Source organism: Triturus cristatus, chromosome 2_2 (assembly GCF_964204655.1).
Source record: "Triturus cristatus chromosome 2_2, aTriCri1.1, whole genome shotgun sequence".
Taxonomy (NCBI): domain Eukaryota; kingdom Metazoa; phylum Chordata; class Amphibia; order Caudata; family Salamandridae; genus Triturus; species Triturus cristatus.
Window position 1 is genome coordinate 1,254,039,918 of NC_140582.1, and position 72,089 is coordinate 1,254,112,006.

Genomic DNA, 72,089 nt, shown 5'->3' on the forward strand with positions numbered 1-72,089 from the left:
ACGGCCTCGCCTGCTAAAAGGTTTCTTATCTTTATGGGGCCATGTGTTTGGCCCCATAAAGATAAGAAACCTTTTACTTCAGAAGGAAAGCAGGTGAGGCCGTCCAAGTGGGACGGCAGAAAAAGCCGAACGAAAACGTCACAACCAGCTCTTTTCCAATGGCTGGCCACCGTTTAGCATAAACGGTGACGTAAGCCAATGGAAAAGAGGGGCGGGGCTTAATGTCCTTTACACAAAATACCCCAAAATCATTAAATCTCACCAGCGAGACTGCGCATGTGCGCAGCCTAAGCCAGGCGAGACCTAAAAAAGGACAACATTTTAAAACACCTATAGATTAAAAAACGAAAGATACTAAATTGGATTAGGAACAACCATGCTACAGATGAAGAGGGAAAACACGGGGTCAATGAGAAACAAGCATTGCCTGTGGTGAGTAAATGGATATCTAATTCACACCATCACGCTCCTCCCACTATATACAAAACTTTGCACACCATCAGCCTTTCACACCTCAACAATGCATTAACTTCCACATACCTTCCAGACACCTCCGCTTAGCCAGACTCTTACTCACACACATCCCCCGAATTCGCAAAACCATACTTGGCATCTGGCCTACTTCGCTCCCAAACCCTGAAACGATCTACCCTTGCACGTCAGAACCACCTTCCTCAAACCCTGGAGTGACCTACCATGGCATGTCGGAGCCACCTTCCTCAAACCCTGGAACCACCTATCCTTGGACATCAGAGACACCTTCTTAGTTCTTGAATTTCGTAAGAAACAAATGACATGGCTCTTCACACAGCCTTGGCCCACACCGCTCCTAATTTTTAGCGCCAGGACACACTCCCAGGTGAATTGTACACTCTACAAATACCCATAACATAACAAGGCGATTATCAGCTGTACATGCATCACAAGGGCACAGTTTAGGTTCCTTCTCCATCCAGAAGCCCAAGTAAGGCTAACTCAAATGCGCACTTTATTTTTCAAACCGATACTGTTCTGGTGCAGTTGCAAAGAAAATTCAAGAACTTTCAAAAACAGAAATTTAAGTGCGCATCATCTTTAATATTGTAAAAAAAACGGAGAACTACTGACAGATAACTGTCAGTGGAATTATCATCAGAGAAAGTTACACAGACAATGCTCTAAGTGAACATGGGAGATTCTCCGAGGGACATGCCAGCACACCAGTCCTCAGACACTACTTTATCATTATTAAAGAGTGCGTGCTCCTTTAGCCACGTCTCAAGACACCTTTAAATGCTTAATGCAGCTGCAGTCCTGGCCACAGGGCTGCAGCTGCTAAACATTCAGTTCCATACAAGATGAAAGTCTCTTCTCACAGGCTAAGGAAAATATTCAAGTCACAAAATGCTGAAATAAAAACAAGATTTCCAAGACTGTAGCACATTCTCGGGCTCTAGATCCCAGGTCTTGTGTACAGTTTTTCGCACCGCTATGAGGGCAGCGTGCCGAGGCCTATTCTGGTCTTCACTGGTGACATGCAGATGTCTTTTGGCTTCAGTTCCTGAGTGGAGCATACCACCTCTTGCCTGAACCACAACTAGTCAGTACCTGTGAAAGTTAGGATGACAACTGGGATTAGCTCCTTTGAACGACACATTGGCAATTCATTAAGATACCAGATGGCCCACATCTTGCTGAGGAAAACTTTTTCTACACAGGTGACCAACAGGTGGTAGAGAGCCCTTGGCTCCTGTTGGGTGAGCAGTGCCCAGTGAACACATATCTAGGGCACCACAGTGCGCTTTGCCACTCTGCCCTCTTTATCTATGGCAAAGTTATAAGTCTTGGGACTGTCCAAAGCTTCTTCAATCTTCTGGTCCAGGTTTTCTGGTGTGATAAAATGCTTCGCTGCCTCCTGCCGGACAGAAAGAGGGGAAATAAGAAGGGACTTGGTTAGCACTTGTTTTTATGGGAAAAGGGGCTGTCCTGCTTGAATTCAGACACACGTTATAGATCTCAAACAACTCAATGGTGTCTTCAAATGTGCTATTTATTCAGTGCTCAGTTGGCGAGAGCCAATATGATCATGGTTTGGTACAAGTATAGTTTAAGATCAACACAATACACAGCTTTACTAATTGGCAAAGATCAGAGTGGCCCCGCAAGCAGCTATCGGTGCTTCCTCTACCGGTTGCCAATCACTTCAATCCAGGCCTACAAAGCCCCCTGCTATTCAAGAAAGAAATCCCACAGCACCCCCGACGGAACCAGAACTAGACAAGAAACATGAAAAACAAAACAGGCATGGGCACAAAGAAAGAGGGTATCAGACCAGTAGACAGGAGGGCACAGCAGGGAGAACAGACAGACAAGGGGATGAGAAACTCAATGGGGAGAACATGAACTGATAGAGAAAGCAACAGAACAGAGCAAGAAGGGTTAAGCAGAGAGCACAAACACAGAGAAAGCGGGGATTTAGTGGGGCAACCAGGACAGAGCACAGGGAGTTTGAGTTTAGAAAGCCGCCCAAGGACAAAGGAAGGACTTGAGAAGGAGGAGGGCCGATCCAGCTGGAAGTGACAGGTGGGATGGGAAGACATGGACCGTGGACCAGACAGAACTGAAGCTGAGCAAAGAACGGGAATAACATTCAGAAGACTGGGGAAGAACAAAATCAGTTGAAACAAGTATTAGCAAAGCCAGCAGGTTTCACCTTTTCTATGCAGCATGTGTTGCATTCTCACATTTACTGATTGCCATATGTGTTATCATTTGTTGTACATTCTAGTTCCATTTGGAACGAACCTGTAGAACTTGAGCTTAGACTGAGCCAGTTGCACTGGGTCTGCCTGAGCATCTGTTGTTCCTGTTGCTGTGCTGCGTTATATATACAATAAATCCTTTAATCTCACTTGGATGAACAGTTCTTTACAATGGCGACGAGCGGAGGAACACTATTCTCAACACAAAGAAGCAGCACAGAAGATTAATGTTCCTGAACCCAATTTGAATGATTTATGGAATTTGAATGAGAAGAAGATATTTGAACTTTAAGGAAGAAGGAAGAACGAAACTGAAATACGGTCTGTAACCATCTCTTTACTAAATCAAGGACTTCATTCAGCTGGACATTTAAAAGAAAAACGAGACGAAGGCAAACCAATACAAACGAAGGTATTTGTGACCAGATCGCAAAGCAGTTTGAGGGAATTCATTAAAAAAAAAAGCGGATCCTGTATGCCGAAATTAAAGCGCGATTCATCGCAACAGCAGGTAATTAGGATCGTTGAGTACCTGCGAGATTCGAATTGGTAACGCATCCGGCATCTTTTGAAGTGGGCGCATGGTCTTCCCGAGCAGACTCTGCACGAGGAATAGACATTGTTCCTTCACGTTGGAAATTCGCAGTGCATTCTGGGAAGCGCATTGAATGCTGGGAACGTGCGTGCTTGACGTGGACAACGTGGTGGCCATTTTGTTGTGATTAGTTACAGCCTTGGCAACCAATACGCTGCTAAAAACGGAATATCAGCAGGAAGCTTGATTAAAATGCATCGGTTTGCTTAATACATCGTCGTTTTCATTACTAGCCGATTTTCACTTGATGTTAACTCAACATTAAGAAGAATGGACCTTGAGTAAGTTGGAAAACTTTGAATTTGAATATTGAATGGAATTTCGAATATTTTAAAGGGAAGAAACTCTGTAACTGTATGCTCTGGGCCTCTTTATTTACGTTACCCTTATTCCAGTACAGTTAAAAAAAAAAGAACAATTTCAACTATCTCAAGACGACGAAATATTTGTTCTTATTCCTGTTATTGTTTTGTTTTTGCATTGTTATTTCTTTCTGTCAATAACAATATTTATATTCAGGTTTAACCTTAAAGAGGAAAATAAGAAGAAGGCCAGGTATTAAGTTACTGGACAAGAGGCTATACAGAAGAGCCACCTGACATTTTTACAGGATACATATATATAGCTTCAAAAAAAAAAAAAAAAAAAAAATAAAGCAGTTTGAACCACCAGCAAAGTTCTTGCAAACGAAAGGTGATCCACCACTTCCATGGGCTAGACGGAAGGAAGAATTCATTAATTACATGAAAGCCATCGACGGGGAGAGGATGGGAGCAGAAAGGAAAAAAAGCATTTTGTTACACTATTAAGGCTCAGAGGGACAAATGGTTTTTAGAGCTTTACCACAAATAACGATTGCGGAAAATGGAGAAGCAACGAATGTTTACAATGAAGCCTTGCTTAGGATAGAGAAGAGGTTTAAACCTAGAAGTAATATAGCATTGAATAGGTTTAAGTTCTATACTCGGGTACAAGAAGGTGAGTCGTTTGAGGATTTTCTAACAGCATTACGCAACTTGAGTTTACATTGCAATTTTGGTAACATCTCAGATGAAATGATAAAAGATCAGATCATAGTTCATGTGAGATGTAAAGAAACACAAAAACAACTATGGGTGATCCCAAGTTATCTGAAGCTATTTCGACAGCAAAAGCTTTTGAACAAAACAGAAAAATGGATGCATGTGGTAAAGAATAATAGTAGCAAGTTTGATAAAGCGGAAGAGATTGCTGCTGTCAAACGTCAAGATGAAGTTAAAAATGAACCTCATAATTTTAATTCACTTTTGGCCCAAAACTCTAGTTTCAATAACTCTAAAAGATTTGATAGAATGGGGAAGAATGTGGCTTGCTACAGATGTGGAAACAGAAACCACATGGCTTCATTTGCTGGTTGTCCACCCGTAAAAAAAGAATGTAAGAATTGTGGAAGGATTGGTCACTTCGCAAACATGTGCAGGGATCAGAGGAGGTATCCCACTCCATATCGCCCCAGAGTTTTTTGTACATTACAAGGGCCTGCACAGGATGTAAGTGATGGAGGTAATGGAGACATGCCACAAAATTCAGGTTTTGTGGTGTCTGTGTTGGGTGGCATTGCTAGCCTTGAGGAGAATGAGGACATTCCCATAAAAAAATCCTCCCATGTGTGGGGTTCAGATTTCTGATGTGGATTTAGATCTCATGGCTGATTCCGGATCACCAAGGACTATTATATCCAAACAATATTTTGAAGAAAGACTGACTACGGTGTTCGATGTTAATAAGATTTATCCACCAGACATAAATCCTGTGAGTTATGATGGTTCACGTATTGACATGATGGGTTACTTTAAAACATCATTGTGTTTCAAAAACAGAAGGGCTGACATACATCTATATATTGCGGTCAAGGGCATAAACGTCTTAGGTTGGAGGGATCAATGGAAGCTTGGAATAATGTTGCATCCAAGACTTAAGGAACCGGTTGTATTGGATGAATCTATTAACAATAATTGCATCTCAGTTACAGGGTGTGAGGACATGGAAAGATTCATAAAAGACTCCTACAAAGAAGTTTTTTCTGACTCTTTGGGGAAACTTAAAGAATATTCTCATCAGATAAAACTCAAAAGTAATGCTACACCGGTTAGACAAAGAATTAGACCAGTACCAATAAATGTAAGAGATGAGTTAAGAGAAGTTAACAGAACTTGTCTCAGAAGGCATAATTGTACCAATTAACTAATCTGAATGGGTTTCACCCATTGTTTTGGTCCGCAAACCAGATAAAAAATTGAGGTTGTGCGTGGACTTGAGAGCATTGAATTCGGAAATTATTGTGGATTGTCACCCGTTACCAAATATAAATGAAGTGGTCTCATTGTTAGAGGGTGCAAAAGTATTCTCTACTTTCGACTTGAGGTCGGCTTATCAACAAGTTCCTCTTACAGAGGATTCAAAAATGTTAACAGCATTTATAAATCCACAGGGTTTATATCAATACAATAGGATGCCCTTTGGTTTGGCCTCTGCGGCATCGGTATTTCAGAGAATCATGTTTAACATTTTCAAGGACATTGATGATTTCATAAAGTGCTTTCAAGATGATATTTTATTTTTTTCTGCCAATAATGAAGAGCACTTAAAACATCTGGCGGAAGTCTGTCTTAGATTAAAAAGAAATGGTTTAACTCTTAAAGCTCACAAATGTAACATGTTTAAAAAGAGTGTGGAATATTTAGGTCATACCCTTACTGGGGATGGGGTAATTCCTAAGAAATCTAATATTGACGGAATTCTAAATGCTCCCTCTCCCAAGACCAAGGAACAATTACTATCTTTCGCTGGAATGTGAGAGTATTATTCTAAGTTTGTATCTAATTTTGCTACTAAAATGGAGCCTTTAAGGAAGTTATTGCGTCAAAAAGCCATTTTTGAATGGTCAGAAGAGCAACACCATGCTTTTAATGTGATTAAGCAGGATATTATAAATGCTCCTATTTTAAGACCTTTTTGCATAAACAAACATTGTGTTATTACTGTTGATGCTAGTTTATATGGAATTGGGGGTGTCCTCTTGCAAAAATCTGGAAATGTAGAATGGAATGTATGCTTTGCATCTAGAACCCTAAATGAAACTGAAAGGCGTTATGCTGTTATAGAAAAGGAATTACTGGCATGTGTCTGGGCAATTGAGCATTACAGAAACTACATTTGGGGTGGGAAGTTTACTTTGAGGACAGATCACAAACCCTTAGTTAATATACTTTCACCAGGAGGAGGGTGGAATTCCACTGCTAGGATTGCAGGGTTAACCTCTAGATTGCAAGAATATTGTTCCAAGACAGAATTTGTACCAGGAAAAAAAAAATGTTACTGCTGATTTTATGTCACGTCATCCCTGTGACTCATACCCTGAAAGAAAAGATAATGAATTAGATATTGTTACAACTATTCAGGATGTTGTAGTAGGTGCATTTTCGGATATCTCAGAGGAGTCATGGAAATCCAGTGAGGAAAATGATTCTTTATGGGAATTAGTGAAGAAATATATTGTGGAAGGCTGGCCTAAGAGAAGCCCCTCTTTAATGTTGCAGATGATTTAGAATTAGAAGGGGATTTTGTTTACAAAACAGGAAAATGTGTTCCACCTTTTGGCGTACGAGAGAAAATCCTTAAGTTGGCTCCAGGAATGTCTGGTATGAAACGCTTAATCAGATCATATTTTTGGTGGCCAGGAATGGATCGCATGGCAGATCGGGTGGTTAGAGAATGTGATGTTTGCATTTCAAATCAGAAAATGCTGAAGATCAATGTTCCCCCTCTTAAAAATACAGATTGGCCAGAGGAATCCTGGAAGAAACTGGCCTTTGATATTTCTGGCCCATTTTTAAATCTTCCATTGGATTCACGGTATGCTTTGGTCTTATTAGATTACCACTCAAAATGGCCGGAGGTCAAGTTTGTCCCAATGGCCACCACTGCTAGAGTATTGGATTTCTTTAAAGAAATTTTTGCAAGGGAAGGATGTCCTTCAATCATTGTGACTGATAATGGTGTTCAATTGACTTCAAGAGATATGGAGGAATATCTTAAATGCCACCATATCATACATGTCACCACATCGTTGTATGCACCACATGAAAATGGTCAGGTTGAACGTTTCAATCGTGTTTTAAAGGGTTACATTTCGGAGGTTGTTAAACAAACACAGGATTGGAAAAATGCATTAAGGGAGAGATTATGGATGTATAGAATTACTCCACATTCTCTTACTGAAGTCAGTCCATTTCGCCTTTTGAAGGGCAGAGATCCAGCTTCTTATATTTGTCCATGGTGGCTTAAAGAGAAATGTAACAATAACATAAAGAGTGTTCATGATATAAGGGATACCAGCATTAGGGTGAAGGAAAAACAAAAAAAGTACAAAGAATGGTATGACAGGAAATGGAATACTAAGGAACACAATTTTAAGGTAGGGGAATGGGTGAGAATAAAAAAAACCTGCTTTCCTAGGGAAATGCATGAGTAAGTTTTCCAAACCCATTAAGATCACCAGAGTATTCAAGAATTCCCTTATAACTCAGGATGGTAAGGTTTGGAATGTCAGACGGGTTTCTAGGTGTCCAGGAAATTTTAGGTCCATGTCCAAATCTATTTATATCCATAGTCATCCCTTGTCTTCTAATTTACATGTTCCCACTAGGTCCCAGCAGGTACCTTCCACTGGTCTGGATACCACAGGTTCACACAATGACTCTGTTGCTCTTAGAGTTAAGGACTCCACTCGCTCAAGACGTTTACCCATGAAGTTGTAAGACTTCATTTTGTTTATTTTTCTTATTTTATTTTCTGTATATAAGGGAGGTATGTTGCATTCTCACATTTACTGATTGCCATATGTGTTTGTTGTACATTCTAGTTCCATTTGGAACCAACCTGTAGAACTTAAGCTTAGACTGAGCGAGTTGCACTGGGTCTGCCTGAGCATCTGTTGTTCCTGTTGCTGTGCTGCGTTATATATACACAATAAATCCTTTAAACTCACTTGGATGAACAGTTCTTTACAAGTATTAGCAAAGCCAGCAGGTTTCACCTTTTCTATGTAGCATGGATAAAGTTTTTTTTTAAAAAGCCTTTGACGCAGCCACCTGTTTCATTTTGTAAGTGCACACACCACACATGTGTACACCTTTAAAATGAGGCAGGTGATTATTTTATTTACCTATCTCAGTCAGATCGTTAACTAAAAATAATTTAAAAAGTGCAAAAGCCCTAATTTATTTAGTTTTATTTTCAAGCAGTCTAGCTGGGAAGCAGAAGGAACGCAGTGGAGCATGGAGAAAGTAAAATGCAGGAGGGTGGGGGAGAGAGTAGCGAAGCAACACAGAGGGTGGGGGGTGTCGAAAGCAACACAGGATGAGATGCAAAAGCAACAAAGGAGGGGTACAGGGGATGTAAAAGCAACTGGAGGAAGGCAGGAGCAAAGCAACATGGAGGCTTGGATGGAGCATTGTACGCAGGCGAGTGCAAGAGAGAAGGAGCAGGGAGAAACAGTCGGGCAACAGAGAGCAACACGGAGTGCAGGGAGAGAGATGGATGAGGAAAATGGCTGAAGCACATACATTCCTAAGGAACAATTCACACAAAAGAAAAAAGTATCGCCTGAAAAGCATGCAGTGAAGAAATGATCCCTGCCAAAGAGCAGATTGACAAACTGGAGCATAAATAAGTAGTAGGGCCAAAAGAGTGACAAAGAAAGTCAACCAATAGTGATCAATGGGCGGGCTCCAAGCGCCTCTTTGTTCTCGGTAAGCCGCAAAATGCTTTGAACGGAAAGAGCATGCGCGGTTTAATATCACTACCTAAAAAGAAAAACTGCATCTCATCCAGTAAGCCAGAAACGTCTATAAGGTTAAAGAAGTCAAACCTAATCTTCTACTAATCATGTATGAAGAAATTAAATGGGTCAATTAATTAGAACAGTACTTACATCTATCCTTCACTTCAAGAGCATCAAACCAAAATCCTAGTTTGATGTTAAATTTCTAATGAAATATTACGTGGCTTGCCAAACATGACGACAATCCAAAACATTTGAGCAAAAGTTCAAACATATTTGCATCACAGGCATCAAGGGAAAATGTGACTCAGATTTCAAATGAGTTAAATGCGCAATTAAAGACCCTTCAAAGCACTCCGTCTGTAACATATGGAACATGGCTATTATTTTACTCACATATGCCATCTTTCAAATGTAAATCTGGTGTCAAACACTATTTAAATGACATATACGGTTGCGAAGGTGGTCCGTAAAGTATTTCAGAATATACTCTGCAAACAAAATATTGTAAAAAACAGAAGAAAAAAACTCCTCTAATACGTAAATCTGAAACGTTTTAGGGAGTTCACGATAGTTTTATGACCAAGTGCACTTTCAAACAATTAAAATGCATTATGTTCTCTTGCAGTCTAAGTCCAATGACAAACTGAGCACCAACAATTACATTATTGGAGAAAAAAAAAGATCACAAACTGAAAACATAAAAGATATCTTCAGAAAAGCAAAGAAGGAGCCTGCAGATTGTTTAAAGCAAAGACTGAGTGTGTTAGCAGACATTCACAACAGGCACACGGCGCGCAAATGAAAACTTGCATTTGCAGACTCATGTAAAACAGTTATAACGACGAAAAAAAATTGTTTTAACTACAGAAGGAAAAAAAAGTATAGTTAACGAGACAATAAGAAATAAAATGTAGAGTGCTGCGTTTTAATGAGATACTATAACTAATGAATAGAAAGGAGCCAAGATACACCTCCTTCCCCTCCATTGCACAACTGTGGGGCTATCACACCAGACACATGGTGTTGCAAGGACATGAATAAAGGCAGCCAGGTGAAGAGGGCGAATGAGGCCTGGTCCCACAGATGGTTTCATCACTGGGTCCCCTCTTGTACACAGTGTCCGCAAGGTACTCTGTGTGGGCTACAACTCTCCCGCAGGAGAGGAGCACGAGGTGTTCTATACTCCAATGTGAGTGTGCTCCATTTGGGAGAGACGCACGGAGTGAGTCGACACCCGTTCGCAAAGACCATTGAAGGGTATTGGCAGGTATTGAACTGCTTAATGAAAGAAGACCCAATGATGCTGGTCATTCATGAGACCTACAAAATTTTAAGTGTGGTTTTTTGTCACATATTTTAAGCAGAGCGACAAGACAATGGTCCTGATGAATGCCATGAATTCGTATCAACAGGCAGAAACATGTAGACCCGACCTAGTCAGATAAGAAATTTTGTATTCTTATCGTCACGCTACTTATTTTAATCCATCCATTAGGGAGAGCCATTAAATAATTTTTCTCCATATAGAGATGGTTTTAGATTCACATTAGATATTATTTTTGCACTCTGCCCCTTATTCACACACTCACATTGGAATATAGAACACCTTGTGCTCCTCTCCTGCGGGAGAGTTGTAGCCCACACAGAGTACCTTGCGGACAATGTGTACAAGAGGGGACCCAGTGATGAAGCATGTCACCACCTTGGTGAGTGAGGGTTCTCGTCTTTAAACTCAATACTGTTCTCAGGTACAATCTGTAATTTTTGGATTTTTTTCTTCAGTTTTTCTCCATTGCGGTATTTTTTGTGATATTTTGATAATAGGAGTAACTCCGCGTGTGGTTGATAATTCTCCATTGTGGCCTTATTGTGAGATTACCCACAGAAGGTTTCACAGCAGATGGAAGCTCTAGGTCCGTGGCTTGCAAAGAGTCCGTCATTAGCTCAATATCCGACTGCAACTTCCCCTACCCTGCCAGCCTCTAGGCTACAAGATACCCTTAGGGCTGTTATGTCTTTAACTCTTTTTTCGGGAGTTGCTGAATACTTAAATGCCTCTGTGCTTTTTGTTTTACTACTAAGCTTCACAAACACACAATTCATTACTGACTGCACCTGGTCGCCCCACTACTGAAAACATGCAAACAAAGGTTGCTGGGGTGTATTTTTGGCCAGCTGCCGTTCCGCTGCCCTCTAAAGGCTTCATATGGAACCTGTATGGACCCACTGTCACTCAAAGTTACAAAACAAAGTATGATCAAGATATTTCGCCAGTTTGTAGAACGCACAATCAGTCTTGTGCCATGCGTCAATGAAGAGTGCAGTGCTCTCAGTGTCACCACCAGCCTTGAATATATTCATACCACTTCTGGTCAAAGACACTGAAAGCAAAATGCACTAGAACAATCTTTTTAGATACTAAGCTGGCCGCAAATATATACAGTATGTATTGTTTACAATTTCTTCCCCAAGTTTTTTTTAAATGTTTTAAACAACTGATTTGTTGTGCACATACCACACATTTATCTACTCTGACAAGGAGAGGATGTGGCGTTACGGGTAGACCTGCCAACACTGGAACTGGAGAACTAAGTTGCAATCTCAGCGTCAGCTCGGCATCTTCTGATCCGAGCAAATCACGTAATCTCTTCGTGAATTAAAAAAAAAAAAGCAGTACAGATGAAACCTAAAAAGGTTGCAGTAATCAGACCATTAGTCCAGGACACCTCGCCATGGAGAATTATTGCCTTGTAGTAGATTACTCCGCGTGTGCTGCCCCTCACCTGAAGCTGCAGTATCTCTTGCTCCCTCTCCTTCAGGAACTCATCCAGGGAGGCCTCCAGGTCAATCGCCTCCTGCCATTTTTGCTGCTCCTCTTCTTCCTGCTCTCGCAAGTAGCGTACTTCCCTGCGAAAAGAATTTTAAGCAAGTGATAGTCTCCGCATCCTGTCTGGGCTCCGATAGTTAAAAACACACCTGACAGATTTGAGCTAGCAGAAACCTGGCTCCAACGTCTCGATTTGTCCTAACAAGAATATCAACAGCTTCCACTTTTATCGGGGCTCAGGGTCTGGCTTGACACTTCTGATGTCTCGGGTTCTGAATGTGTCCTTCACAGAAAGACTCATCAACCTGGAAGAGAGCTAAAGTTTGGAAAGCTTGTCTGGAAAAAGGCAGAGGAGGTTGGAATTAAAGGGGAGCTGGGGGTTGGGGGGGGGGGGGGGGGGGGGGAGAGGAGAGGAGGTGTCGGGTGTGTGTGGTGTGTATGGTGCACATGGGGGGGGTGTGGGTGGGTGTGTTAATATGACCTTTAGCGGTTGTCACTGGGTAGATATAGTTAGGTCTGCTTTTCCAAAGAGTGTGTTTATTGGGTTGCTAATCACTTTGACCTTGTTTGATGAATCTTCACAAAACAGTCCCCCAAAAACGTTCATCCAGCTCAGCTCCTTTGTGGAAAGTTTCGGGGTGATCCGTCATGAGGAGGAGGAAGGAGGGAGTTTCAGAGAAAAGGGGGCTCCCAAACTCAAAATCCCCAATGCCTTTTCCATAGAGTTCTTTAGATAAGGCTACAGCAGGGGTGTGGAATTATTTTAAAGATTCACTTGTCCAGGGAACAAAGTGCTACGGAAATCTACTTGTCCTGTTAAGACATCCATTTGTCCCACCTACTCGCTTTATATACGGCACATGCACTTTATACGATGGCTTTCATTCATTCATATACTTGTCCAGGGAACAAAGTGCTACGGAAACCTACTTGTCCTGTTAAGACATCCATTTGTCCCACCTACTCGCTTTATATGCGGCACATGCCCTTTATACGATGGCTTTCATACATTCATATCATTTTTAAAAAAAATAAAGATGCATCACAGTACCCTAAGAACTCTGAAAAGAACCTGTATAACTTCTGGCTTCTATTCCAGCAGTCACACACACAAATTCTGCTGACAGAGGTAGGCAAGTCAGCAAATTAATGAAAACAGTCAAGTCAATGGTCTGGCATGAACCAGCCAGAACACTAGCACAGACATCAATATTTGGCATTAGATCACTGAACTGTGGGTCATCTATTAAAAGTGATATTTTCTAAACCTGAATTTAGAAACATTCATGAACTGCTGCCCCCATGTCCTGCGAAAGATGCCATTGGTCAAGCAAGAGACCAGTCTGTTTTTAAGTGGGGTCTGTACAGCATGCAAGGTTCTTTCAGACACGACTATCAGTGAAACAGAGGCACAGTGACGCAAAGCAGTGGTCAAGAATACCATAATTTGGTTAAGTGGGGAAGCTGGAATTCAACTCATTTCCTGATTACACCGTGCAGAATTCAGCCACCGAATTGACATCTCCCCCTTTCCCCTTTTAAAGCTTAAAGAACAGCGCTAGGTTTCTTTCTTTTTAAGAGCCAAGACAGCCTTCGGTTTTAAATAAGTGCACGCTTTATGTTAATTTGGTGGCCGATTGTGAAAAAGCTGTTGAGTGGGTGCGCTCATTCTTTCGAAGCACGTTCACGCCACTCCACGCCGTCTACTGATCAGCTCGATTAAAAGTCCTGCGAGCACTCCCTGTACCCCTGCAGTGCGAGTGCAAGCAGAAGCCACATGAATGCTCTGCTCATGGTCAGCTTCAGTGGCCCCCCTTATGGTTTATGGGGTCAACGCCTGTCCTGTCAGTGCTGAAGGATGGAGGAAAAGGCCGTTTCTCACCGCACAATCACTAGAGGCAATTCCACCGGCACTGGCCCCCTCCCTACAAAGGGATGTATAGCGGGTGCATAGAATCCTGCAGGCACAGCCACCTGCTAGCACTCTGCACTTCACGATGGGCTGACCAGACTCCGAAAACCAAAATCCGGGACTGACATTTTAAAAAGATAGAAACTGGACTTCAGTTTTGCAGGATACATAATTACTCAATTGACAGCACAAATCAACAGGGAGAAAACACATGGCAATGTGCACTACAGAGAATTCAAAAGCAACTTTTCTACACTGTCATCTGAGTTCAATTGTTTTCTTCGCATGGCTAGTCGAGCTTTACTGAAAATGAGAAGGATTTTGAAAATGTTCAGGGCAACGGCATCTCCTCCTCAAACCAAATCATCCACATTTTTAAAAACTGTAAATGTTTGCCCAATGCAGAGACACTTACCCTCAAAAGTTCATTAAAGCTTGGTAAATCAATCAGGATTACCAGGGCGGGTACAAATAATCACTGAGAGACCCCCGTGTTCTACTGGGGTAAGGTCAGGCTGATTTGCAGAATGAAGTGGCACTGGCAGGCAGCAGCCAGCCCGTCTGGTGGCACAATGCGGTCTATGAGGATGAACATTCAGACACTACTGCACCGCCCTGGTCTCAGGAGGCCCGTCTCATTACCGCACGGCCAAAGGAAAGAGCAGCTCCCGTGAGAGACTCCCTTCTGGCCCCACTCTTCAGCCTCTTACCAGACAGTGGGACAACGGCCCCAATGTTGCTGGTTTTCCTCTTATCCCACATGGGTCAGCCACTAACGGCACAGTCCATACATGAAATGTTTTATCTGGGGTCAGGCTCAAGATAGACCCCCTACCCCCCACCAATCCAAGACAAGAGCCCAGTCAGTAACACCCAACTCAAAAACTGCTGAACGGATTTGCACCAAATCACAAAAAGCACAATCTGCAGCCCACGATCCAACTTCCGGCTCAATTTGTGTAATTCCGTTTAGCAGCTTTTGCTGTAGCAGGGTGGGTGAGCTCCTATCGCCCGACGGAACTGAGGAAAGGGACAATTTCAACACAAATGTTGTATAATTCTGTTTAATACTCGGACATCATTAAGAAACTTTTCAAACTGTATACCCTTTCCTGTTATATTACAATGCAAACGCCATTCCCCTTTCAAAATAATGTCCGCACACAGATTATTTAGTTGTTCTACCATAGATACATTGAAAAATAATTGATTTACTAAAAAAAAAAAAAAAAAAAAAAAAAAGAAACTCACTGGGAAAAAAAATAAAGGCTTAAGTAACGTTGTAGTTAGATGAATATGTGAGAGACAACATTAACATTTTGAACTTTAAAAAAAAACACACACAAGTTCACCAGTTAAAGTTAAATGGTGTCATTTGAGATGTTAGGAGTGATGTCATGTGTGAAGTCACAAGCAGTGCATGACGGTGGCGCAAGTTATAGTTAGCATTCAATGTGTGCTAGTTTGTTTTCTAGTTTACAAAGTTGCGGTAACTATCATACGACTAGTCTACCTAATTTTGTGCAGCCTGTGTTCACCTCATGGGTGTAAGTGTTTGCAAAACCCATGTACTCCTAATGTACCAGAGGTGTGCAGAGGTCTCGAACAGGTTATAAATCTTTGGATTCAAAAGTAACTGTGTGCAGGTGACGGTTCACGACTTGTGTTCATTATGATCCACGCAAGATTTTGGTACTGCAGAAAAATTATCACCAGGAGTAAGATTCTTCATAGTAGATACTACCTTTTGTAAGCCGCATTGAGGTATCAGACAGAATTGTGTCGGCATGACAATTTCTACCTACCTGTGTGCACCAGGTGTGAACCTAGATACATGTGCTTGAGAAGAGGGTCTGCTGATCTGAAGGTCATTTCTTAAACTCGGTTCGGTGAGTTGCAGGTGTGTGACGCATCTGTGGTCGCTTGTTGATGTGAACTCTGCCAGCTGTAAAGTGTGCGGTACATGGCCAATGCTCACATAATGCACGCTCTCCACACCAGAGGGATTTGTGTCTGCGATGGGACTAATGATGGCGGATATTTTCCTGAACTATTTTGTACTTACTGCGAGTCCTCTGATGCCCTATTAATTTATGCACCAATATGCGGGAAAACAAAGCTTGGATGATGTCATAAGTGAGGTCAAAAGCAGAGCACGGCGGGGCGCAAGTTTCAGTTATCGCTGCTAACTATACCTGGGGACTTTGTTTGTTTTAGTTCAAAACGTTAATGTCTCACTGACCTATTCACCTAACTATAATGTTACTTTAAAAACTTAGTTTTTTCAAATATATACAACCACGCACACCCACACTTCTTAAATTCATCAGTTTAAAAAGAACCGCAGAGTCAGATTAAAGGCAGTACAAAATATATTAACTCAAGTAATGTACACAAACTCCAAGTGACGCCTAAATATTAATGTAATAAAAACATTTACGGTCAAAGCTAATAATAAATCCAACCAAATGATTGAACTCCATTTCAGATTCCCAACCTCGAGAGGATGCTTGTGTGTCCAGTAAACATCCCAAGTTCACATCCGACTGACTGTGCACAGGTTTTCCTAATCAGAGGGTCTGCAATCGAAACCACTCCAAGCTCTGTGCATTCCAACCACTCATTTACTATAGAAGATGTTAAAGAACCTGTGGTCACAGCAAAACCCTCCCAACAACTGCACTTGGGGCAAAGATAAGGCAAACACCTACATACCTGAGGCGACCACGCACAGTCCAATTGCCATGTGATTGCTGTGGGTGAGACTAGTATAGTGAGACTCACCAGCAGTAAAGGTCCCAAGTTTGAAATCATTTTTAACTATATTGTATTCTATTGATGATTTACTGAATAAATAAATCCGTACACCAGTATAATAAGCAAGTATCAAGGACTACCTTAGACATAATCGCACAAGAGCTGATCTTGGGAATGGACAAACACCTCCTTCTCTATACGCGGATCAAAAGCACAACAGTGAAATATCTAGGTGAACTTTTAGAAGTTCCCACCAGCCAGCGGACGGTGCAAACAGGTGCAGCTGTGCTCGAAGACATTACAATGCAGACCTGTTTCAAAAACCTCAGTCAGATAAACAAGACAGCTACATGATGATGACATTCTAAAACAGAGTACATGAACCCTGCATTGCACAAAACATGCTGGGGTAGCAAAAATTCAGTGTTTAACGTAGTACGCTCATGGGGTGGGGTTTGGGGTCTCGTGGTGCAGCAGCAAATGAAGCCTTACCTCAGTTTGAGTAGACGTGCATTCTCTGCATCATTCCACGCCATGAGCATCTGGTGTTCTTCCGTCTCATGCTTGCGTCTCTCAACGCCCAGGTGACCCTCCTTCTCCTCGTACTGCTTTCGCAGGACCTCTTCCTTAAACTCAGCCCTGCAGGGGGGAAAGATGTCTGTTAGAGCTGGATGTTGCCACTCATTGGACTGCTCTCTCCACGCTTGGATGTGTTGCCGTATTTCCTATATTCCAATAGTATTTTCAAGTGGCACTATCCCTTACTTGATACAGGTACTAGAGGTTGAGGGAGAGATATCACAAACAGTCAGCTATGACATCAAGTCACAGGCTACTGTGTTTGATTCTGGCCTCTAGACATGCTTGACTGCAAGAGGCGCAGTAGGAAATCTGGCGAGTAGGATGCAAGGCCTGCGCAAGTAATAGGTCCACAATTACACCGTCACTGGGAACCAAGCACCCCACTGTAGCGCTCGACTCTCAGGGTAGCAGAGCAGTCCAATGCCTGCTCACTGATGGTGCTGCGGTTTAGTAATCAATCTTCGCTGGTAAGCAAAAACTAAATTGAAATGTCCAGTCAGTGCTTTTTGCTAAAAAAATTGCATTTATTACACACAAACTACAAAATGCTACACAGTAATTTAATAATATTCAGATATGGTAGGTGGAAATTATGGCATACTGACATCACATTTGATACCTACTGGGTCACAAACACCAAAACCACATTCTCCCCCTCCCGTATCAGGCAGAACATTTCAATAAAAGGGGATGCCATTTTTAATGCCACAGGCCTATTGATTTTGTTAGGCAGTCACCACAACATCATCAAGCTTACGGGCTTTGTAAAGGGTCACCACAACTACGTATCCATAGCCACATACTCCTACAGCCCCGTAACACTGTCACTTTGGTGGTGCCCCTTCCATCCTTGGCGCCACCTCAGAAGTGAGAAACTTTGGGCCACAGAGCCCTGCAGTGCACTATAGGGCAATCACTCACAGAGCGCTATGTGAAGCTTCATAGCCCGCTTCTTTTTCTTCTTTATTGGGGGGGGCCTGGCCCACCCGGGACACCCTAATGTTTTGTTGAGGTAGCGCAGGACGTCCACTCTCGTGCTATCCAATCGGCTCCCTGCCCGGCTGGCACTGTTTGCCAGAGCAGGAGCCGGCAACTGCATTCGCTCTGCCTGCTCCGTAAGAGGAGGGTGCGTAACTCGCAGCAGCCACCCCCAGTCTCCTCAGAAATGAGCTTAGGGAGCGTGGTCAAACGCCACCACTGAAGGGGTTCAGTGGCATTCCTCCCTCTTTTCACGTCATGCCTGGGATGGGGTTCCAGGCATCAGTTTTTGATTGTGTCGGCCACCAGGGAGACAGAGGTACCCGGGGGCATTCCAGATAGGGTGCTGGCGATGTGCAAGTGCAGGGTCTAACGCTCTACCTTGTGCAATAGTTTATGAGTGCAAGTAGAAAGTTCTAGAAAACAGGCACCCCTGGCCAATCCTAGGATGCTACCTCAACCCTCCACCCCTTTCCCGACCCCCCCTTCAACACAGCATTCTGGGACAATGCACCATGGCACCGTCAAGTGGTCTGAGCACAGCTCCTCGGAGGGCCTCAACTCCACCTCTAGCTGACATCAAAGCCCACCAAACCCACAGAGAGGAAGCCTTCCTGTGTTGCATCCACCTGCCTGGACTTCCTCCTTTGTTCAGCGGTCCGGGGCTGTCCCGAACCGGGAGCCGGGTAACAGCTCATTACCAGATGCAGATTTTCCTCCCCATCCCTTCGTCCTCAGGAGCTGAATGAAGCACTAATTGCTGCTTTTGTGTGTGGGTGGGAGGGGGGCTTTGTTGCCACTGGTGGGAAGCACAGTAATTTACTTAGCCAAGCAGGGTGGCAAAAGGCGTAGAATCCGATTCTAAACTAAGCCAGAGAAATATGGCAATCCTGGGCAATCCATAAGGTGTACATTTATGTACTTGGGACCTTTATATTCAAACTGGATGTATATTTTAGATCCTAGTTTGACACCTCACTGGACTGTGTAGGTATTCACAGAGTGAAACTGTAATTTAAGGCAGATTTCCCCCATGTGTATAATACAGTGACACTCCAGATAATCCTGTAAGCCCTACTGACCAATCTAGGAGTGCCCACTACTATTAAAAGGAATACTCTAGGTTAACATCCAACCCTGCAGAGTTCCTTCTGCTCCAGGCTTCGTGTGTTGCGCGGTTATCGGGCTGTGCATGACAGTAGTTTGACTTGCACAGCCCACACACAAGCGCACGTGTTCACATGTAACAAGGCCTTGCTGCGTCACAGCGGCTGTATCTTTAAAGGCAGACACTGGTGGTAAACATGCGTGGTCCAATTACCATGTGATTACCGTAGAGGAGCAAGATCACTCATGTGATCAAAAAGCAAAAATACAGCTAGATAAAATGGATGAAATCCATTTCACTGCAGGCATGCAACGACCCAACGACCCTCTTTGTAAAATCCGTGCAGCTCGATAAATAGGATTCTACACTTCACCGAGCGTGTGACTGGAATATGTGTGATCTCCATGGAGTAATGATGAATGGTTTCACCTATGAAGACATAGCGTCATTAGGTGGTGGTTTCTTCAAGCACAGTTATGGCTACTCCACCTCACAAGTGTATGTCTGCAGCTACACTTGTGGCTTCAATCGAAGACCTGATCTGCATCACCGTGGTCACAATAGTCCCAGACAGCCAATGCCAAACAGGAGGACTACAAACTGCAGCAAGATTCAGGATACAATATGCACCCATAACCCTGATCTACAATAGACTCAATTAGTCTAGTGAACTAGTACGTCCCAGTTACCAACTGTTCACTACAGCTCACACATCCACCACTACAGCGGAAGGGGAACCTTTCGACGACATTTCATATCCAGTAACCGTAACTAGATCTTTATGAATTTGAGCCCGCATTGGCAGAAACCTAGTAGCCAATGCTTGGGCTGTGAAACACCTAAAATCCCCAAAGCACTGATGGATGGCCACAGAGTACAGCTCTACAGAACCGCCAAGCAAGGGAAGTCTACAGAGTAGGGTGCAAAGGCCCGATTGGACACAGCAACCTTGGCAAACACTATGTTCAAGAGCGTCACAGACCACTACAGAACCCTAATGTACTTTCAAAGAACCCCAAAAACACGGAACACCTGAGGGCATGCAATAGTTAGTGTTATTCTGGAAAACAAGACGTGAACTCAGTTTGGCAGCAGTATACCAATACAATCGCTGCTGCGCTTAAGAGTGCTCCTAACAGCACCTAAATATTGAAGCCACTGCCGCTCTCCACCCGGAGGATGTTTCATCAGGCACCAGAAACATTTCTAGAAACCACTGGATATCATTTGATTCCCATTAAAAAGTATAATTTTCTCTTTTTAAAATGTATACTCTATTTTAATCTTAAACATATACCATTAATACTTATATTCATGCAGAATTATTGTAAAATTAAAAAGAGCACAAATATCTATTCCAGAGAAAGATTTTTTATAATATCAATAAACCTTTATAAGTATTTTCTCCCTTTTCTGTTCCACAGAACATATTTACCAGTAAGTAAAGCAGCTTTTGTTGATTTTTGTTGTTGTAGTTTTATATTGCAAAACTCTACCCAAGGGTTTGGAGCACTTTAGATGAGCACCAGTTACATTACACGAGGTTGGATTTCATATTTTTTATTTTTAGGCATAGGTAGATAATGTGATTTTCCCAGAATCACAGAATGTTGAGCAGACAATGGTGCCGAAACCTGGTTCCCCAGGTAAACAGTTGGCAGCTCCCACCAGTAGACCACTTATCCGCCCAAAAACATTAGCTGGGGACTGAGAGGAAACTGAAGGGAAGACCCTTATGGTTGGTACCTTTTCTTCAGGTCAGACCTTAATAGGTTACGTTTTTTGAAACCCAGGTCCACTGAAGGCCCAGCAGCGCCTGCACTCTCTGCAATTTGAAATAAGATTGAAGCACAAAACTGCTCCCCAAGAGGCAGGTACTGAGTCCGATCAGCACAACCAGAGTCAGCTCACTCCAGGCAGGTAGAGCCCCTGGCTGAAAGGGTTTCATGATACGGAGAAAGAAATGGTTCCCTCCTTGTTAAGGTAGCAGCATGAACCACAACTGGAAGCACTACTTCCTGGTTACTACAGAACAGCTATTAGCCCTCATGCAGAGTAGCAAACCTGAAGGAAACGTAAACCTCCAGCCGGAGATGCACAATTAGAGTCAATGGCACAACATATTACACTATATTTGATAATAAGGAGATCATTTTTTACGTTCTCATATTTATAACGTGCTTGTTCACCCGAGGGTATTATGGCGCTGTCAAACCCTGAGAGGTAAAAGGACATTTTAGCCAGAGAGCCATCCCTGGAGTTGCTACACAAATGCTTTCCTAGAGAGCCAGGCTCTCAAGACTAGTCTGAAAGATTTCAGTTCAGGAAGAGAGCAGATAATTGCTATGCAAAGAGAGGGAGTTCCAGGCAAATGGGGCGGGTATTAAGAACCTGAGCCCTCAAACCCTTGATCCATAAAATCTCTGTGTCATCAAAAGACCGGCGTTACAACAAACAAATGATGGACGGAATGCTGACAATGCAGACATTCTCCCCCAGTCAAGAGATCTGGGTTAAATCCATCGTTCTTTTGCCCACTACGCCACCCCAGTTCAGACATGGCCATATGCAAATCAGTCTTGACCCTGTGCCTCATGGGGAACAGTCCAGCCCGAACTGCCAAGCCATGTCTTCCCTGGACCGGAATCAAGCATCCTAGGACCGGTTTCTGGCTATCAGCCGTCATCAGCCAGGATAGCTTGACTCCAGTGGCGTAGTGAGCACGGGACCCACGTCTGGGAATACCCATCCCACTTAGGGCGAAAAGCGTTACAACAATGGATTTAACCCAGATCTCTTGACTGGGGGAGAATGTCTGCATTGTCAGCATTCCGTCCATCATTTGTTTGTTGTAACGCTTTTCGCCCTAAGTGGGATGGGTATGCCCAGACGTGGGTCCCGTGATCACTACGCCACTGGAGTCAAGCTATCCTGGCTGATGGCGGCTGATAGCCAGAAACCGGTCCTAGGATGCTTGATTCCGGTCCAGGGAAGACATGGCTTGGCAGTTCGGGCTGGACTGTTCCCATGAGGCACAGGGTCAAGACTGATTTGCATATGGCCATGTCTGAACTGGGGTGGTGTAGTGGGCAAAAGAACGATGGATTTAACCCAGATCTCTTGACTGGGGGAGAATGTCTGCATTGTCAGCATTCCGTCCATCATTTGTTGTATCAAAAGACTAGCTGCAGAGAAGCGCATCTCGTTACTCGCCTAGTCAGAAAGTCAGGGGCCATACCGTGCTAGGCCTTAAAGACCAGACTGCGAATTTTAAATTGAATGCACTGCTTCACCGGTAACCAGTAAAGCCGTTTTAAAAGAGGTAAAGTGTGTGACCTATGAGGGACATTACACACAGGCCTAGCCGCTGCGCTTTGAAGTAGCTGTAATCACACTATATTGTAATTTGGCAGACCAAGATGGAAGCTATTTGCATAGCCTGATCGATCGCCAATAGTCGCTGCCATAACGGTCTTCATAGCTTCAGCTGATAGAAGCGGCAGGAAGTTTCTTGATGGTCCGTAGAGTAAAAATACATTTTGACACCACATTGTTAATTTCCAGTCTTAATGACAGCTGCTGGTCAAGTATTATTCCAGGCCTTTTGGCTAATGACTTAGGTTTCAAAAGCGGTTCCATTTCACTCGGCCAATAATGGTTGGTCCAAGACTCCGAGCTACAACTGAAAAGCACCATTTCGGTTTTCTCCTCATTCAATTTTAGAAAAATGCTCTTAATCCAACCACATATTAAGTGCATCATGTCTTTGAATAAAAACTGAGAAGCAACATGTTCCTCACAACACACCGGCTCTGCGAGCCAGTGGCATAATTAAAAATCCAACACCCTTTTGTGGGTCAATGTCTTTATCAATGGTTGGATGTAGATGTTATATAGATGAGGGGAAGGGCCAACCCTTGAGGACCTCCACAGTCAATGTTAACCTCCACTGCTCTAAATGAGGATAACTGTACTGCCGGAGGTCTAGTATTCAAGAATAAGCCAGCCATCCATGTGCAAATACTCTGATCTACTATGTCAAAGCCTGCAGATAAATCATGTAGGACTAGTGCCTGGCCCAAGTCCAAACCCTTCCAGAGGTCATCAATAAATCAACAGTATGACTGGATTAGAGTTATATTTAGGTCAGAAGACTGCTTGCGGAGGGTCAAGGAATGTAGAATGATAGACAGGAGATCTATGTTCCTGGGCTAAGAGAGATTCTAGAATTTAGCACAATAAAGCAAGAGAGATCTGCCGCAAATCTTCAGACACCTCAGACTCACCACCCCCCAGCCACATCGACCCCCTGCTTTCCTGGACCCACGTCAACGACCAAGACACCATCAAAATCATGAACACCATCCACTCCGGCTCACCATCAGACCCCTGCCCGCACCACATCTTCAACAAAGCAAGCTCCAACATCGCACCCCATCTCCGCAAGATCATCAACAGCTCCTTCGAGACCGCCACCTTCCTGGAGAGCTGGAAGCACGCTGAGATCAACGCCCTACTCAAGAAACCCAAAGCTGACCCCAAGAACTTCCGGCCCATCTCCCTCCTCCCGTTCCCGGTGAAAGTCATCGAGAAGATCGTCAACAGGCAACTGACCTCCTTCCTCGAAAAGAACATCATCCTGGACCCGTCCCAATCCGGATTCCGCAGCAACCACAGCTCCAAAACAGCCCTCATCCTCATCGCCGCAACCGACATCAGGGCCGTGATGGACAACGGAGAAACCGCGGCTCTCATCTTCCTGGACCTCTCGGGCGCCTTCGACACTGTCTGCCACCACACCCTCCGCACACGCCTCCACACCGCAGGGATCCGCGACAAAGCACTGGACTAGACCACCTCCTTCCTCAACGGCAGAACCCAGAGTATCCGCCTCCCCCATTCCGCTCTAAATACACCAAGATCATCTGCGGCGTACCCAAAGGATCGTCCCTCAGACCGACACTCTTCAACATCTACATGGCACCGCTCGCCAACATCGCCAGATCGCACGACCTCAACATAGTCTCATACGCAGATGACATCCAGCTGATCCTCTCCCTCACCAAGCCCCCACCACTGCCAAATCCAACCTCCACGAAGGAATGAAGGCCATCGCCGAATGGATGACGATCAGCCGCCTAAAACTGAACTCGGACAAGACGGAGGTCCTCCTAGTCGGATCCACCCCCTACGCCTGGGACGACTCATGGTGGCCGGCCGCACTGAGAGCTGCACCGACGCCCACCAACCACGCACGCAACCTGGGAGTCATCCTGGACTCCGCATTATCAATGACCCAGCAAGTGAACGCCGTCTCCTCCTCCTGCTTCAACACCCTCCGCATGCTCCGCAAGATCTACAGATGGATCCCCACCGGAACCAGAAGGTTAGTCACCCAGGCTTGTCAGCAGCAGACTGGAATACAGCAACGCTCTCTACGCGGAACATCAGCCAAACTCCAGAAACAGCTACAACGCATACAGAACGCCTCTGTACCCCTCCTCCTCGACATCCCCCGCCACAGCTACATCACAGCCCACCTGAAAGACCTACACTGGCTCCCCGTCAACAAGAGTTTTCTATAGAGCGAACCAAACCCAAACTAGGGTATCCGAGCGCTTTAAATAAAGAGCAAGGTGTAAAACATATTAGTGAAAAATCACCTTCAAACTCCTCACCCACGCTCACAAAGCTCTCCACAACACCGGACCAGCGTACCTCAATGAACGATTCACCTTCTACACCCCGAACCACCAGCTTCGCTGACCTCGCCACCGCCCCCGCATCTGTCGAGTGACCGCCAGCGGCAGATCGTTCTCACACATCGCCGCAAAGACCTGGAACACCCTCCCCATCCACCTACGACAGACCCAGGACCTGCGGGCCTTCAGGAGACTCAAGACCTGGCTCTTCGAGCAGTAGCAGCACCCCCGCCCCTCCCACCCCCCACCGCCTTGAGACCCTCACGGGTGAGTTGTGCGCTCTACAAATGTACTGATTGATTGAACCTCTGCGTCATCATGTTTCTTCAAGACAGGTAGTACTATGGCTTTTTAAAGACATCGGGGACTATTCCTGTCTTTAAAGAGGTGTTTAATAAGTCATTAAGTGGCTGCATTACAGTCAGGCAATAGCCTGCATGACTCTAGGTGGACGTGGGTCACAAGGAGAGCCTGACTTTATTTTAGTCGTCAAAAGATGTAAGATCATTCCATTTTGAGGGGTAAATGCTAACTCTATATCATATGACAACGAAATTAAAAGAAAAGGCTATTTATATAGCGCACTAATTCTCAGAGACGTATCGGAACTATAAGCTGCAAACATTAGAGAACCAAATCTAGGTTGTAAATAACCAGGTTTAGAGGGCTTTTCTAAACTGCATGTGGCTCACAATAACATTAGAATTTAGAAGTCGAATATTCCTCAGTTTCACTGTGGTGCATGAAAAGCTTCTTCTGCCCCAACACAGATGGTTTAGCTCTAGGTACCACCACATTATTGGTGAAAGAAAAGCGAAGGTTCTGCTGGGAAAATACTGTTTAAATTTGGACTGAATGCACTCAGGCTCAGATTTATACAAAGCTTTGTGTGCGAAGCATAAAGCTTTGAAGACAATTCCTTTTTTCACAGGAAGCCAGCGTAGTTTAGGTAAATCTTGGGACACAGACTGGAATTTAGGAATGTTAAGAATCAAACGAGCTGCTGCATTTTGCAGAGTTTGCAGCTATTCAGCGAATGGTGCAATAAAATTAATTTTTTATTTTACGAGTTTTCTATAGCGCGAACCAGACCCAAAGTAGGGTATCAGAACGTTTTACTTAAAGAGCAAGGTGTAAAACATATCAGTGAAAAACATTGTATACAAAAACATAGCATAAAAGTAGCAGCATATAGGAAAAGGGTCCGGGTGAATAGCAGCAGTGGGAATTGAAACAAAAACAAGATCGGGTTTGTGTTGGTCTTCGCTTCGCGGTCTCAGTGACTCGAGAGTAGAGGAATTTAAGAGGTTGTATAGCTGGGGTCATAGTTGTGCAGATTTAAGGTAGGAATTTGCTCATCAAGAATAATTTTGCTTCCTTTTTGAAGAGAGGCGTAGAGGAGATTTTTCTGAAGTATGGCGGAAGCGAGTTCCATATTCTTGGCGCTGCTCCGAAAAATGCTCTGTTGGAGGTTTTAGTCTTGTTGAAACGTGAGGGTTTCAGAAGTAGATTGTCTACGCGCCTAGAGTGTCTGTTTCCTCCCGATAAGGTACGTTTTTGGGCTCTTCCTGGCTAGGCGCTATGGGGGAGCACTGGGGGGGGGGGCTGAGTATGGGATTGCAAGATCACACTTCAGGGAAGTAGAATGGGCGACTCATGGGACTTTGGGGAAGAAGGGGGTGAACGTCAAAAGCGGGCAACGGATCTCCCCACTAGACGACTGTACTTGTAAGAACTATACCGATGTAACATATGATTACGTGTGCCGCCCGGCCTCCGAGATGTGGGCAGTACGGCTGTGTATACTGCACAGATAAATGGCTACGGGGGTTGGGAAACCTGCACTAATGACATTTGTCCTGAGTTTTCTACGGTATATTTGGTCCTGCAATAAAAATGTTTTGACAAAATAAATAAGGTACGTTTTTGGGCTAGGTACTGGGGGGTGTTGTGGTGTAGTGCCTTGTGAGTGATGCAAGCCATCTTTAGGCGGATTCGAGCTTCATAGGGTTGCCAGTTGAGTGCCTTCAGGTGTGGTGATATGTGGTCATATCTCCTGTTAGGAATCTCGCTGTGGCATTGAGACAGGCTTTTAGAGGGGCGGTTGAGATTTTGGGAAGCCCCGAGAGGGTTGTGCATCCGTATTCCAGCCTCGAGATAACCAAGGACTGAACTGCAGTTTTGAGGTCCGATTTCTTGACGAATGGCTTCATTTTTCGGGCGTTTTTAGCCAAAAGGTTGAGATGACTTTGCATGTTAAGGTTCTTATCCAGTGTGATTCCAAGTGATAAGGTGGAGTCCACCAGAGTCAGCATGCAGGTCAGAGCGATTAAGTTCAGAGGGTTGCGGCACCCATCCGCCATCCAGGCAACACCTACTCTTTTCTAAGGCAATGCCAAAGTCAGCACTCTCCCCAGCAGCTCCGCCTCACTGTTGCCAGGACTGAGATCAACCCCCAGGCAGGGTTCGAGTCAGCTACCTGGCACTGCGCATCAGGGTCCGCCTGGTTGCCTTCCGGTAACCCCCAGTGCTCCACTGCTTTTCCCATTTGTTGCTGATTGTATTTTCGTTGTACTTGTTTTATTTTTCTCCTGCCTTGCGTTTTCCCCTCCATTGTGATGGCCTCTGTGTTCCCGTTCCCGCCGCTGCGGCCTCACCCCGACCCAGCCGCTCCCGCCTCCCTGCCTCTGCTCCCGACCCCTTACCCTTCATATGGCAACTGCTGCGGGGGAGCGCGCGTGAGACCTTGACCTCCGGGCCAAGGCCAGCACTCTCCCCAGCAGCTCCGCTTCACCGTTGCCAGGACTGAGACCAAGACCCAGGCAGGGTTCGAGCCAGCTACCCGGCACTGCGCATCAGGCCCGGCACTGCGCATCAGGGTCCGTCTGGTTGCCTTCCGTTAACCCCCAGTGCGCCACTGCTTTTCCCAACTGTTGCAGATTGTATTTTTGTTATACTTGTTTTATTTTTCTCCTGCCGTGCGTTTTCCCCTGCATTGTGTTAGCCTCTTTGTGTTCCCGTTCTCGTCGCTGCTGCCCCTGCGGCCTCAACCCCCGACCCAGCCACTCCCACCCTCCTTCCCTTCATATGGTGACTGCTGCAGGGGAGCGAGCGAAAGACCTTGACCTCCGGGCCAAGGCCAGCACTCTCCCCAGCAGCTCCGCCTCACCGTTGCCAGGACTGAGACCAACCACCTGGCAGGGTTCGAGCCAGCTACTGCGCATCAGCACTGCGCATCAGGGTCCGCCTGGTTGCCTTCCGGTAACCCCCAGTGCTCCACTGCTTTTCCCAACTGTTGCTGATCGTATTTTCGCTATACTCACCTTCTACATCCCGAACCGCCAGCTTTACTCCGCCGACCTTGCCCTCGCCGCCGTTGACCTTGCCCTCGCCGCCGTCCCACGCATCCACAGGACCTCCACCCGAGGCAGATCCTTCTCCTACCTCGCCGCCAAGACATGGAACACCCTACCCACACAGCTGCGTCAGACCCAGGACCTGCTGACCTTCAGGAGACTCCTCAAAACCTGGCTGTTCGAGCAGTAACTGCACCCCCCCCCCCCCCCCAGCGCCTTGAGACCCTCAAGGGTGATTAGTGCGCTTTAGAAATTATTGATTGATGTTTGCTTTATAACCTAAAACTAAATGATTACTTGAAAATATGAGTATCAAGATGAATTATTTGATGTGGAATGACCATCAATTCACGGAAACTAATGTGACAATGAGATGTTAATATTTACTTAAAATATCCACTGAACCACTTAATGTGGTAATTTACTGAAAACACTGTCTTAATTTAATGCATTTAAAGAAACATCTGGGTGGCAAGCACGTATTTATCTTAGGCCCTATTCAAATTACTAGACTTGAGAATGTGCACTTTTACATCAACCTTCATCTACAGTCAGTTTTGAACACAAGCACTCGTCCTATACCAAACAATACAAAAGTAGCAGCGTCAGCTGTGCTGAGAATCACACACACCTTGTGTTAAGCCAACACATTTTTAATACATTACCACATTAGTGAAATCTGTTGGAACAGAGAGAGGTCCCTTGCATGCAGAGGGCACTTGTAAGGTGGGCAATGTCCAAGAGGCACTAGAGGAGTGAGGTGGGGGGGGGAGCACCTGCCACTGGGGGAGGCTGTGAAGGAACTGCTCCCCGAGCCGGTAATGTCTGCCCTTATGATGAAAGCACCAGATACAATCTCACAGAAGGCTACCTGCTGTAATAACACCTACGAGCACCTATTGCAATAGATTTAGAAAGGTGCAATTTTTGGAACCACAGTTTGGTAACAACATAATAATTATAACAGAAAACAACCCCTCAGAGTAAGTTCTCAGTAGAATTTTGAAGCGTTCAATAGCATCACGTTCTTTTATTTGAACACCTACTTTGAGAGCGACTTCACAAAACCGTTGCCACGCCAAAAATTATTTTCCGTCTCTAGATGCCAGCAACAGCAGTTTAATTCATTCACTCTCGGGCAGGTCAAGAAGCAGGCATGGCAAGGCCAGGAATGGAAGTGGAGTCTCGTCGAGTGGGAGGGCGAGACACGACAACATCCGGATCAGGTGACTCCCAAAAACAGGAAAGGAGCCAGATTAGGAGAGCCCGAAAAATAAAGGGCATTGTAGCACAGGGGCGGGACTGCTGGGTTGCACACACGCCAATCCAGTGACGTCTGCTATGGCACTGATTGATCGCAGGTCACAGCGTCCACTGGTAGGAGCCCGGCAAGGTACAAGGCGATGGGGGCAGGTTCAAAGTTCAAGGCAGAGCTTTGATAGGTAGCGCATTTGCGCGCTACACAAGATTGACAAGAAAGATAGGGGCGGCCAGGTGGGCAAGTTACGTCATTTTTGAAAGTCCAGATTTGAGGAGGGTGGTCAGCGTCCAGCCTGTAAAATAACTGAGGGGGACGCCATCCACCCGCATGGACCCCCAACTCGTGCCCTGGTCTAACCCCTGATGTGTGGTACCTGGCAGGACTGCTTGTTATTGTTAACAAATGGAGCCAGACTCAGAGTTCTCTCACTCCAGGAATGGTGAACAGTGGAACTATCATAAACCACATACTGCAGCTCAACGTCCCAGAACTGTGCTTAGACTTCATTACGTGGATAGAACTACTGTATTCTACTCAGGATAAAGTGTCACTCGAAATGTCACGCATTTTTTGGGGGGGGGGGGGGGGGGGAGGATGTGGCCCGTCGGCTAGACTGCCGACTTTGAGGCTGGAAACCAGGGTTCGAACCTCGGGTCGCGTCCACATCCTGTGATTCTGGGCAAATCACTTAATCTCCCCGTGCCTGAATATGTAATGTAAATACGGTGCTCATGTACAGCGCTCCAATACCTTCGGGTCGAGTTCGCGCTATATAAAAGATGCAAAAAAAAAAAAACGCAGAAGCCACGGAAATGTCACGCAGAAGCCACGGAAATGTCACGCAGAAGCCATGGAAATGTCACGCATGCTGAATGTAAAAAGATGAGTGTCAGATATAAGCACACGGAGTACCACCTGCGCTCTCCACACCACTCCACGTGCCCGTGTCCCCCACACTCGGTACCTGAGCGCCCCCAGCACGGCATTGTACGCCCGGTACCGCGCCTTCACCACCAGCAGCTCTTCGGGGTCCACCGGCGGCGGCACCTTCAGTCTCCCGGCCTTGGACTTGGCGGGAGGGTCGTTGCGGGACTTGCGGCCCCGGTGGGGGGTGAGGAGCGGGGGCCGCAACTGCAGGAGGCGGGGGGTAGCCCGCAACATGTTACATCGGGAGGACAAGCACCAGGAGGCCGCCATGTTTGGCAGCACAGACCGGAAGTGCGGGTCGTGTCAAAGGGGATGGAGCAGCGGCGGCCATCTTAGAGTGTCTATGACATCACTAGAGGGGCCGGTGTCTCTCCATTATGAAAGCCTTAGGCGTGAAATGGTTAACTTCTTTTGAACCGGCGGCGGCTGCCCCGCTCCAGATCTGCTGCTAGATGGGCACCGCGCGGTTTGTCCGTCTTTCAGGTCCATCCACAGGGCGTGTACAGGCACATCGGGAGTGGCAGCAGGTGATAAACAGAGAAGAAGGACGAGAACAGGGCGAGCTGTAGACAGCGAGGGCGGACTCAAACTACAAACGCCATAGACATCAAGAACAGACTAACGCAGGGGGCTGAGCCTTCGCACCACAGACCAGAGAGAGCTTCAGGGGCCCGGGGCCCCGACTCGGGGCTCCTTATATTGATACAAATAGTACCTTTGCATTTTACCAGTTTAATACTTCCCTGCCTGCTAAGCAGTCATCCGTTTTTAGGTCTCGCCTTGCTATCGCGTAAGCGATCGCAAAGCGTGACTATAGAAAACGGGTAAGAAAAGTGCTCCCAAAAAGCGGATTGCATGGCTAGCACGTGCACAGTCACGCGCATCGTGCAGCCATGCAATTCGCTTTTTAGGAGCACTTCAAAGGGTCCGCTCCCCCGCCCCCAAGAGAGATCCACAAGAAATAGAATTAGAAGAATTGAGGGAGAGTGTTTATTTGGAGACAAAGAGGGATGATGAAAGGGAGTCTGGTGTGTAACGAAAAAGAAATTTCCAATTTTCTCCTAAAATGGGACTACATTTTTTTTTTGGGTTGTTTATTTGGTGATAATATCACCAAAGGGGGGATTGCTGGAGCAGGGTTTTCTGTTGAAAATTAATCTGGTTTTAAGCTCCAGTTTTGTCTATAAGTCGTGACTAAAATTATTAATCTATAATCGATAATTATTGGTTTTGTGTGAAAACTTTGACTAACCAACACAACTAACAAGAGAAATTACACGTGGGAATGCATATATGTTGCTTAATAATAATGTGCAGGTTTAATTAAATGAATGTTGCTAAGTGCTGTTTGTTTTAAAGCACAAAACGCTTTTGAAATAACGTGTACTAATGCTTTATTGTGTTGCAAAAGGCTAGATAATTACATACACATAAGGGTATTAGTGGGGTTAACACTGTTTAATCACTATGCTGTGGTAACGTTGTTTTTGTCTCTTTTAATTAAGATGGTCTGTTTTGGCCTAAGAAAAGATGGCTGCCTTTTACAGCCTGCACTCGAGTGATCGAATTTTGATGAGAGGGCCTTGCTGAACATGGTTGACAGTCACCTGACCATGGCTTCTGCTGGAGTTTTGAAAGTTTCCGTGATGACAGTGACTCCAGGCAAGCATCCAAATAACCTTGGAGGGAAAGAGAGCCACAATGAACTTTGTGATTACAGCGGTGGTTTCGCTATGGTTCCGAGGAAGAGCATTTACAAAAGTAACATTTGCAAACTCGAGTTTCCTTCTTCCGTCTTTTTATTTTTGTGATTTTTTCTGAGCGGAGATTTTCCAAATGTAGCGATGCTACATCCTTTCCTGCTCGCTCTGCTCAGCGGCTCAACGGAAATTCAGAACTTATTTTGTTGCTATCATTTTGCAAAATTTATTATAAATATTGTTAGACTAGAGAGGCTCTAAGGCCACTTCTTCCCAAACCTGCGTTGGTGAGGATCGATGCTGTGAGGACGACGACTCGGGAGACTTTACTGAGAGACTTGTCCTGACCCGTTTATGACACTTAGCTAGAATAGGTAACTATGAGAATAATGATTTTGCTATTGATTGATTTTCATTTGAACTAATTTTTAGATAAAGTACCATTATTTCAAATACAGTGTTGGTGGTTATTTCTTGTCGTTTATTGGATACTCTGATGTGATTATTATTGCTTGAATCATGACTCAGGATAGAATCAATTTGATCGCATTGACCTTACTGTAGATACAGGGTGTTTCAAGAGTTTCTCTCATGTCCAGTGCTAATAGAGTGATCGAGCATGTGTTAGTGAAATGGGCCCAAGCGTGTGATGAGTGCATGTGCGTGTATCTGTGAAATTACTCTATCCGTGGAAGTAGGGAGAATTTGTATGCCCTGATCTGCAGCACTCGCGCCACGCTCCACCGAGCTTGTCTTTTTTTAACTTAAAGCGCGAGGCGCGCGTGCGGCCAATGCTTGTTTTTTTTGTTGTTCACACCAGCCTTCCCAGGCTCTTCCTCCTCCTCCCCCCCACTCCTAAGGTTCAGCTGCCTCCTTCCGGGCTCAACCTCAAGCTGCGCAGGAAGATTAATCCTTTTAGGCGGCTACTTTTTCTGCACCAACTCGGACTGTGCTTTAGTAGAAGTTGAACCTTTTCAGGGCAGCGTTACACTGCAGGGTTAATGGGAGTGCCTTAGCGGATCTAGCGCCTGGTGCTTCTTTTAAACACGGAGTTACATGTTTCTAAAGTAACTGAAGTGTTTTTGTGTAAAGAATGGATGTAGAGATTATATACTGCGTGCTCCCGCCCCATGAGAAAGGAAACACGGGGGCTGGGTGACAGTAGGGTGAGGGGTGTCTTTCAGTTCTGGAGTGCACTATCGCACACAATTGGGTCCGAAGACTCGACTTGCGCAGGAGCACACCACAACAATAGCTTTGCATACAGCACGTCATGCGGCACGTTGTGGTTTCTAGGCGTTGTAAATGACAGTTGTATGTCTTCAAACCTTTCAGTGTTCCGCTTCCCTTACAAAAAAGTAAGTTTTACGGAGATAATAATGACACAGAAGAAACCGCATTATGCAGAGCACTAACAAAAATAAAATAATATATTTTATAACGCAAGGAAGTGAAACCCTGGGGGAGTGAGAGGATGTGGCTTAACGGACAAGGCGGCCGACCTTGAATCTGAGAAACCAGGTTCGAGTTTGGCAAAAGGATCCCAAATCCTGTGATTCTGGCCAAATCACGAAATCTCCCTATGCTTAGTAATTAATGTGTCCCTCTGTTATGCAACTGGTGCTCGTGTAAAGTGCTCTAATACCTTCGGTTCGAGTTCGCGCTATATAAATCTTCCGTAACGTTTCTCATACCCCGGGGGGGTTGTGGTGTGTTTTTTTGTTGTTTTTAACACCAGCCCTCCCAGGCTCTTCCTCCTCCTCCCCCCACTCCGAAGGTTCAGCTGCCTCCTTCTGGGCTCAAACTCAAGCTGCGCAGGAAGATTAACCCTTTCAGGTGGCTACTTTTTCTGCACCAACTCGGACTGTGCTTTAGTAGAAGCCGCACCTTTTCAGGGCAGCGTTACACTGCAGGGTTAATGGGAGTGCCTTAGCAGATCTAGCGCCTGGGGCTAAGTTTAAACACGGAGCTACATGTTTCTAAAGTGACTGAAGTGTTTTCATGTAAAGAATGGATGTAGAGATTATATACTGCGTGCTCCCGGCCCATGAGAAAGGAAACACGCGGGGCTGGGTGACAGTGGGGTGAGGGGTGTCTTTCAGCTCTGGAGTGCACTTTCGCACACAATATTGGGTCCCGAGACTCGACTTGCGCAGGAGCACACCACAACAATAGCTTTGCATACAGCACATCATGCGGCACGTTGTGGTTTCTAGGCGTTGTAAATGACAGTTGTATATCTTCAAACGCTTCAGTCTTCTGCTTCCCTTACAAACAAGCATTGAAAATGCAATAGTTCTCGCCTTTGATTAAGTTAAAGCCATTTGCTTTGCTAATGTTATTGTATAGCAAAGCAAATGGCTTTAACTTAATGAAAGGCGAGACCTATTGTTTTGTTTTAAAATCCCTCTGATCTGGCTATCCCGGGTTTGATCTGAGCCACCACGACAGCTTGCAGTAGAAGAGGCTCCCTGCACTGCATTGAGGTGTTAACACGCAGCACACTCCAGACAAAGGCCTACAAGCAGATCTTATCAAGGCCCTTTCACATTCAGGGACGCAGGGCAATTGGTTCGGAATTTACAAGCTCTAAACAAATGTCCGCTTCCTTTCATCTTGGGAGGGCGGGGTGACGCAGGGGGCAGAGGGAAGCGACGAATAGTGAAGTATGTGACTTTTACAACTTCCTCTGGGCAGGCAGCCTTCCAGCGAATTTACCCGGGAGCACTGTCCATGCGGACGAGCAGAGAAGTGGACACAAACATTACTGTATTCTGCACTGTTGAACAGTTACAGTAACATGCGCCTGATCTGCATAAATGCTTACTGCTGTTCTGATCAAAGCCGAACCCGAGGCAGCGAATAAGGGATTACATTGCCGCACTGAGCTACAGTCTTATTTAAATAGGGTTAACTTTACAGTACAAGCATTTGCAAAGCAATAGGTCTCGCATTTATAGGAGTTTGAGCTATTGGCATTGTAAATGACAATGCTTTTTATTTAAGTTTGGTTATTTAAAACATAAATAAAAGGCACTGTCATTTATAATGCCAATAGCTCAAACTCGTATAACTGCGAGACCTATTGCATTGCAAATGCTTGTTTTGTTTGTGTTGTTTGCAGATTTATATAGCGCGAACTGGACCCGAAGGTATTGGAGCGCTTTACATGAGCACCGGTTACATTACACAAGGACACATTCATTCTTAGGTCTCGCCTACGCAGCACGAGCGCTGCATAGAAGAGGACCTCTTGCAATCGATCAGCACTTTTGCATAAACGCGTGCACGTTTTGCATTGCGTTCTATCGCAACTCGTGAACGTTTGGCGTTTCCCATGCGGGAGCGAGCAGAGGCGCCATCTGTTAGCAATTATCGCCCTGCCGCTGCTTGCTCCCGTAAGTTAAACGCCAAACGTGCACGAGTGGCAAAACAACCCAATGCAAAATATGCATCCCTTTAAGCAAAAGTAAACGCTGTGCGTGTCTGGTCCCTGTTACCATGCAGAGACTGTTTGGTAATTTTCTTTGTGAGCCACTCTCACTGCAGGCACAACGTGTTTTTTTTATTATTATGAGCAATGCGCTTTAATTTTTTTTTATTAACGGAGCATTGCGCTTTAATGCTCTTTAAATTTTAAATGCAGTACTGGGCTGTACAGAGCCCTCATTGCTCTGCGTGCGCTACATGACGGGTATTTGTTATTTGTGTAGTGTGCAGTACTGGGCTGTACAGAGCCCTCATTGCTGTTCGTGCCCTACCTGAACGGATATTTGTTTCTTGTGCAGTGTTCAGTACTGGGCTGTACAGAGCCCTCATTGCTGGTCGTGCACTACATGAATGGATATATTAGGCTCTTGCCGTCGGATCTGATTGTCCCCAGGATCGGTTTGATGCTCAGAAGGGTCCACCTCTTGATATACCCTAGCCTTGATAGCCGTAATGGCCAAGGTCAAAGGGAGGATAAAGTGAGGGGAGGAAAGGAAGGGAACAGCAGGGAGGGAGATCTGTAATGACAACAACAATAATAAGTACATTATTGCTGTCTCTAGCTAACATAACCAGTATATTGCAAATGTAACCAATACATATTCCATATACCTGTAACAAATAAAAAGGACACATTTGATTTGAGAACCTTCTATCTAGTACGTGCTGAGCGGTATGAGTACCAGTTGCTCCATTAAGGCTGTAGTGAGGGAAACATAGAGAAAACCAATCATAGTACACATGATACAAGTACACAAAAGCAATCACCTATTACTCTGCACAAGAAGTATACATTTCAAACCTACCCTTTCTTGGACTCCACTATACTTCACAGGGATGGAGCGTAGTCCTTTACCACTCAGTGCACCCCTGTTAAATAGAGCCTGAAAAACACAAGTAGAACATGAAGGCTTACTTCAGCACACGCACTGATATTCATTACAATGAATCGGGATATCAAACAGTTCTGAGATTCGGCAAATAGAAGGTTACGTCACCCACATTTCCAGATTCAGATACATATACAAAGAATACTTAGTCGGTAACGCTTGGAGCAAACAGAAGATACAAGGAACCCCAAGGAGAGAGTCAATGAGCCAAGCATGTAGAATCCTTGAATCCCTGCGTGACTGTAAGGAAGCCACCACTAAGCAACAGAATGCAGGTAACCTGCATGCGAAGAAAGCCGGTTTGAATCAGTCAAACCACCGAAATCCCACACTTTGCATGAGCCAGGAGTGACTCTCCAACAAAGTAAGGCACAAAATCCAGAATGCGGATACCAGTACTGAACGAAGAGCTTGATGGTGCACAGCACCCTTACCCTACCTCTACTATCCTGGAAATGCCGAATACAGCAAGGATGAAGAATTTCCTACGCTCTCGCGAGTGCCGCCACTTCCTATATGGGCGGTTCCGCGCAGCGTCATGTGTCAGGTTGCCAAACTCCCTGGGAAGGGTAGTTCGCGGCTGCGCTTCCGTATTCTAGTGCAGCGGACAAAGATGACCACTGGCCTCAGCGTCTGATTGTATTACAGGGCTCGAAAAATCCGAAAAATTGTACTAGTCCTGCAGGTCTAGTACCTTGAAAAATCTCCTCGACCTAACTGCAACCTACTTGACCTCCGTCTCTGAAAGTGGAGCAAATGTGACAAGTTAACAAGATTTAAAGGCATCTTTATTGCTCATTCGCTTTGTGAGCAATAAAAATGCATTTAAATCTTGTTATCTTGTCACATTTGCTCCGTTTTTAAAGACAGAGGACAAAAGTTAGTTTGTTTTCCTACTCGCCAGAAAGGGCGAGTAGGACCTAAAAATAGCTCGTCCTCATTAATTCTACCTCGCAAATGCGAGTGGGCGAGTGGATTTGTCGAGCCCTGCTAGCGCTCGAGACCAGTGCTCATAACAGTATATCCCCTCTTTAACGAGAGCGTGCTAATGGGGCCGGTTTCTGTGGGTATTTCCTGTCAAAGGAAGACACTAGTCTGGGTGCGTGTACTCCTGTTGCGGGCTCCCAGGAATGCTCTTCTGGACCGTAACCTTTTCAGGCTACCAGGTACCAAAGTTTGCGACCACGCAATCGTGAGTCGAGTATACTCTTCACTTCATATTCTGGATCGTCATTGACCAACAGAGGAGGTGGCATCTTTCTCACATGCGTATAGGATGGTTTCAATAAGGATACACAAAACACTGGGTGGATCCGTAGATGTGAAGGTAAACTCAGTTTCATTGTCATTGGATTAATACATCTACTGATTTTGTAAGGTCCGATGTATCTGGGGTTAAACACACTGTCTTTCTTGAAACGTAAATTCCTAGTAGATAACCACACCTGGTCTCGCTCTTTGTACAAGGGCCCTGGTCTTCTATGTTTGTCTGCTGTGCTTTTGTATTTGACCTTTGCTGCCTTAAAATATTCCTGTCCGGTTATCAGTGTTTTCTGCATATGAGACACTCTCTTGGATACATCTGGGAGCTTGGTATTCTCCGCAGGATGGATAAAGGGAAGAAATCTTGGGTGAAAACCATAGGTACAGTGGAACGGAGAGGTGTGCGAGGAACTGTGGGTGGCACTGTTATACCCGATTTCAGCGAGCCAAAGATAATCCACCCGGAATACTTTATTATACAGTTAATTAAAACCGTAACATACAAACGTATTAATAAAATTCAAGGATTAAAATATAAAAGTTAATAAAAAGAAAAGAAAAAAATTGTATATACATTTGTAAACCAGGTGAATGCAAAAATAAATGTCACAGTGCTTATCACAAAGGGTTTAACTTTCATCGACATTCATATGTGCAAATAGGAATAGAGTTTGTCAGTTTCTTAATACTGGGCATTGTGCAATGCAGTTAAGATAATATTAACAAACCTCCCAGCTCTTGCTAAAACTTGGGCTGAGTTATTACTGAAGCACAAATCAGATGCTTCCCTGCAATGTCTCAGTAAAATTTCCCGATAAACTGGGACCAGTAGGCGTCGACGATCATTGGCAAGATGAGGGCAACAACATAACAGATGTAACCAGGACTCATGTGGATAATTGCAGAGCCTACATGTTAGCTGACCATTCCTCCGAGCCCACAGCGGGTTGAAGTCATGAATTGGAAGGGCTAACAACCTCCTATAAATGATTTTATTGCGAGTCAGTGATTGAAGAGAGTAGTTGAAATATGGTTGAGGTTTCCCCTTAATATACGAGTCATTCAAAGCTGCAAGGAGTGGTTTTTTGGGAAGCCGAGCAACATCTCTCTCGAATGACACTAAAGTGACCTGGTTTTTTATTGTTTTTTTCCACACTGACAAGGAAATGATTGGATTAGAAAAGTTGACGATTTCAATCTTTAATGTGGAGATGGCCACGTGCAGCTGTCTGTACCAAGGAGAGAGTTTGTCCGTGAACACTGATTGCAATTGTTCTTTCATGGATTGAGCAGGTGCACGTAGAGTGTGGATGTAGAATTTAATTAAGTCTCCCAGGCAATGAAGATCTGCGCTTTCCAGGCCCAGCTCAAGTCTCAGCCTCGTCCTCCGTGCATGCTGGGGAGCCGAAAATATTTTCTTGTAAGCCATTATTTGATATTTCGCTAAAAATGTATCCCTTTTGCCAGGGAAAGCCAGGTGGCCATAGGACCCTGCCGGGAGCAGTTTTTCGCGTAGAACCATTAAGATTGACTCGGCTGTGGGGCTGTGCAAATGCCGGTTCAAGCGCCTCAGACTGTATATAACCCCTGCTCCCTTAGGCCGAAGATGTTTAAGATGGGATACTTGATTAGCCTTTTCGTTGAACCAGACTCCTAGGTAATTATAGCTGGTACAGGTTGCTATATGTAGACCACCTGTTCGCCAGGACAGATTTTTCTTTTTTTTGTATTTCCCAAAAATCATGACTTTGGTTTTTGATTCGTTCATCAGAAGATTGTTTTTTATATTATATGTGTTAAGGGCAGTGAGCGCTCTTTGTAGACCTGTTTTTGTATGGTCCATGATAATAATGTCGTCAGCATATTGCATAATCTGTAGTCGTGTGCCACCCAATTTTGGGGCGACCAAAGTTGCGCGTGCCAGTTCTTTAGGCAGATCAGCAGTGTAAAGATTAAATAGTAATGGGGCTAATACGCAGCCTTGCTTTAGACCATTTTTAGTTGCGATTTTTGCAGATACTGTTGTGGCCCTTGTTTTAATCCTCACCCAGGTTTTCTGATGCAAAGATATCAGGGCAGAGAGAAGTGCAGATGGTATCCCCCAGGAGTTTAGTTTGTTCCATAGCGTCCCTCAGTTGACTCTGTCGAATGCTGCACTGAAGTCCACAAAACAGCAAAATAATGGTAGATGATTGGCCAGAGAGATAGGACAGCGCTATTATATTATCCGTCGTGGAGCAGCCTGATCCAAAGCCGGACTAAGTATGAGGAAGAATGCTGTTTTCTGTGACCCAGTTCTCAAGTTCTACCAGCAGGACCCGAGCCTAGGCCTTAGCTTCGATATCCAATAAAGCTATTAGCCTATAATTTACCGGATTTGAGCGGTTACCCTTTTTTTGAAGTGGATGGAATATTGAGACCTGTCAGGTGAATGGAATTGTAGCTGTGAGAAAAGCTTGTTTAAAGAGAGGTGTAAGGAGGTCTGCCCAGAATGAATGATTTGATTTAAAAACTGTAGCGGGTATTCCATTTGGCCCTGGCGCTCCATCATTCCTCATACGACTAATGATCTTTATTACTTCGGCTTCCGGGATGCCTAAGCCCTGGGTGTTTTCATTATTTCGTGCTTGAGGCGGGGAGAGAACTGACGACTCCCCTATCCCACTGCCGTAGAGCTGATTGATGTGGTTCACCCAGACATTCTCAGGTACCCCGTTCTCTTTAGACTGGCCGCTGTTACTGACTTGGTTGATATATCTCCAAAATGGGGCTGGATTTTTTTCTTTAAGAAGAGAGAAGATATTAAGCCAGGCTTCCTCTATTCGTTTAGTGCATTGCTCCCATGCGCGTTTCTTTTGGGCAGCTCGAAGTGATCCATTTATGGCACACTGCAGTGCTTTTTGTCCTGCATTTGGGGGATTTTGACGCTTCCATTTGCTTTCCGGCATTTCCTTATTTGGGTGCTGGTTTAGATCATTTGGCGCCTGTTTTTGGTGAGTGTCCAATGTTCCCCCCAGCGCCCGATGCAGGTCTGTCAGGAGAATAGGCCAGTAGTCTAAGAGGGCTTGCGAGCCGAGAGCAGTATTTAATTGATCATTTTTAATTATCCAGGCGGACAGTTTTGTACCGAGATTGGTGGTCCACTTTATCCTATGTGGGATTTTATCTCGTTCCACGCCCGTAGATTCACCTGCAGACGTAAATTTGCAAGATACAGCAGTGGAAAGACTGAAAGATGCTCTAAGGGGCTTGTGGTCACTCTCTACTTGGTTGTCGATGACAAAGTCATTCAGGTGCGAAACTAATGTGCTACCAATGAATAGATAATCAATTGTAGAGATATTCCTGTATGTTGGAAGCGGGGTGTTAGAATCCGGGTTCTCTGGTTGGCACAGGTAGGTACTTGTGACAAGCAGGGAACCTTTCCTCCAGTCAGGGTTAGGGGTTACACTCCTAAAATAATCCCTGCTCACCCTCTAGGTAGCTTGGCGCGAGCAGACAAGGCTTATCTCAGAGCGTTATAGGTTAAGCATTTGTGAACACATACAGTAACCAAGTGACAACACTACAGATGGACACCACACAGGTTTTTATATTAAAAATAAGGATTCTTCATATAGAGTTACCACAAGACCATTAAACGACAAAAATACACAATACTGTTACTTTAGATGGTAGAATTTTGCCTAGTTCTCTTAAGTTCTTAAATGCGACACTTTAAGTCAATGTACCTTTTAGATGCGACATGCAGGGCAACGAAAGTGTCGCAACGATGTCGTTGCGATGAAGTTTTTGGTGCAAAGAAATAAAGACGTGAAGATGTTCCAGATGCGTTACGCTTCTCCGATGTTGCGAGAAGACTCGACTCGATGCGTCAGCTACAGTGGCGTCACCCTTTACGTGATGTGATGACAGCGGCCTTGGCAGCGGCACTCTTCTCCGACGTTTGCGAGACGCTTCCGCTCGATGCGATGTTGCAGCGGCGACACCCCTTTACGCGATGCGACGACAGCAGCTCCGACGGCGGCACGCTTCTCCGTGGATGCAAGGCGCTTTTCTTGATGCGGTGCAATGCGACAGCTACGATGGCTGCGATGGCGACACGCTTTTTCCTCGATGCGAGACTCTTCTCTTGATGCGGTGCGGTGCGATGCGTCAGCTACGGTGGCTGCGATGGCGACACGCTTCTTCGGCGTTGCGAGACACTTCTTGGATGATGCGAGATGCTTCCGCTCGATGCGATGCTGCAGCGGCGACGCACTTTACGAGATGCGACGACAACAGCTCCGACGGCGGCACGCTTCTCCTCCTTGAGTCACGCTTCCAGCTCCTTGCGACACGCAGTCCCTCTGTGGAAATTTAGCTTGTAACTGAACATTATCTGCGCCATCTTGCCTCTCCCCAGCGCCACGCACAGCGAACGCACGGCCGCCATTTTAGGCACCCCACTCTCTCCCCCGCTCATTGTCGATCGCCAGCGCGTTCCCCTGGCGCTGCAAGCATCCCCCGCGCGCCGACCACCCCCGCTCTCTCATACACGGGCCATAAACCCTCTCCTTCTGCGCGACCCTGCCATGGAATCACACCCCGCGCCTGACCGACATCCCATACATGGTCATGCATCTCTTTGATAACCCCCTTCCTCTGCGCCCCATTGTCCAAACCGATCCCAGGCCATCACCTAGCCCTGCGGATGCAGTTTATTGCCCCTACTGTAAGGGAAACACCCCACATCAAAGGGATTACAGTAGATCAAAGCCCCTACCCCCTGAGACCCGGCCGGTCGCACACACCCCCGGGAATTGGCGGAATGTCCAGCTGCGTGATAGCCATCTCCTACTGTGGATGGGGTGGGGACTTCCACGGTAGATATGTGTGGGAACGAGCTCGAAGTGGGGATTCCGAGGATGTTCTTTCATGTTCCAAGACAATCTCAAGAATGTGCCATGCACGATAACCCTGCAATAAAGTCATAAACCTGTGTAGAAGAGGCTAGGCCTCAGAGATGCAGTTAGAGCACCTCGTGACGATACCTTGCTGTCTGATCTGATGTGTTCTGCTCCGACGGAATAAAACTTTGTTTCCTGCCTTCCAGTCTCCGGCGCCTGCCTCTTTATTGGTTTAACATCGAATGGTATAAGAGGCGATTACCGCCGGGCAATACTTGAAAGGTTATCGACTGAAACTGCCGCTACCGTTTAACAATTGGCGTCCCAAGCGTGGGGCCCATCAGCGACACGTGGATCCAGTGGGAGAGGTCCCGACGACAGAGTGAACGACTGCAACGATCGGGAGAGCTCCTGCCCGATAGACCCTCGTCTGGCAGCCGATCATCCGAACTTCACTGGTTCCGAGCAGACCTCTCTCGAGTGATCTACGGTCCTGACTGGGAACCATCAGGAGTGCCGCGGCAAATACGGAGAGTAGAGGACGATCGGGCGCTGGAGGCGGAAGACGAGAAACTGTCCACGCGGTCCGGGTAAGGTCGTGAAACACGACAAATTGCGAAATAATTGATTGATTGTTTGAAATACTAGTATTGCTCATTGATTGTTCTCTTTGAGATATTCGCTGTCTACAAACGGGGAGGAGTAGAAATACTCTCTCTCTCTCCCTTTGCAGATAGTGAAGGGTAGGTAACGCAGACTTTTGTCCCCGTTGTAACCCGTCGTGCCTATCTTTATCTCCCCACTGATTGATTGTCCGAACATTGATTGTTTTGAAGAATAGTGCTCTTTGAGATATTCTCTGTTTGCAAATAACGTAGAATAGAAATATTCTGTCTAGTCTTTGCAAATAGTGAAGGGTAGGTAACGCAGACTTTTGTCCCCGTTGTAACCCGTCGTGCCTATCTTTATCTCCCCATTGATTGATTGATTGTCCGAACACCAGCTGTTCGATATTGGTTCTTTGGAGGTATTCTCTGCTTACAAATAACGAGGAATAGAGATATTCTGTCTAGTCTTTGCAAGCAGTGAAAAGATAGGTAGTGCTGACTTTTGTCCCCGTTGAAACCCGTCATGCCTATCTTCTCCCCACTGATTGGTAGTTGGTTCTGCCCGGACCGCTTATTAGAGGTGAACCATCCGGCTCCTCTGGAAGGCACCCCTAATAAGGACATGTTCACTAAAATACGAACTGTTAGACTTGGGGGTCTCTGGTTGGCGCAAGGTTGCCCTTATGTCAAGCAGGAACCCTCTCCTCTACGTCAGGGCACAGGATAACCCCTCGTGAATGACCCTTGCTCACCCTCTAGGTGCGTGGCGTGAGCAGCCAAGGCGATTCCTCAGGCGTTGTTGGTTAAGCACTTACAATCACACACACAGTAAATACATCAATCCCCCCAGAAACGGACACCAGCCTTGGATATGTAGAAAAATACGCTTCTTTATGTAAAAATAGGTATATATATCTCAGCAGACTTATCACAAGACCAATAACGTTCTCGCTATGCCACCAGGTTGTAAAGCAGGCAAATGTTCGTTGTTCGTAGCTTCAAATGGATACTTTGTAGTCTCTTGCAAATGTTAATTGTGGTTCCAGTACTCACAGAGATCGGCTCCTGCGAACGGGGAAATAAGGCGTTGCGGGTCCCGAGCCCGATACTGGAACTTCTTTCGTGACGTGGAGAGTCGGCACAGGTCGGTGCGACTCTCAGCTTGGGAAGTGGTCTTGGGTCCTCGATCAGCGGGTGTGGGCAGGTAGGCAGGCGCGGCCAGCGACCCTCCACATGGCGGTGCAGGGGGGGTCTCCACAGCGGGGGCGGCGCGGCCTGAGATGTCCGGGGATAGCGAAGCGGGGTCACAGGCCACGGTCAGTGCAGCTGGATGACCCGGCGTAGATCACAGTCGTCGGACGGTTTCCGGCCGCAGGGGTGATAGCGCGTTCAGCGCGCTCCAGTGGCAGGCGGTGACAGGGGTGCAGGCAGCCTGGCCCGGGGACAGAGAGCGGCTCCGGACAGAGTGGGGCTCTCACGGGGTAAAGGCAGGCAAGCTCCTGAGTGTCACGGCCCTAGGAGGGGCGATGAGGGGCGCAGTCTCTTTCCAGCGGGATGCACACACGGCTCGAATCGGAGGACGAGCAAAAGCACAGAGAACCCACTGGTCCTGGGGTTCAGTTCAGGGGGCAAGCTCAGATCAAGCCCTTGGAGAATGTTCAAGCACAAAGTAGCAAAGTCTTTTCAGTAAGTCTCTTCCTCTCCTTTCTCAGCAAGGCAAGCAGCAGGCCAGCTCCTCCAGCGTCTTCTTCTCCTTCTAGTCGGGCAGAGGTTCTTTGTGGTAAACAGGATTCTGATTTCTTAGGAGCCAGGCTCCTACTTTTATACCATGATTCTTTTGTTCTTTAGCGCCAGGGGGCCTGGGCCTGGCTCAGTCCAGTTCTGGAGCACTTTGTTATGGTGACTCTGCTCTTTCCTTTCAGCAGCAGGGCAGAGACATCAGCCGCTCCACAGGGGGCGGCGCCGGCTTTGTGGTGGCAGAGCACAGGTCTATTCAAGAGTCAAGGTGTACTCCTCCCACCCATCCTGGTGTCATCTCTCTACCCACCACCTGGCAGCCAACCTGTCTCTGGGGATTCCCCAACCCTGCTCCTTACTGTTGCTAGGCAGAACACACACACACAGCAGAGGCGGACTGAAATGGCCAGGTCAGTAAATACTAACTTTCTAAAAGTAGTATTTACAAACCCAGGATATTAAAATAAACTTGACTACAAGAAGTATTTTATTATTCTGAGTTCAGGCATACTAAACTTGACATTCTACCATGCTCTCTGAGTCCACTGGGGTCACAGCGTGTAGTGACTCCAGCAGCCCATTCTGGCCTATGGAGAGCAGGTAGCCTTCAATAGTGAAAAACGAAAATGGCGGTAATTCACTACTAAGACATGCCACACACATCAGGGCATGTCCTACCTTATGCCTACAATGCACCCTGCCCTTGGGCCTACCAGAGGGGTGGCTAATATGTAGGTAAGGGAAGGTTTGGGGACTGGCAAGTGGGGGCACTTGCGCAGTCAGCGCGACGGTCCCAGACCGCGCACAGGGTCTGCGGTGGCAGACCCTAGACACATTTTACAAGGCCGCTTTCTGTGGGTGGCGCAACCAGCGCTGCAAGCCCACCAGCAGCATTGGCATTCACAAGCCCTGGCACCCCTGGTGCACTTTACTGGGGACTGACAGTGAATCCAATAAACCAATCATGGACACCAATCAATGTATACATTTTACCATAGGGAGAGCATATGCACCTTAGCACTGGTCAGCAGTGGTAAGGTGCCCAGAGTAATAAAACAGCCAAGAACAGGTCAGAAAAAATACAGGAGGAAGGCAAAAAGTTTAGTCCAACACAACCCCCTTCCAGCCAAAACGCAGGGTAGACCAATCACCACCGTGATGGTCTTCCCTGCTTGGGGCGATAGAACAAGGACCTGGCCCGCAACTGCAGGGGCAGACTCCATTTCTACGCCAATCTGAACCTATCGGACTCCCTCTGTCCATACTCTCAGGGCCCACCAAGCCAATCCATGGGGAACCCTTCTCCTCACCTGTGGACACCACCTGTGCAGCACCTAACCTTAACTGGCCGACAGGTGTGTCCCAACAGACAGACAGCAAAATGCTACAATGGCCACTGACAGTAGTCAGGGATGAGACCCAGGCCGTATGCCTCTCAGGGCTCTCAATCCTCTGTGGCGCCAGGAAGCGGGGGGCAGTAGCCCCAGGTGCTTGGCACCCTTTGTCCATTCTCCCCCTTGTCAGGTCAGGTATGACATCCTGGCATTGACCCACCAGCCCCGGGACTGTACCCGGCAGCTGGACCAAAGACTGGGGTGGCCTCTCCCACACCTGGTCCTCCTCCTTGGGGCTCTGTACCCTCCCACCTGGAGTGGTACCCCCTTCCAGAATTGCCAGGGCACCTGGGGCAGGTGTCCCGCACAATTCGCCCACCAGTTCAGGGGTTCTATCCTGCAACTGGGCGTCCAGGTCAGGGGGGACACCCTGAACCTGGCCCTCCAACCTGGGGTCTAAACCCTTCAGTTGAACCGGGGTCAGAGGCGAGGACTCCCTCCCTCTGCACCCCCTTCCAGAGTACTGCCCACTCCCAACTGGCGTGGTACCCCCAGAAGCAACATGGGTCAGGACACTGATTACAGTGGTCCCACCCTCCAGGTCAGACAACACCTGAACCTGGCTTCCCAACCCTGGGACCAACCCATGCGGCTGAACGCTCGCCTGGCGCACCAGGACTTCCCGGGGAGCACGCATGCCCCCCCTGAGGGTGACACAGAACTCCTGTGTCGCGTGACAATCTGCCTGGCGCTGATCTCCCGACCCCTGTCCATCCGACAGTGCCTGAAGGTCCCCCAGGACAGAAGTGGTGTCACCATGGTCACTCACGGGGGACACAGCCCTTCTGGCTGGCCCCTGACCCACTGGTTCTTCCACTGGGGACTCTTTCCCCCTCTCACCCCTCAATCTGGACCTCTGCACCCTCCCAACTGGAGCGGTACTGCCAGACACCAGAACTGATGGAGGCCTGCTTACAGACACTCCCAGCTCACCAGACACTAGGGGATCCCCCTCAACGGGCGGCCCATCAGGACAGCCTAGGCTCCCCGCCTGGTGTTCCCTTAAAGAACCATCCAGGCTCTGAGACTGGGTTTCGGGCACCTGGGGGCACGCAGCCCCACACTTACTCCTTCTCCACTGAGACAGGACGTGAGCCCCTACACCCCTCCCACTATCATGGGACCTAGCTGGGCTACTCTGCACCACTTCCACCACTCTGGGTTGGAAGATACCTGAGTGACTCCCCACAGAGTCACTCCCCAATGCCTCTCCAGACCCTCTGGAATCCACCAAAAGGTCTGCCACCAATGTGAGTTCTCTGCGGTCAGAGAACTCACTTTCCAACAGGTGTTGACATAGCTCTGGAAAACAGGGACTTAAAATATGCTCTCCCACAATTGGATCACACAGCCCCCTAGCAGGGTTAACCAAACTATCCTTCACCTTACCATCCAGTGCCTCACACACGTACTCCACACCACTCTCCTGAGACTGGCAAGACAGTATCTGACTGTCTCTGTCCCACAACCCACACTCTTCTGGGCGGTCTTCACACTCACCCACCAGGACTTCAATTTTGGGGGAACCCCTCTCCCTGTACCTCTCAGCTAGAGTCAGTAGAGCGTCCCTCCCTCCACTAGGACTATGAACCCCTGCGCCAGTTACCCTATTCCCTTCAGGGATACTGCGCACTACTGGAGCTACCTCATGCCCTTGATCCTCCTGGTGTATGTTAACCCCCTCCTTCAAGTCAGGCGCCACATCTCTGGGTGTGCATACTACTCTCTCAGCACTGTAAAACTCAATATTGCTGCCACCAGAGGGAGAGCGGTCTAAACTCTTGATCTTGCGATCCAACTCCCTCATTTTTAGATCATGATCCATTTGGCGTCGTTGTGCCTCCAAGGCCAACTTCTGCTTCTCCATTTCCATTTGTCCTGCCAACTTTGCCATCTCCATTGCATGCGCCCTGTCTGCTGCCCTGTCTGCCAGCTCCTCTGGGGACAGGACTCTGCTGGGCTCCACAAGGTTGTCGGGTGGGACGATGTCCCCCGCCTTCTGTGGGTCTCTTGACTCTTTCCAGGCTCTCAACGCCTTGGTGTACTGGTTCTTCCTCTTGAATCCAGCATGGGGAACTCGGAGTTTTACACTGTAGCCTTTCAATTGCTCTACTGTGTAACCTTCCAGTCCCTCCCAATCCACCTCATCTATTCCAGAAATCACAGAGAGTGCTCTTCCAGCAGGGAGTGAGCCAGGCATGGTTGCAATAATGGCAGATGTCTCAACAAAGTTCAAAAATGAAAACCTGTGGCTGCGTTACTTGGTGTGCTCTCACTATCTGGTGATTAATAATTCACTGTATGCAAATTACAAATGCAAATCCGAAATCCCACCGCTGCCACCAATGTTAGACTTGGGGGTCTCTGGTTGGCGCAAGGTTGCCCTTATGTCAAGCAGGAACCCTCTCCTCTACGTCAGGGCACAGGATAACCCCTCGTGAATGACCCTTGCTCACCCTCTAGGTGCGTGGCGTGAGCAGCCAAGGCGATTCCTCAGGCGTTGTTGGTTAAGCACTTACAATCACACACACAGTAAATACATCAATCCCCCCAGAAACGGACACCAGCCTTGGATATGTAGAAAAATACGCTTCTTTATGTAAAAATAGGTATATATATCTCAGCAGACTTATCACAAGACCAATAACGTTCTCGCTATGCCACCAGGTTGTAAAGCAGGCAAATGTTCGTTGTTCGTAGCTTCAAATGGATACTTTGTAGTCTCTTGCAAATGTTACTTGTGGTTCCAGTACTCACAGAGATCGGCTCCTGCGAACGGGGAAATAAGGCGTTGCGGGCCCCGAGCCCGATACTGGAACTTCTTTCGTGACGTGGAGAGTCGGCACAGGTCGGTGCGACTCTCAGCTTGGGAAGTGGTCTTGGGTCCTCGATCAGCGGGTGTGGGCAGGTAGGCAGGCGCGGCCAGCGACCCTCCACACGGCGGTGCAGGGGGGGTCTCCACAGCGGGGGCGGCGCGGCCTGAGATGTCCGGGGATAGCGAAGCGGGGTCACAGGCCACGGTCAGTGCAGCTGGATGACCCGGCGTAGATCACAGTCGTCGGACGGTTTCCGGCCGGAGGGGTGATAGCGCGTTCAGCGCGCTCCAGTGGCAGGCGGTGACAGGGGTGCAGGCAGCCTGGCCCGGGGACAGAGAGCGGCTCCGGACAGAGTGGGGCTCTCACGGGGTAAAGGCAGGCAAGCTCCTGAGTGTCACGGCCCTAGGAGGGGCGATGAGGGGCGCAGTCTCTTTCCAGCGGGATGCACACACGGCTCGAATCGGAGGACGAGCAAAAGCACAGAGAACCCACTGGTCCTGGGGTTCAGTTCAGGGGGCAAGCTCAGATCAAGCCCTTGGAGAATGTTCAAGCACAAAGTAGCAAAGTCTTTTCAGTAAGTCTCTTCCTCTCCTTTCTCAGCAAGGCAAGCAGCAGGCCAGCTCCTCCAGCGTCTTCTTCTCCTTCTAGTCGGGCAGAGGTTCTTTGTGGTAAACAGGATTCTGATTTCTTAGGAGCCAGGCTCCTACTTTTATACCATGATTCTTTTGTTCTTTAGCGCCAGGGGGCCTGGGCCTGGCTCAGTCCAGTTCTGGAGCACTTTGTTATGGTGACTCTGCTCTTTCCTTTCAGCAGCAGGGCAGAGACATCAGCCGCTCCACAGGGGGCGGCGCCGGCTTTGTGGTGGCAGAGCACAGGTCTATTCAAGAGTCAAGGTGTACTCCTCCCACCCATCCTGGTGTCATCTCTCTACCCACCACCTGGCAGCCAACCTGTCTCTGGGGATTCCCCAACCCTGCTCCTTACTGTTGCTAGGCAGAACACACACACACAGCAGAGGCGGACTGAAATGGCCAGGTCAGTAAATACTAACTTTCTAAAAGTAGTATTTACAAACCCAGGATATTAAAATAAACTTGACTACAAGAAGTATTTTATTATTCTGAGTTCAGGCATACTAAACTTGACATTCTACCATGCTCTCTGAGTCCACTGGGGTCACAGCGTGTAGTGACTCCAGCAGCCCATTCTGGCCTATGGAGAGCAGGTAGCCTTCAATAGTGAAAAACGAAAATGGCGGTAATTCACTACTAAGACATGCCACACACATCAGGGCATGTCCTACCTTATGCCTACAATGCACCCTGCCCTTGGGCCTACCAGAGGGGTGGCTAATATGTAGGTAAGGGAAGGTTTGGGGACTGGCAAGTGGGGGCACTTGCGCAGTCAGCGCGACGGTCCCAGACCGCGCACAGGGTCTGCGGTGGCAGACCCTAGACACATTTTACAAGGCCGCTTTCTGTGGGTGGCGCAACCAGCGCTGCAAGCCCACCAGCAGCATTGGCATTCACAAGCCCTGGCACCCCTGGTGCACTTTACTGGGGACTGACAGTGAATCCAATAAACCAATCATGGACACCAATCAATGTATACATTTTACCATAGGGAGAGCATATGCACCTTAGCACTGGTCAGCAGTGGTAAGGTGCCCAGAGTAATAAAACAGCCAAGAACAGGTCAGAAAAAATACAGGAGGAAGGCAAAAAGTTTAGGGATGACCCTGCAAAAAGGGCCAAGTCCAACACGAACTAATCGCCGTAGTTTATAGCAAGCTATGGCATAAAATATACAAAGGGGGACCCCGAGAGTCAGTGGCCACTGGTAGGATCCTTTTTGACCCTACAAAACTAAAGAAACGCTAGGAAATAGCCCTTTGTGGGATATATGGAACTAGGGGAAGGAACCAAGCTCACGGTCAAGACGGCCACGAGGTAGCCCGGCCCCATCGCTCTCGCTGCCTAAACATGTCTGCCCTACCACCCACCCCGACCAATAGACACAACCGGAAGTCTGTTGATACCCACCATCGACGTCACCGAACTTGACTAGGATCACGCACAATTGGACAATACCATTTTCCGATTACACTAACTAGATTGCAAATATGTACAACACTCCAACAAAGTAGTATGATTAAACATTTTTAATAGCTTATAGGTATAACAACATTCCGACAAGATGAACAGGTTAGAACACGTTTTAAACAACTATTTACATGACAGTCTGCTGCGACCTGCATCCCAAAGCATTTAAGTCCACGTGACACCGTCCTCGCCTCTCCTCCCTCGAAGTTGCAACATTGACCTGCTTTGGGCGGTCCTTTTAGTCGGCTTTGGGCTATAAAGGCCATGCAAAATCCATCGACATCAGTGGCGGACGACTGTGCGAATAGGCCGGAGGTTACACGAAGCACCAAGACTCTGGCAGCGCCAAGGCGGAGTCTGCCACGCCGTGCGGATCTTCCCATTCTCTTCTTCTTCCTTCAATAACGAAGGGTGCCCTGGCGGGGGGAAGCGACGCGGACGGGCTTCCCCCGCCTCCCCAGGTGGAGGCTCACCAGCAGATGAGGGCACCCCAACCATTTTACTCGCCGGCCAGCTGAGTTGCACCCTGCCATTTTACTCGCCGGCCGGCTGAGTTGCACCCTGCCACTTCATTCGCCGTTCGGCTGAGTTGGCGCCCCTGCACTCGACCGCCGGACAACCACCCAAGCACGGGTTCACCAGGATTGCCACTAGCGCCCGACGCGAGGAGTGGGCCCCCGCAGCCGAGTAATCGGGGACCCACCCCGGTGGCGATACCATCCGAACTGCTGCTGTCGCTGCTACTGGGCCCACCCCGGTGGCTGTACCGAAGAGCTGCTGCTGCCTTTGGACTCCGGCGGTCGGTTCTTCGGATCCAGGCCTAGCCCACCGTGAGACGATTCTGGACTCGAAAGCTTGTCTGCTTGGGCGTGGGCCCCACCCTTGGAAAAACGCCACCACAGCTTTGCAGATTCTGCGGGGGTCATTGGCCCTCGACTCCCGCGGACATCCGGTAAGGACAAACCGCCGCCATTGTTCTTTGCCCCGGGCGGCAGCCACCTTGCCTCCGCTTGGTGCAGTGAGAAAGACTGATTCAAGGCGTCGGCGGAAGAACCCGCCTGCTGCCCCGCCCCAAGAACGGACCACGGCATTGCTACAAGATCGCGGTGACGCCATGCTGACGCAAGCTGACGCTAACGAAAGTTCTCGAACTACCGAAAGGAATTCTGGTCCAACAGCTAATTCATGGAAAGACTTAGACTGTACACTGGCCCGACCTCGCCCCAAAATGGCGCCGATGTAGGAGAGGCCTACAACTCCTTGTGGCGTTCCAGTCACGTGGCATTTGTGTTAAAAGGACATGTATGTGATATTTCCACACATGATGAGCAGAGGGACGGGAAGGGTACTGACCGAACCTACGTACAACCTTACTGATTGCTGACCTACCCATTTTTATTTAGCGTTTTTATTCTTTTATGCTAAGATAGTGTTGCTCATGATATTCAACGCCTCTCACACCGTGGCCGGCCTGAACGGTTGTAGGCCCGTATTTGTATACTGACATTGTTTTAAATAAAGGGCTTCTTGAAAGGATTACGGAATCAGTGTCATGACAAATCATATAGGTTGATAAAGATTTTTCTTTTGAATAAATAATTGTTACTCCCAATCAATAGAAAACAGATAATGCAGACCCCATTTACATGAATCTTTTTGATTAACGGAATTTGTGCCCGTCACACCTGTCTCTTCCAAGAGTTGTCAGAAAATGGTCAACCATAGCTTAAGGTATATGCCGAATGCAAGGTATGGTATCTTGCACCATAATACACGACCGATTGAGAAATGCATGTACGACCAGGGAACCCGAATTTAGGAGATGAATGAAATAGAGCATCTTTGTCTCGGAAGAAAAGAATAATAGGTCTGTGGTATTACCCACTCCTGCGGCTAGCCTGGTACGTGGTAAGTAGAACTTTTTCGTGTCTACGCGCGCTAAGGTACTTTGAATACTGCACATCCCCTCCCCTCTTTTTCCCCTCTATAGGTCACGACGAAGTTCCGACTGAAGAATGGAGTGGACATGGACTGCACCGTGTTCAATATCGAGAAAAACATAGACAAACGTTGTGGGATAATGCGCAAAGTGCAGACCACCATTGGAAACATGAAAAACTGTATGGTATGATTGTGCGTGTGTGCTACGATTATGCGGTATGAATGTGTATGCATTTCATGCTTCAGTTGCTTGAAGAGAGCGTCATCGTATGGTTGAAGTGCTCGTCCATCGATCAAAGGGAGGAGAGTAAAAGGTCCGACACCCCCCCCCCCCAAGATAAACTACAAAATACTGAAAATACGCAGCATGCATAGGAAAGAGGACAGGAAAGGAGAGGTCCCCATACTCAACGTAGCCCTGAGTCTCCGTCTTAAGTTTCTGCGCTTGATACATGTACTGTCACACCCTATCCGGTATTCGTGTGTGCGTGATCACCAAATTTATGTCTTTCCCCCGCTTGTGTTTTCTTACATAGAACAGACCCATGCTACTCCATGTTGCGTGTGCACCAAGTGGCCTATTATCGTACACTTCTCTCTCTCTCTCTCTCTCTCTCTCTCTCTCTCGTTTTGTGTCGTACATATGCCAAATAGCCTACTTGATGCACACGTCTCCGTCTCTCTCTCTCTCTCTCACTCTCTCTCTCTCTCTCTCTCTCTCTCTCTCTCTCTCTCTCTCTCTCTCTCTCTCTCTCTCTCTCCCTCACTAAAGGCTTTCTTGCCCTCTTTCTTTTTGAATAAATTAACAACACATACCTCTTCGGTAAGTGTATAATTGGCCTGAAACACGGTGGTGTTCGAACAAATTGACAGAAACAAAACGACCGTACTTTACCACGTTACTACCTCTCCTTTCTGCAAATGTTGAGCTTAATTGGCTGAGAAAGAAAGGACAGGTAAGACGACTGATGTCTCCCAATTTGGCCCTCATCACGGGGACTATATGTCAGTGGTTTTCGTTTTTAGAGCTTTAACAACACCATCTCCACCGCCCAGAATTGCCCCCGCCCAATTACCCCGAAATAGTATGTCTAAGCACCCCGTTCTCCCAAAATAACCCCAGCCCTATACTAGCCGTCTCAGAGTATTTCGAACGAAACAGCTGATGACCTTATTCTCAAAAAAAAAAAAATACATCGCCTAAACTGATAAGGGTTACCTATTGTCTCCAGCAAGAAAAATGTTTAGCTTATGTCCCTCCCCGAAATAGATACCTATGAACCCATGCAGTAGCACCTCGCACTTTTTTCATAAACTTAGCAGTCCCCGGAGGAAAAATGTGTATTAACAGAACTTGTGTTGAGATGAACGAGTCTCTACCGGAGAAGCCGGTTCGCATTTTTTTAATAGACCAGAAGGTTGACAGATGTCAGGCTTCCTGCAACGATTATAGGGCGCAGGAATCGACACCTAGCAGGCCAGACGATGGACAGGGACACCCACAGAAACCTGCACCACAGCAATGATTAATAGATTAGTAACACGCACACTAACATCAGAGTTAATAGACATCAATCATACAGCAACCGATAAAAGCATTTCCGCAACTACTCGGTGGTTGGGAGAGAGGATGAAGTGTGTAAATGTCTTCCCTGCCAACTCTCTAAGATTTTGTTTCTTGTACTCATTCAAAGATAACCTGCTGCCATCGGAAGAGAGGGGTCGGACGTGACGCACAGCCTGGCTGCGGACCATGGAACATCTATGGCATCGACCAAGGGGGAAGCAACTAAGCAAAAAGGGCGTAAGACAAGGCACCATTATCAGGATGATAAGCGATAGAACGAAGGGCTATATCGAGGCCCCCTGCTCACTGACCAGCGTGCCTGAAGTCCCAACCCGTCGGGCCCGATTGATGGGCCCAGTGCTGGAAGATTCTGCTCTCCTTGGTCCGCATTTTGATCCGATCCCACTCCACCCCCTCTTCCCTCGGCATCCCGAAGCACGTCACACCCTTCTCTCTCCCTCTTTTATATGGATTTTGAATTTGACTTAACTACAGAAGAACAAAAAGCGGGTACCCTGTCTCAAAGTACCTATGATGAACTGTGTTAGAGAACAGGACTGTGATCGGAGAACAACGAATGGTCACACCCTGCCACGTGAGAAATTGGATTTGAGCTGGACCTTAGCTCCACCGCCGGTGCTCAACAGTGCCAACAAAAGAAGAACAACAATAAGAGCTTACCAGTGATGGCTCTTTATAATAGGACACTGGAAAGAAGAACTCATGTTAAGTTGAAATCCTCTCCCAACCACCTTTTTATATTAACTATCTTCCTATCGAGTTTTCATGATGTTGCGTCAGTCACTTCCGACTGTACACTGAGAAGTTAAGAAAATCTAACTTTGTATAATGACGTTCATACAACACCAGCCATGCACACGACTGTACTGACTATTTTTGATCCACACGAAGTATGGCCTTAAGTAATGTACGAAATATCCCTTGTTTTGCCAGAAACAATTTTGCTTTACAGTATCCTGTTTGTGCTCAAACAAGCTCCCCTCCTCCTATCCCTGGGCCTGACATGCGGCGCAGCTGATGTAATTTTGTATGTATTACCTCCTCGCCTACTTTATCAACTCTATGTAACTATGTACAAATGTGTCAGATTACTCCTGCCTGCCCTAAAAACTCTGTATCTTTAAGAAATGTATGAAAAACATTAACGGTATTATAGCTGAAGGGTTAACGAAGGTGAATGTCGGCCAGGCAAGCTGGCGAGATATGTTAAAAGGGAGGACTGTGGAAATTTAGCTTGTAACTGAACATTATCTGCGCCATCTTGCCTCTCCCCAGCGCCACGCACAGCGAACGCACGGCCGCCATTTTAGGCACCCCACTCTCTCCCCCGCTCATTGTCGATCGCCAGCGCGTTCCCCTGGCGCTGCAAGCATCCCCCGCGCGCCGACCACCCCCGCTCTCTCATACACGGGCCATAAACCCTCTCCTTCTGCGCGACCCTGCCATGGAATCACACCCCGCACCTGACCGACATCCCATACATGGTCATGCATCTCTTTGATAACCCCCTTCCTCTGCGCCCCATTGTCCAAACCGATCCTAGGCCATCACCTAGCCCTGCGGATGCAGTTTATTGCCCCTACTGTAAGGGAAACACCCTACATCAAAGGGATTACAGTAGATCAAAGCCCCTACCCCCTGAGACCCGGCCGGTCGCACACACCCCCGGGAATTGGCGGAATGTCCAGCTGCGTGATAGCCATCTCCTACTGTGGATGGGGTGGGGACTTCCACGGTAGATATGTGTGGGAACGAGCTCGAAGTGGGGATTCCGAGGATGTTCTTTCATGTTCCAAGACAATCTCAAGAATGTGCCATGCACGATAACCCTGCAATAAAGTCATAAACCTGTGTAGAAGAGGCTAGGCCTCAGAGATGCAGTTAGAGCACCTCGTGACGATACCTTGCTGTCTGATCTGATGTGTTCTGCTCCGACGGAATAAAACTTTGTTTCCCGCCTTCCAGTCTCCGGCGCCTGCCTCTTTATTGGTTTGACATCGAATGGTATAAGAGGCGATTACCGCCGGGCAATACTTGAAAGGTTATCGACTGAAACTGCCGCTACCGTTTAACACCTCAGAAGGCCCAACAACAGCAGCAGGCACTTCCAAAGAACTTTGGGGAGCTGGGGGTGAAGTCTGTTGTTCCTGAGACTTCAGCAGGAGGCAAGCTCTATTCCAAGCCCTTGGAGATCTTTTTAAGCACATGTTGAAATAAAGTCTTTGTAGTCTTTCTCCTCTCCTTCAGCAGCAAGGCAACCACTGCAGGCCAATCCCCCAGGTCAGGGACAGTACTCCTCCTTACAGCTTTCCCAGTTCCTTCTCCTCAGGCAGAGGTTCTTCTTGTCAAGCAGGATCTAATTTCTTGGGAGCAGGGTCCCAATACTTATACCCCTGATTCCTTTGTTCCTCTGGGGTAGAGGGGCCTTTGCCCCGTCCAAACCAGTTACTGAGCACTTTGTTGACATGACTCTGACTTTCTATTCAGGGTGCAGGGCAGAGACATCAACTGCTCCACAGGAGGTGGAGCCAGCATTGTGGTGGCAGAGCACAGCCCTATTCAGAGTCCAGGTGCACTCCTCCCACCCATCTGGATGTCAATCTCTCTATTCACCACCAGGCTACCTAGCCCTGCCCCTCTGGGTTTCCCCAGCCCTGTCACTCACACAAACCAGACAGGCAGATACACATCATAGCAGAGGCGGGCTGAAATGGTTAGGCAAGCAAATACCAACTTTCTAAAAGTGGTATTTGCAAACACAGAATATTAAAATAAACTTTACTAACAGATATATTTTATTATTCTGAGTTCAGGCATACTAAACTCAAATTACTACCATGTTCCCTGGGTCTGTTAGGATCATAGGATTTAACAATTCTGACAGCCCATTCTGGCCTATGGGAACAGGTAGCCTTGCAATAGTGAAAAATGAAAATGGCTGTAATTCACTATTAGGACATGCCACACACATCAGGGCTTGTCCTACCTTATGCTTACAATGCACCCTGCCCTTGGGCCTACCATAGGGGTGACTGATATGAAGTTATGGGAAGGTTTAGGGACTGGGAAGTGGGGGCACTTGCCCAGTCAGCATGACAGTACCAGACTGCACGCAGGTTCTGCAATGGCAGACCTTAGACACATTTTACCAGGCCGCTTCTGTGGGTGGCACAACCAGTGCTGCAAGCCCACCAGCAGCATCTGTATTTACAAGCCCCGGGCACTCCTGGTGCACTTTACTGGGGTCTGACAGTAAACCAAATAAGCCAATCATGGAATCCAACCAACATATACATTTTAAATAGGGAGCACTTGCACTGTGGCACTGGTTGGCAGTGGCACAGTGCTCTGAGCAGCCAACACCAGCAAAACACATGAGGCACAGCGACAAGAAGTGGAAGGGAGACTCACGCCAAGGTGCCAGGTCTAACACGGGGCCCATGTTTGATCCTTTGCTTTCTTGAGGTTATGAGCGGATAATATAGAACAGGCATCAAATAAGGCTTGAAGTGCCGCAACCTCTTTAGGGTGTTTATTTCCATTTCCTGTTTGGTCGAGAGATCTGTTGTTAAAGTCCCCGACTATAAGTGGATTATGATGGGGATATTTGATGAGAAAATCTCCAATGATGGCTGCCTGGTCATCGAGTGCTTGGTTTCTCTGATGCAAAGCTGGATTAACATAATAGTAGCGATGTTGTAGTTCCTCTCAGCCTCGTTTAGTTTTCTTGACATGTATGCCACCGGGTGGATTTGTCCCGTAATAGAGTGTCTCTGTGATAAGACGGCTCCCAAAGCCACATCTGAGGCATCTGCTTCCACAATGTATGGTTTGTCTGGATCTGGATGAGTCAAGATAGGGGCTGTAACAAAGGCTGTTTTCAGGGCGAGAAGAGCCTCCTGAGCTTCTTTATTCCACTCACACTTCTGTGCCTTTCTTAACAACTTGGTTATGGATGCAGCCAGATTGGAGAACTGGTGTATGAACCGCCGGTAGAAATTCGCGAATCCGATGAATCTCACACATTCTGGGGAGGAGGCCAATCTTTTACTGCAGTGATCTTTCTTTTAGCCATTTCCTGTCCCGATGGCGTGAGCATTACCCCAAGGAATTCCACCGTAGTGACATGAAACTCGCTATTGCTCTATTTGCAAAACAGGTGGTGTTTCTGTAGGATCCATAGCACCGACTTAGCGTGTGATATATGAATGTGCTCGTTCTCTGAGTAGATGAGGATATCATCTATGTAGACTACAACATAATGGTGTAGGATTTCTCGCAGGACTTCGTTCAAGAAATATTGGAATGCCGCTGGGGCGTTCCACAATCCAAAAGGCATGACTAGATATTCATACAACCCGTATCTTGTTTTCAACGCCGTTTTCCACTCATCACCCCTTCTCATTCTAACCAAGTGGTAGGCTCCCTTGAGGTCCAATTTCGTATACATTTTTGCCTTTTTTACTTGTTCAAGTAATACCGGAATTAGTGGTAAAGGGTAATGGTTCTTCACTGTAATTGCATTCAATGCTCTGAAGTCTATACAGGCGCGGAGCTCGCCATTAGCCTTTGGTATGGAAAAAAGCGGGGAAGCCGCCGGAGACTTTGATGGTTGAATGAACCCCAATTCCAGGTATTTATCTAAGAAGGCTCTGAGGTGGAGATTTTCAGGTTCCGTCAATGCGTATATTCGCCCACTTGGTACCACTGCCCCTGGAATAAGATCGATTTGACAGTCGTACTGTCTATGGGGAGGTAGTACTTCTGCTTGAACATCATTGAAGACCTCTGCATAGTCCCGGTGCACAGACGGTAGCTGTATGTCCTTTTCAGCGGCAGTGGTTATGCTCATTTCCAAGGCCAAGGCAGTGGCGGGTCTTTCTGCTATTGGCTGGCACTGTTCTGAACAGTAAGGTGAATTCATCTGTACCGTCTTACCTATCCAATTGATGTCAGGGTTGTGTTTGCGCAACCATGGTAAACCCAGAATGATTCCATACTGAGGAGCATGTTTGATATTAAAAGGTTATGCGCTCTCTGTGGTTGTCTCGTATTGAACCCCCACTTCTTCTGAATGATACCCTATGCGGCCAGTGTCAAGTTTCCTTCCATCCACTGCATATACTTCTTCCGGCGTGTCCTTAGGTACCAAACGTGTACCTCTTCGTTTGGCTTCTTCTATATCCATAAATATGCCTGTGGGACCGGAATCAATCATGGCCAAAGCTGGTGCCCACTCTGTTTGAAGAAACAGTCGGATAGTGATAAATAAATGCCCCTGTTCATTAGAGTCGTTATTCCGTAAGGAAGGGAGGTGTGTCTGACTCCAAGAAACCCCTTCTTCTTTCTTTGAGTCTGCTAGTTTTCCGACACCAAATCCACCGTAGCGGTGGCCTTTCGGTTGCTGCGAAAGCAGTTGGTCTTGGGTTTCACCGGGCATTCTTGGACAAAATGGCCTTTTTTGCCGTGGTATAAACATAGGCCCTGTTTACGCCGGACTTCTTTTTCCTCTGGAGTTAATGCGGCTCTTATGGTACTTATATCCATGGGTTCTACCCCGGAAGCACTGTTTGACTCTGTGGTACTTTGCCTTTCGACTGGCAGTATACCTCTTTCCTTCCTTTTGTGATCCCCTTTACGCTCACTTAACCTGTGATCAAGTTGTAACACTAGATTTATCAAGTCCTCACAGGTAGTGGGTTGTGGGTCTATTTGGGCAATCACATCTTTAAGCTCTTCCCTTAACCCCTGGTGGAAGAGCGAGGCTTGTTTGGCCTCTGGCCACTTAGTTTCTGCAACTAATCTTCTAAAGGTATTCAAGTATACTAATAGGTCTTTGTTACCTTGTCTCAGTTCCAATAATTCCCTGTCTGCGGTAAAGGATTCAGTTCGTCTATCAAATACCTTCAGGAATTCTACTCTAAAGGCCTCCCAATCATGTCGAAGGAGATCATCTCTGTTACTAAGGGCACTGCCCATTGTGCTGCATCACCAGCCAAATACGAAATAAGGAAGGCTACTCTCGCCTGATTGGTGGGGAACGATTTCTGCTTACACGAAAAATGGAGCATAACTTGAGTTAGGAATACTTGGACCTTACTTGATTCCCCTTAAAACCACTCTGGCGTTGCTAGCGGTATTGAAACAGGCATTTCCACAACTATGGCATTAGTAGGTGCTGCCGCCTGTACCCCCACGTTAAAGGGGTTTCTCTGCATCCCTTCTACCCTGGCTTTTAGGTCCGCTGCTTCCTGATGGGATGCAGCCATCTCAGCCTGTACTGTAGCAAGAACAGCCAGTATATCTTCAAGAGTGGCCATTCCAGCACAACCCGACCAGGAGGACAATAATTCTTGGGTCGTAAATTCTGTCGGATCTGATTGTCCTCAGGATCGGTTTGATGCTCAGAAGGGTCCACCTCTTGATATACCCTAGCCTTGATAGCCGTAATGGCCAAGGTCAAAGGGAGGATCAAGTGAGGGAAAGAAAGGAAGGGAACAGCAGGGAGGGAGATCTGTAATGACAACAACTTTAATACGTACCGTATTGCTGTCTCTAGCTAACATAACCAGTATATTGCAAATGTAACCAATACATATTCAATATACCTGTAACAAATAAAAAGGACACGTTTGATTTGAGAACCTTCTATCTAGTACGTGCTGAGCAGTATGAGTACCAGTTGCTCCATTAAGGCTGTAGTGAGGGAAACATAGAGAAAACCAATCATAGTACACATGACACAAGTACACAAAAGCAATCACCTATTACTCTGCACAAGAAGTATACATTCCGAACCTACCCTTTCTTGGACTCCACTATACTTCACAGGGATAGAGCGTAGTCCTTTACCACTCAGTGCACCCCTGTTAAATAGAGACAGAAAAAACAAGTGGAATATGAAGGCTTACTTCAGCACACGCACTGATATTCATTACAATGAATCAGGATATCAAACAGTTCTGAGTTTCGGCCAATAGAAGGTTACGTCACCCACATTTCCAGATTCAGATACATATACAAAGAATACTTAGTCGGTAGCGCTTGGAGCAAACAGAAGATACTAGGAATCCCAAGGAGAGAGTCAATGAGCCAAGCGTGTAGAATCCTTGAATTCCTGCGTAACTGTAAGGAAGCCACCGATAAGGAACAGAATGCAGGTAACCTGCCTGCGGAGAAAGCCGGTTTGAATGAGTCAAACCACCAAAAGCCCACACTCTGCATGACCCAGGAGTGGCTCGCACAAAATCCAGAATGCGGATACCAGTACTGAACGAAGAGCTTGATGGTGCACAGCACCCTTACCCTACCGCTACTATCCTGGAACCGCCGAATACAGCAAGGATGAAAAATTTCCGATGCTCTCACAGGTGCCGCCACTTCCTATATGGGTGGTTCCCCGCGGCGTCATGCATCAGGTCGCAAAGCTCCCTGGTGTCCGGTTCTGGGTCCGACGACAGAGAATCCAAGATCCACGGGAGCGAAGATAATGTCTTTACGCTCTCACAGGGTCCAGACCCCTATAGGTGTATACACACTAGAGGAAGACATGGACCCCCTAGAGGGCGAAGAGACCAGAAAGGACCACCAGGTCTTCTGTCGGGGATGTCAGGCAGGGAAGTAAGGATTCCTACAAGGAGACACAAACAACAAGGTAGCCGTAAGTCTTAATCCCTCATGAGCTTCCCCGCTACTTTCTGTATATTCTATGCCTTCTCATACTCACACAATCAGACCTGGGGACGTGGCTTTAAGGACTCTTCTTAAAACAGGAAACGGTGCCTCTATACAACACCAGTGGAAAGAAGGCAGACTTCACATAAGAAGGGGGGTTGTTGGAGGAATCAAGCACACTTCACGAAGAGGAAATACAATGTTTTACAATTCGCAGAGAGTAGTGTATCCACCTTGGTTTCAGCAATAGTCCTTTCTTGATGCCGTTGATTTGACTGTACTGAATGTCTTTGTTAATAAAAGAAGACTGTTTGTCCCAATAAAGATTTGAGCCTTCAATCACAAGCTCACTGACATTGTGAGGCACCAACGCGTCCCAGCGCTGGGGGGAGGAACAACTGGCAAAGGATCTAGCGCGATAACCGCACTAACCAAAAGGAGCAGGCAGGGATTACCACAGCGCTTTCTCGCGCTAGCTACACAGGTAAGGTTTCCAAGAGCGCGCTTCCAGCGCTACATAAACAAAAGCAGGCAAAAACCTCCACAGCGCTTCCTCGCGCTAGCGATACAAATAATGTTCTCAAAAGTGCGCTTCCAGCGCTAAATAAACAAAAGCAGACAAAAACCTCCACTGCGCTTCCTCGCGCTAGCGATACAGGATATGTTCTCAGAGCGCGCTTCCAATGCGCGAATCAATACAGAGGCTCGTAGTTAGAGACTTCAACACTCAACCCAACTCACGGTACCGAGGACTTGAAACGTGTTGTTCCGTTGGTTTTGAGGCTCCTCTAATACGCAGGAAACAGGGAAAAGACGAGGAACGGGTCCGGGTAGAATCCAAACAGTCAAGGGGGCGTGGTCCTAAAGCAGGAAGCAAGGCCAAGCACTCGTGGTTGTGAGCCAGCAGCCTATATGCCGGTAGCAGTCATCTGATCTATTGTGGTGCAGCATGGGAAGGCATACAAGATACTCCCTCTAGCAAGGCATTCTGGGAGTTGGAGTTTTCTACTGTAACATCCGCTTTACGGATAAATAGGGTACAGGAAGCACGACCCCTAACAGTTCTCCCCCCTAACGGTCTATTCACAGGCCTGGGTTTGGAGGGGAACAAGGCGTGAAATCTCCTGACTAATACTGGAGCATGAACATTCTCTGCAGGTTCCCAGGTTCTATCTTCGGGAGAATACCCTACCCAATCTATTAAGTATTGCAACCTTCCTCGATGTCTGCGAGAATCAACAATACGCCTGACTTCAAACTCTTGCTCACCATTCACCGTGATGGGAGGAGGTGGAGGCTCTGGGTTAGAGGGAGGGATGAAGGGTTTAAGGAGAGAAATGTGAAAAACGGGGTGTATCTGCATGTCTGTTGGGAGATCCAGTTTCACAGCTACCGGATTGATTATCCGAGTGATAGGGAAAGGTCCTATATACCGGGGCCAGAATTTACGGGGTCCTGTTAGTCTGAGGTTTTTTGTAGATAACCATACCGAATCCCCCTCAGAGTAAACAGGAGCCGGACGCCTATGTTTGTCTGCCTGTTCTTTCATGTGTTGTTTAGTTTTGTGCAATTCTCTAGTGGCTTTTTCCCAGATGGACTTAAGGATCTTGTGATGTTCATGTACTGCAGGAATGTTTAACATATCCGGGGGTAAATGCAAAGGCAAGAATTTCGGGTGTTGCCCTGTGACAAAGAAAAAAGGAGAAATCTTGGTGGCTGAATGATTGGCGTTATTGTAGGCAAATTCCGCCAAGGGAAGGGCTTTACTCCATTCACTGGTTACAGTGCTTAATAAACATCTCAAAAACTGTTCAAGAGATTGGTTAGTTCACTCCATTTGTCCATCCATTTGTGGATGATAAGCGGACGAGAGTCTATGATCTATCTGTAGTGTCTTACAGAGTCCCTGCCAAAATTTAGAGATGAATTGGGGTCCTCTGTCTGACACAATGACCGAGGGTAAACCGTGTAATTTCACTACGTTGTCAATGAAAATGTCAATGAGTTCAGTGGCTCTAGGAAGTCGTTTAAGAGGGATGAAATGTGCCATTTTGGATAGCATATCCACCACCACCAAGATAGCTGTATAACCTTTACTTGTAGGTAAATCAGTGATAAAATCCATGCTGATAGTGGACCAGGGACACTCAGGAACAGGTAAAGGTCTTAACAGGCCAGCAGGCGCACAATGCAGGGATTTTTGTCTTGCACAAGTGGAACAGGCTTTACAGAATTCAGAGATGTCATGATACATTTCCTTCCACCAGAACCACCGTTGACAAGTTTGACGTATTTTGTCTGGTCCAGGATGTGCAGACAGGGGTAACGTATGACACCATTTCAATATCAAAGAGCGTGTTGCAGGTGAAGGAATGAACAGTTTTCCGTCATGATAAAATAAGCCGTTCACCACGGTATTCAACGGATCTGTTAACCATGTCTCCTGCCCCAACTCTTTATACTCCTGTTCCAATCGTGTAAGAAAAGAATCAGCCGTACCCTCCTCCTGGGTATTCAAAGCTACAATCTTGTTTTCGGGAATGATGGGCATGGGTTCTTCCTCTATAATACTAAGCTCTTTTCCTAATCGGGATAAGGCATCTGCTTTTCCATGCCGAGCACCTGGTCTGAAGGTGATGATAAAGTCGTATTCACAAAAGAAAGATACCCATCTCATCTGTCTGGGGGTGAGAGCTCTAGCGGATCTAAAGAATTGGAGGTTTCCGTGGTCTGAATAGATCGTAATGGTATGAGGTGACCCCAATAAATAATGTCTCCACTCCTGAAAAGACAGTTTTATGGCCAACAATTCTCTTTCCCCGATTGTATAGTTCTGCTCTGCTTGTGAGAGCGTCTTTGAGAAATAGGCCACAGGATGGAGAGTACCTGAATTCCTATCTCGTTGTGACAAAACTCCCCCCACTGCGTATTGTGAAGCATCCGCTTCTACAAAATACGGTAGGGTCTCATCAGCGTGTCTGATTATGGGGGCAGAGGTAAAGCGATCTTTTAAAGCCTGAAAAGCAGCTTCTGCAGATTTATCCCAGTCAAACTGCACCCCTTTCTTTAGCAGTCTAGTGATAGGAGACACTAAGTCAGAGAAGTGGTGTATGAATCTCCTATAAAAATTAGGGAATCATAAAAAGGATTGTATTTCTCTCACGGTCTTGGGGCTGTTCCAATTGGTGATAGCAGCTACCTTAGCTGGATCCATATGAATCCCTTCTGGAGAGATAACAAAACCCAGGAAATCAACTTTTTGTGTGTGAAACAAACATTTGTCCAATTTGGCAAACATGTGGTGTTCTTGCAATCTTTGCAATTTTAACTTCACATGCTCTACGTGGTCTTGCTCATTCTGTGAATAGATTAGGATGTCGTCAATATAGACGATAACAAAGAGATCTAAATATTCTCGCAAGATCTCATTCACAAAAAACTGGAATGCTGCTGGAGCATTACAGAGGCCAAACGGCATAACATAGTATTCGTATAAACCAAATTTGGTACGAAAAGCCGTTTTCCACTCATCTCCCTCTCTGACACGAATCAAATGGTACGCGCCTCTGAGATCTAATTTGGTGAATATTTTCGCCTTACGTACTTGATCCAAGAGAGTGGAGATGAGCGCAAGAGGATATTTGTTCTTTACCGTAGCTTTATTTAACGCTCTGTAATCCAAGCATGCTCTCAATCCTCCTTCACGTTTGGGGATGAAGAAAAGAGGCGAGGAGACAGGGGAGGTAGAATGTCGAATGAATCCTTTCTTCAGCATCTCTTGCAAATAATCATAAAGATATTTAGTCTCTGGTTCAGTCAATGCGTATACTCGACTGATAGGCAGTTCTGCTCCTGAGATTAAGTCTATTCTACAATCATATGCTCTATGAGGGGGTAGAGCTGTCGCCATCACCTCATCGAATACACTAGCAAACCCTCGATATTCAGCAGGCAGACTCGAGGAATGAGAGGATGTCGTAGCGCAACATACCGGTGTTTGCCATTAGGCCGTTTCTTTGTAACAGTGTAAAGTGCAAAAAGAAGACCTTAACGTTACTGTTCTAGAGACCCAATCTATATGGGGATTGTGTTGTTGCAACCATGGTACTCCTAATATGGCCCCAAACGTGGGTGTATCAATGAGATCGAAAGAGATTATCTCTGAGTGCCCATTATCACACACCATGATAATATCAGGAGTATGGTGTCTAATCAACCCTGATGACAACTCGGATCCATCCACTGCTCGAACCTTATCAGGACAGGATTTTGTGATGAATTGCAACCCCAATGCTTTAGCTACGGTTATATCCAAGAAATTCCCGGTAGCCCCAGAATCCAGTAAAATAGCCATAGACTTTCTATGTTGAGAGGGCAGGATGAAGACCACCGAAATGATAAAATGTTTCGGCACCAGAGACAACTTGTTAGAGACAGACTGCGAGATCTGAGACACTGAAGGACTTGGGAAATCGATCTCCAAACTTACCAAGTCTTTCAGTTTTCTGACACAGACACTGCTCCTGATTTGTTTACCAGTTTATCCACTCTATTAGGGTTCACGGGACATTCTCGGGCAAAATGTCCTCCCTTACCGCAGTAAAGGCATAGATTCAAACGTCGTCTTTTTTCTCTTTCTTCGGCAGTTAAAGGGCCTCTGACCCCACCAATCTGCATAGGCTCAGTCGAATCTTTAGACTCTTTTTTGTCGGGCCTTGAAAGAAAAAGACGGGAGTGTTCTCCTTTTGACTTCTCTCCTTTCCTTTCTGTCAGCCTATGGTCCAATTTGACCACTAAATCAATAAAGGACGCACAGTCTTCAGGCGGATCTACAATCTGAGACAGAATGTCTTTTAATTCATCTCTCAACCCACGATAAAAGAGGGATGTTCTTTTCTCGTCAGGCCACTGTGTCTCAGTGACTAACCGATTGAACGTGGTTATATACGTAAGAAGGTTCTTTGACCCTTGTTTCAAGTTCAGCAACTCGTTGTCTCTGGCCTGCATGTAAGAATGCCGAGCGAATAAACTTCGCATCCGTTCCTTGAACTGAGTTAAATTATAGAGCACTGGATCGTCGTTCTCCACTAACGGGACCGCCCAAAGGGCTGCGTTCCCGCTCAGATAAGATATGATGAAAGCTATTTTTGCGGCATCATCAGGGAACGCCGCTGCTCGACACAAGAACTGGAGATGGCACTGATTCATGAAGACTGCATATTTAGTGCTATCCCCATTGAACCGTTCAGGCATGGCCAAGGGAGTGTGGGGTGGGATGACAACCATAACATTAACCGGGGCAGATGGGGATACAGGAGGTACGGATGTGTGTGGGGATGGGAGCTGTAAATGACTTGGCTGAATATAACTACGCTTCTGTTTGGGAAGTGTTCCTATTCCTGATGTCTCTAATGAGGTGTGTGTTTTTAATATTCCTAATTCTGTGACCAACCGCTGATTCTCTCCCCTTAACACTCTAAGCTCTGTCTGCAATGTGACTACGGTATTCGCTAACTCCGACATAGTAATGTTAGGATTGTCAAGGCGCGACTGTTCTAACCTAGCTGCATCATAGGAAGCGCCTTGCTCCATCTTCGCTCAGGGGTTGTTTAAGCTACGTGGGCTTGGCCTTTCTGTCCGGTTCTGGGTCTGACGACAGAGAATCCAAGATCCACGGGAGCGAAGATAATGTCTTTACGCTCTCACAGGGTCCAGACCCCTATAGGTGTATACACACTAGAGGAAGACATGGACCCCCTAGAGGGCGAAGAGACCAGAAAGGACCACCAGGTCTTCTGTCGGGGATGTCAGGCAGGGAAGTAAGGATTCCTACAAGGAGACACAAACAACAAGGTAGCCGTAAGTCTTAATCCCTCATGAGCTTCCCCGCTACTTTCTGTACATTCTATGCCTTCTCATACTCACACAATCAGACCTAGGGACGTGGCTTCAAGGACTCTTCTTAAAACAGGAAACGGTGCCTCTATACAACACCAGTGGAAAGAAGGCAGACTTCACATAAGAAGGGGGGTTGTTGGAGGAATCAAGCACACTTCACGAAGAGGAAATACAATGTTTTACAATTCGCAGAGAGTAGTGTATCCACCTTGGTTTCAGCAATAGTCCTTTCTTGATGCAGTTGATTTGACTGTACTGAATGTCTTTGTTAATAAAAGAAGACTGTTTGTCCCAATAAAGATTTGAGCCTTCAATCACAAGCTCACTGACATTGTGAGGCACCAACGCGTCCCAGCGCTGGGGGGAGGAACAACTGGCAAAGGATCTAGCGCGATAACCGCACTAACCAAAAGGAGCAGGCAGGGATTACCACAGCGCTTCCTCGCGCTAGCTACACAGGTAAGGTTTCCAAGAGCGCGCTTCCAGCGCTACATAAACAAAAGCAGGCAAAAACCTCCACAGCGCTTCCTCGCGCTAGCGATACAAATAATGTTCTCAAAAGTGCGCTTCCAGCGCTAAATAAACAAACAAAAGCAGACAAAACCCTCCACAGCGCTTCCTCGCGCTAGCGATACAGGAAATGTTCTCAGAGCGCGCTTCCAATGCGCAAATCAATACAGAGGCTCGTAGTTAGAGACTTCAACACTCAACCCAACTCACGGTACCGAGGACTTGAAACGTGTTGTTCCGTTGGTTTTGAGGCTCCTCTAATACGCAGGAAACAGGGAAAAGACGAGGAACGGGTCTGGGTAGAATCCAAACAGTCAAGGGGGCGTGGTCCTAAAGCAGGAAGCAAGGCCAAGCACTCGTGGTTGTGAGCCAGCAGCCTATATGCCGGTAGCAGTCATGTGATCTATTGTGGTGCAGCATGGGAAGGCATACAAGATACTCCCTCTAGCAAGGCATTCTGGGAGTTGGAGTTTTCTACTGTAACATCCGCTTTACGGATAAACAGGGTACAGGAAGCACGACCCCTAACACTTGGGAAGTGTAGTTTGCGGCTGCGCTTCCGTATTCTAGTGCCGCGGGCAGAGATGACTACTGGCCTCAGCGTCTGATTGTATTAGAGTGTTCGAGACCAGCGCTCATGACACTTGCTCTACAAGGTCTGCTGGCTGTTTGTTTAGCAAATTCATACAGCGCAAACTGAACTCAAGAGTAGTAGAGACCTTTACAAGACACCCAGTTACATTACATGAGCCACTCTCACTGTAGGCGCAACGTGTTTTTTTGTATTAACGGAGCATTGCGCTTTAATGCGCTATAAATTTTAAATGCAGTACTGAGCTGTACAGAGCGATCATCATGCGTAAATGTAATCAATTAATCTCCCCATGGTCCCCCTGTTTACTAAAAACGGGGTGCTAAGGAATATTCCCGGTTAAATCTGTTTCGTGTTCTATATACTCACCGTTTTTTGTTTCTAACATTCGGCATTTTTCTGCTCTCCCATGTGCCCCCTTCGAGACCCTCCTCTCCTTTCTGCATTCTGCCAGCACCCTCCTACCCAATAGTCGTCCACCACCACGTCCACCACCACCATGTCCACCACCACCACGTCCACCACCACGTCCACATCCACCACCACCATGTCCACCACTACGTTCACCACCACCATGTCCACCACCACCATGTCCACCACCACCATGTCCACCACCACCACGTCCACCACCACTACGTCCATCACCACCACCAGTTCCCCACCACCACGTTCACCACCAACACGTCCACCACCATTAACACGTCCACCACCACTAACACGTCCACCACCACCACGTCCACCACCACCACATCCACATCCACCACCACGTCCACAACCACCACCCCTTCCACAACCACGTCCACCACCACCACATCCACCACGTCCACAACCACCACCATGTCCACCACCACCACCACCACATCCACCACCCGTAACAGGTAAAGTGTCACTGGAGGGCAGAGGTAATTGGAGTGTCAACCCCGGCTGTACATGGGACATTTAAGGATGCATTGGGTGCAAGAAGATGGAAATAGGAGCTAGAAGTATTACACCAGACCCAAGATACATTTTGAAGAGGTGCAATGTCACAGGGGCTCCTGTAAAAGCACTCGTAGCATCTCTACCTCACAGTGGCATGAGCCACTCACTCAAAACAAGCATTGGCATAGCCAATAGGTCTCACCTTTGGGACCTTATAAGTGTTTAGCCAAGCAACACTTTATGTTGTTGCACAAAGGATATTGTGCTGGATAACTAAACACTTATAAGGTCCCAAAGGCTAGATAGGCATGGGGAAATTAAATGATTTGCCCAGAATCACAGGATGTGGAGGCACCCCGAGGCTTGACTGCCGTCAGACCACATCCTCTCCCCAGTGAGGTATTAGACAGAGAGGAAACATTAAAGGGTGCACAGATCAAAAGAAAGTCATAGAGGAACAGGAGCTGAGACCTTTGGTCAGACAAAAAAGGTGCGGCTGCGGCAGGAGAGAGGTGGATGCCTAGGAGTCTGCCTGTGGTGTCTGCTGTGAGGACAGACTGCAGAGAAGCATGTCTGAGTGCCTGGAAGATGCATTTATCATAGTCTGAGAGAATGAAGTGACAGGCAAGAGGCCACTGAGACACCCCTGTGGAAGGCCTTGGAGGATACAGCAAAAGAGAGGTCACTGAGACACCCTGTGGAAGGCATCCAAGGATACGGCAAGAGAGAGGTCACCGAGACACCAGTGTGGAAGGCCTCGAAGGATACAGCAAGAGAGAGGCCACTGAGACATCCCTGCGGAAGGCCGTAGAGGATAAAGCAAGAGAGAGGCCACTGAGACACCTCTGTGAAGGCCTCCAAGGATACAACAAGAGAGAGGCCACTAGACACCCTGTGGAAGGCCTTGGAGGATACAGCAAGAGAGGGGCCACTGAGACACCCCTGTGGAAGGCCTCCAAGGATACAGCAAGAGACAGGCCACCGAGGCACCCCTGTGGAAAGCCTAGAAGAGTACAGCAAGAGACAGGCCACTGAGGCACCCCTGTGGAAGGCCTCAAAGAATACAGCAAGAGACAGGCCACTGAGACACCCTTGTGGAAGGCCTCTAAGGATGCAGCAAGAGAGAGGCCACTAAGACACCCCTGTGGAAGTCCTCCATCCAGCAAGAGAGAGAAAACTAAGACACCCCAGTGAAAGGCCACCGAGGATATAGCAAGAGAGAGGCTACCGAGAAGCCTGTGGAAGGTCTTGAAGCATACAGCAATAGAGAGGCCACTGAGACAACCCTGTGGAAGGCCTCCAAGGGTACAGCAAGAGACAGATCACCGAGACACCCCTGTAGAAGGCCTTGAAGGAGAGAGGTCACTGAGGCACCCCTGTGTAAGACCTCAGAGGATACAGCAAGAGATAGGCCACTAAGAAACCGCTGTGGAAAGCCTTAAAGGATACAGCAATAGAGACACCAGTGGGACACACCTGTGGAAGGTTTCCAAGGATAGAGCAA

General features: G+C 46.9%; 1 protein-coding gene across 1 annotated transcript; it reads right to left on the bottom strand.

The window, feature by feature from the left end:
• Positions 1 to 1,056: 1,056 nt before the first annotated feature.
• Positions 1,057 to 31,087, bottom strand: MRPS26 (mitochondrial ribosomal protein S26). Its single transcript, XM_085642986.1, has 4 exons — positions 30,611 to 31,087; positions 17,152 to 17,298; positions 11,947 to 12,070; positions 1,057 to 1,894 (listed from the first exon to the last, which is right to left on the bottom strand). Exons 1-4 carry the CDS (start codon positions 30,841 to 30,843, stop codon positions 1,763 to 1,765), a joined length of 636 nt encoding a protein of 211 aa, XP_085499112.1. The 5' UTR covers positions 30,844 to 31,087; the 3' UTR covers positions 1,057 to 1,762.
• Between the last annotated feature and the right edge of the window lie 41,002 nt (positions 31,088 to 72,089).

Coding starts and splice junctions, on each gene's coding strand:
- MRPS26 (XM_085642986.1), bottom strand. CDS start 30,843: ATGGCGGCCTCCTGGTGCTTGTCCTCCCGATGTAACATGTTGCGGGCT. Junction 12,071..17,151: donor GCACGTCTACTCAAACTGAG/GTAAGGCTTCAT, acceptor TTCTTTTCGCAG/GGAAGTACGCTACTTGCGAG. Junction 1,895..11,946: donor AAGAGATACTGCAGCTTCAG/GTGAGGGGCAGC, acceptor TCTGTCCGGCAG/GAGGCAGCGAAGCATTTTAT.